This window comes from Bactrocera oleae, chromosome 6 (genome assembly GCF_042242935.1).
Source record: "Bactrocera oleae isolate idBacOlea1 chromosome 6, idBacOlea1, whole genome shotgun sequence".
NCBI lineage: Eukaryota > Metazoa > Arthropoda > Insecta > Diptera > Tephritidae > Bactrocera > Bactrocera oleae.
This window is the reverse complement of record NC_091540.1, coordinates 66,616,036-66,688,124: the sequence shown is the minus strand read 5'-3', so window position 1 is coordinate 66,688,124 and position 72,089 is coordinate 66,616,036. Positions and strand designations below refer to the sequence as shown.

Sequence of the window (72,089 nt, the reverse complement as noted above, 5' to 3'; positions counted from 1 at the left end):
CTTACGCTGGGTAAGCATTAACTAAAACTCTCCAATAGCATTGTAGTTGTTGTTTTCTATCACTTACATATACATCCTATTAATTTACGCAAGGTTGTCAAGGATATTTGTTATATTAGGATTGCAAGCGACTAGTGGTTTCGGCTAATTAGCTAATTAATGTAATTAATTGGTCAATTATGTTATTAAACAGTAAACACGATAAAAACAGCATTAAAAACAACAACAATGTATTCTCCAATGTAAACATTTGTTAAACTATTGATTTGAGAGGGAAAAGAGCTGTAAGTGAATTATAGACATTAGTATATTCTCAGGTGAATCGAACATGGACGAATATCGAAATAGTTTCGATAAGCTCATTTGACAACAATTATGAAGCTGTTTGGCTTCCTCATTCCTTTCGAAATGCGTTTACTGTTGGTGTTGAAAATTTTAGTTTTCATATATTATTCTTATTATAATTTTTTTTTTTGTTTCAATCTTCATTTTGCAAGGTTAAGAACACACTTTATTTTGTACAACAGCGCGTATGAGTAACATTTTAAATACCTTAACTACCGCTTCAATGTTGTTCCATTTAAAACTTCTTGCTGCACAATTCATCACAAATTAATGCTAAAACTATTATTGCTAACTTTGCCTAACATTTGCGCTGAGATTAAAAACAAATTTGATTTAAAAACTCGTTGCCAAAGCTTGATCTCATAAAACACTTAAAAAATTTATGAATGACTGTAAAACCAAAACCTGTAAAGAAAAAGCTATGTTCTAAAGATATTAATAGTTTAGATTCTTCTTCTTCTTCAAATTCTTTTGTTTTTTGCTTTTGCCTATTATTATTTTAGAACTTTTAAATGGGAAGTATTTTTCACTTTGATCCACCCTGTAGGAAAATGTGTTAGTTATTTATGCCACTTTAATTACCGTTTTATGATTTTTGATAAAATATATAAGACAAAGTTTTGACACCAGGTTTGTAACACAGAAAAGGAAATGCATATATACAGACGACTAGCGGATAAATTTGTCATGTGCATCTGTCCGTCTATATATACGGAAACTAGTCTATCAGTTTTGAGATATTGATCTGAAATTTTGTATTTGTTCTTTCCTCCCCAAGAAGTTGTTCATTTGTCCTGACGGCCGGTATCAAGCCACTATAGCATACAGCTGCCATATAAACCGACCGATCAAACTCAAGTTCTTGTGTGGCAAACTTATATATGTTACAAGATATCTTCACGAAATTTGGCACAGATCATTTTCCAAGGCAACGATACAATCCATCCAGTACTCAGAACGATCTACCATAGCTTATAGACCAAAATAAAGGTGAAGATATTTTCATACCCTTTTATGCTATAAGAAATGCATCTGTGAAGGCTATTATAGCTTCGTTTTTCCCTGTATTTCAATTAAATATTACTATTGCGTTAAGCTTCCTTAAATAGCAATTACCTTCATTAACAATTTCAAACTAATATCAACTTATGATAAACGATATTGTAAACTATTTAAATACACAGTTATTAAATTCCTTCAACTATCTAACATAGTTATTCTATTTGTGTGATATAATTATTGTAACTTCCCTAACTGCTCATACTAGCAAAAAATATGCAGAACTTTTTCTGTCGAGCGCAGTCAAGCATCAGCTAACTCTAAACTTTATTTATGTACATATTAATAGTGATACCCACAACAACCATACTGTGCACGGAAGTTTCGTAGTCCACTCCCACGGCGACACACAGCCACACGCGCAACAACTCATGCCAGTGGTGAACTTGCCAAGTTATATGTATATATTTAAACGCATGCCATGAAATAAGAGCATAAGCTATGGAATAGTATGTTGAAAGCGATACAAAAAGCTGAAATACACAAAATGCAGTTTTAGCATTGTTTTCTATATAGTGGTGCGTTTAGCTGCATATTTTATGCCCAGCAAGCCGGCTGCACCCTTAAGGTTACCACACTCAAGTACAGTTTCTCTTACTAACACAATGGACTTAACCAGGCATTCAGTTTTTCAAAGGGTCGGGTTAGGGTAAAAACACTGACTAATGGAGTGGTAAGCAGAAGGAATTTTGATGCACCTGAATTAGTGAAGGTCAAGTTTTACATTTAAGTTCACATGGCAACTAAAATATTTTTCTTGCAGGATGTGTGTGTGTGCAGCTGACTAGCATTGCAATAAATGAAATTAAACTCTTTAAAGTTGTGCAATTTATTAGGGAATATATTTCTGTTCAGTAGTTTCAAAAATATTTTCAAATATGGCTTAATAATATATTACCTTGGTTTTGAGCAATCAAGTGAAATAATAAATACTAGCTTCGCCAGTGTTTGGAATTCGACCAATAGAAAATTTATTAACAATGTTAATAGTATTTAAATTTTATTGACGAATTTGAACAAAATGTGAGCACCTGCGAAAGGATGCTAAATTAATTTGTATAAAATGTTGATCAATTGTTTGAATGAAATACCGATGCAGTCTCGAACTGCTGCTCCATTTTGAAATATTTTCAACAAAGAAATTATCTTGTCTGCACTCAAATTCACTTGATTCTGTCTTATCAAATGTAATCGACATCATTCTATTCTCACCTACATATCAACAATGCACTGCAAAAATAGTTTTTTGGATTTATGCAAAATGCTTAATTGAGCCCTTATTGCAAATCTGAAACATGCATATTGTAAAATGGTAACTTTATTTCGAATCTGTCGAATTGTGAATAGTAAAGGATATGCCAATGAATCCAAAGCTGAATCAAATACCTTTACCTTCTTACCTTCACCATTTGTTTTTGAAAAAATATCATATTTCTCTCAAATGGTGATTGACTATCTACAGACGTAAATAAAACGGCAATATCAGTTCGAGTTGCAGCATTATATCTTCGTATATTTGTATCACAATTCAAGGTAATTGCTATACAATTCTCTTTCTGTGCATTGCATACTTTATCACAATGTTTCTTCATTGTACGAAATGAACGAATAAATTGATGAATTCTATCCAATTCAACAGAAATTTGTCTTATTAAAACAGTATTGCAAGTTTTGATTGAGTGCTTCGCATTCTATTGTATATTCAACTGCCTTATCGACATCCTAAAAATATAACTGGGCTTAATTTGGCATACGTACATATGTACATTTTGTAATGATGAATTCTTCTTAAAATTGTGTCAGAAATATTAGCTTACGAACTGAACATAGCCTAGGCCGAATTGTAGCTTCGAATATTGTCGCTATCATTTGATGTGAGACCGTCATATAATGAATTAAAATAAATCATTTTGCGTTAATAGTGGAAGATGGACTTTACCCTTATGACAAGATATGGGTTTTCATCTAAAAGTTCCACGCCCACTCTCTAATTTTGAAGTTGTTTCCTATAAAGTCAACTTATACTATCCCAGAGATAAAATTTAACGTCTTTGGCGTGTTTAGTGCTTGATTTATCGCGCTTTTAGTAGTTTTTAACAGTACCGTTATATGCGGAGTGGGCGGAGTTGCCACTCGATTTCATCCACTTTCATACTGTCGATAGAAATGCTAAGGAGATATGCACATTAAGCCTATTAGGGAGCGGGACCAAGCCTACTTTTCAAAAATAATTTTAACTGTCCGATTACGCCCATCTGGAATACCAACCGTCTCACGGTACCAAGAAACATGTCTACTAAGTTTCATAAAGATATCTCAGTTTTTACTCAAGTTACAGCTTGCACGGACGGACGGACGGAGTTGTTTGGATCATAACTAGCACAGTGATCGGGCTAAATTAGCGGCCAGGGGTGTAGAAGTTGATGAATTTAGTTTCCAGTTACAACAGTTGTTGCCAGACTTGATACAAATGAAAACGTAAATTAGATTACTTATACTAAATATACTCGGAATGACATCACATAATCTTTAGTTGAAAATTGTTCAACTATTATTATTCAGAGTAATTTCAATTCAACTCAATTATGAAACGGTGCACGTTTGGTAATCAAAAAAATTACAGGAAATATTACTATAGCAACCAATTCGACTGAAAAATTTAAGAAAGAAATTGTCTTCTTGCCATGTTTTTCAATGATTTCAAAATGTTTATAATTAACAAATATATATATTATTGTTGAAAATTATGAATGATCTACGCTCTTTCATTATCTTAAATGTTATCAACTAACAAATTTGAAAATGACTCATTCAAACTTGACTACAAAATTAACAAAATAAAAAAATCAACATAATATATTTAATGTTTATTTGAGCTTAATAACAAAACAAAGAAAATTAGTATTCATCATTTTCAAATTCGGAAGTGATTTGAAATTCAGAAATAATGTTTTCCTTTCTATTCATAAATACAATTATACTGCACTGAATAATTTATAATTAATGTATACCTTAGACACAGCAGCGCATGCACAGGGTCCTCTAGTTATAATATTATATATGAGTAGACACTGTATACAAATTATTATCAAATATAATGGCACTTTTTCTGCGAATTTGTCATTGCTATGCATTGTCGACTTTGTAACACAATTTGTTGCAATATACAGGAAATATAGAACTAAGCTACTTTCGCCATTAAGTCTTACATATTCGCATAAAATCTCGTTGAGTCGTGCTGTTAGCGGTTTTTCTACGAATACTCCGCTACCAGTGGGTAATATAATAAATATCCACGAAAAATAAGTAGAAACGCATAAGCTCTTAAATATAAATAGAACTGTGTAAAGTTCACGCAATGAAAACCACGAACAAATAGTTGAAGGAAAGGAGCAATAAAAAGTAAGATATATATTATATAAACGCAACCACAAATGCACATAAACACGCATACATTTATACATATATATACACATTTAAGTTGTAAAAGTAAATAATATAAAGCGTTGCAAAACACATTTATGTGTCATGATTGCGATAAAATGGTACGGAAAGGATTGTGATGAGAGAAACGAAAAAGGAAGTATTATCATTTCATGACAGTATTTGCACTAACGAACGTTAAATTTTCGCTATAAATACTTGTACTTGTGCGCGTGAAGTGTTGTTGATGCCAAAATCGTTTGAGTTCGCGTGAAGTTCAAAACACCATTCACGTGTCATGCTTCCGCTGTCACCCTCTGGCGCGACACTCGTGCTAATTGAAAATCAAAACCAAGTCGTGGCTCCAGTACAAACTGTGGCGGACAGAATGATACACATGGGGCACAACGAGTATAATAAAGTATAATAGCAGCAAAAACAGTGAGAAGAAAAGAAATTTATATCGGCTTTCAATTTGCAATTTATTGCTGTCGGGAGTAAGAGTATTTCGCATACATAATACACATATGCTTGTCGAGAAGTCTTCAAATACATTGCATATATATAATATATATAGACGTAAGTGAATAGATAAATAACACTCAATAAACTTTAAGTTGAATTTAACAGATTTTATTTTGTTGTGGGCTTTTAGCGCTGAATAAATTAATAAATGCTACAAGTTTTCTACTCTTTTGAGTTTAAGCTTTTAGTCATATCAATCAGCCGTTTTGCTAATTCTAGCACTTATGTATTTCTATAAAATGCAAAAATTTAGCAAGCATTTAATATAGATTAATAACGCAATGCTAATTGAACGATATATTGTAGTTTATAGAACTGAATAGCACGTGCCTTCTAAAATATGTAGACTACGATATTTATGATATACAAAACGACAAAATCTGGGCAGCAATATTTGTAAATATGTACTCATAGGCGTGATTTTATTGAAATTGAAAAATTTTAAAGTAAACAAATATTTAACGTTTACAACTTTAGATGGTGTGAAATTTTTGCAAGCCTGCACGGTTGGTAAGTTATAATTTCTTTTATTAAAACAACAAGACACCGGTTCAGACGGTTCATAAAGTGATGATTTCATAAATACATTTTTCCTTTTTTGAAAGTTTGAAAGTTCAAGCTACGAATTGTCAATTTAGGCACAATTTTAATCTACATAAAATCGGTTTCGGTTATATTTAAAGGAATAAATTCGATAATAACCCAAATATGACTTTTTGGTAATTATATATTTGTAAAATACCGCTGAAAATAAAATTTAGTCGTTGTTAAATGTTAAAGGTCTACTTCGCTAGACTTAAGGTTCGATTATAGTTCAGATCGAAATGCCACCGTCAAAATTTTTTCTACCTCTTTTCTGGTAATGACAAACTTTCTAGGTATGATAAGAAAAGTTCTCTTAAAATCCGTCTTAGGTTTTCTAAATGTGTAGATTTCTTCTTGATCCTTTGACTTTGTGGTAAGAATTCATGGTGAATCATAACACGGTTATGTAAGAAAACGATAAGCATCATCTTGATTTTTGATTGATTTAGATGTGGTTTTTTGGTTTCGACTCATTTTTAAAGCGCCATTCGCTAAGTTATTGGACAGTTCTGACAACAGATTCATAAACCATGTCTCGTCGCCAGTAATGATGCGTTTGATGAATGTAAGGTTCTCAGCTACTCTATAGAGTTTTTTTTGCGACCTCTACTCAACGTCGTTTTTGCTACAATTTCAGGTATTTTGAGATATGTTGAGATCCTCTGCTATCTCTCTGATGATGACACAAAAATATAAAAGCGCCGTTTCTTTAACGTTTTCAATGTTATCATCACTAACATAGTAAGCATGAAGCAAGTTTTCGATGATTTTATGACCTTCACAGAATGCTTTGTGCCACCGAAATCACCTGGTGCCACTTACCCCCACTTAATGAAGTATGGAGTTACAACTTCACACAAATATAAAGAAAAGTTGTACCAAAAACTTAAAAAAAAACAAAGTTATAGATTCGATTTTCGCGTGCAGGATCACGAGAAGGTCGAGTCAAATTTGATCAGATGATATTTATAAATACATTTGCTCATAGCTGCAATAATTTATTTGAAAATTTGATCATTCCACAATAATAAGCCATTTCTTGATAATTATTATTTAATTATTTTTCTTCAATGTGATTTAAGCTACACAATTTTAAATATACATAATAAGTTTCAATCTACTATTTTTATATTATTTCCTTCTATCAACAGTAAATGTTGTACAAAATAAACTTGATTTACATTTGACGTGTTTTCTTTTCCACATCCAATAACAAATACATAAAAACCAAATTCAGTAAATTTCCAAATTCACACTGCATTAAATTCATTTTTATGCCGCCGTAAAAAAATATCCAATCATTTCAATTTTTGAAAATCTTGCGGCATTGACAACAATTAAACAATTTTCCGTGTTAAAATATTTTTGTTCGAATTTATTGCAGCATTAAAAAATCAATAGTCAAAACATTGCTCAGATTGTTTATGGTATACAAACAAATACACCAGCTCGATATTGTAATTTCCAATTTGATTACTGGGTACCAATATACATAGAATATCTGAATATTTCGCTTCATCATCCTGATCATTTATATACTTGTATATAATCCTATATCTATCTCGATTATTTTTAGATGATTCAAACAATTATTATGTGAACAAAACTATTATACACTAGCAAAAAAGTGATCCAGTTTTTGTTGAAAAAAAAAACAGAGTTCTCTTATCAACCAAATCAATTTTTGATTTTTTATTAAAAAGTATTTTGCTCACACCCATTAGCTCTACAAGCAATCTATCCACCTAACATTCGCTTTTCAAGGAAACTAAATGAAAACAGTTTATCTTAATATGCATTTTCGTCTAATTTTCTTTATTCTCTTTTATAGTTATGCAAAAATATTTGTAATGTACATACCTATGCTTTTTGCGGGAGACGTTTATGTTGACATTGAGTTGGAGAATTACCTAATCAAAAAATGTATCACAAGACATCTTGATACACTGTCACACCCACATCTTACCGCAATATAATGACTCAGTCAATCGCTTCATTATTCATGTTACACGGGTGCGTGTGTTTGTGCTCGTTTATGGGAATACTTAGCAAGCATATTGTGCTCCGAAACTTATCTTCTTAAATGTTTATCACTTTATATGAACATGTCCGTATTAATTTTGGCAATGGATCAATATAAAAGGGCCTTTTGTAAATACGTATTATCCTTTATATAAAGGTTTATGGACATACTTGTACATATGTACGTATCATAAGTAGATATACGTATTCATTATCTTATTTTGATCTTATATTAACATACCATAAGTAAATTCTAATGGAAATGTTAAGCACATTGTGATGAAGCTTGAGATTATCATGATTATGAGGTCATAAAATGAAGGTACAACGATGAATATTTTGTATTTTATGATATTAATGATTAACAGTGTTAGTATTGATAATAAAAGGCATATGAATCCGAAGTAATTTTCCAGGCTTAATTTTATTTCTTAACATATCAAATGCATACTATTCCTTTATTATTATATATTCTAACTACGATTAGTGACTTTCGGATCATTTGTTAGTCCACTTACTATCTCAAGATTATGTCAAAGGCTAACAGAATTTGTAGGTAAGAATGTGTATAACTATCATAGACATAGGATTCAACATAACAATAATAAAAAATTCGCCATCAATCATTGTTATTACCCTTGTGATTGCCACAGTCGGATGATTTGGAATTTGTAAAAAGATGGCAACGCTTATCAATAAATATGTTTTTAATTGTAAAATATACAGATTTTTATAGAAATGAAATTTAGATTGGAAATGATTAATTTTTTGAAAAAAAAATTCCAACAGGTGGCAACCTTTAACTTTTTTCTTTGATAATTTTTTTTAACATGTTTTTATTTTTTATTCTCTTACGTTTGTAATCATTTTAAAATTTGTGAACAGATGGCAACATTATCAATAGATATGTTTTAAGTTTAATATTTAAAGATTTTTACAAAAAGGTTTCTTAAATTCAAAGTAATTCTTTTTTTCAAAAAAATATCAAACTGGTGGCAACCTTTAACTTTTTTCTTTGATACCTCTTCTCAGAATATTTTCCTTATTCATATTTTTCCTTATTCTATAACGATTGAAATTGATTTGAACCATGGAAACAGATGGCAACATTTATCAAAAAATAGTTTTTAAGTGCAAGATTTATTGAATTGAATATTCTGCAAAAAAAATCATGCATGTGGCAACATTCTAGTTTTTTTCAATATTTTTCTCATACCACAAGTACAGCGATACGCTTTATATTACTCACTAAAAGTGAGAGAGTATGCACCAACAATTTCTGGTATTCAATTACATGGAGATGTAATGCCATCTTCATAATGCGGAAGAATAATTTAGGGTCTTTCTATCACATACTCGTACAAAGTATATATACATTGTACATGCACCGTATGTCACTATGTGAACATATGTATGTCGAAGGAGGGACTAAGTTCATCACCTGCCAATTGAACTTTATTAAGGAAGTTATTGTGTCAGCCAAGAAGCAAGACGCAACACATACATATATATGTACCTATATTATCCATATAAAGCAAAATCAATAAAATTCTTCAACACAAAAATACGAAAACTTGAAGGAATAAACACAAACTAAATTTATATGTATATGTGTATACATATGTATTCGCAGCATATGCAGTAGGGTGAGCCAAAAACTAATCTAACGAATTCATGTATTGCACGAATAACACGTAAAAAATTCGATACAGAGATTTTTTTTTTCGCTGTATAAATGTAGTTTCATTTTGCTCACCCTAATATGCAATCTATGTGCACATATTGAAATCAAAAATTCTGCACCTTTTAACAAGATGATTACAATAGATATAGTCAGCTTGAGGAAATAATCAATGAGCATTAAGCAAGCAATAAAATTTGTGTGTCTTTAATTTACTCTGCACTTTTTGGGTTATTAAATTTTAATAATTACCGTTGCTTGACGGTCGAACTTTTATTTTCGTTGTAAAAATAATCACGAAATCAATGTTATTGTATGGCACTTGAATATCTCCTAGCGAACTTTACTTATCATGATCTAGCAATTTCACTAATTCACACATGTACACAGCAGATAATTGGTCTCCCACGCCTCTTGAGTGTGCAATTAAACCACAAATATTTTTATGTATGTAGAACCAAGCCCAATTTTCTGCTCACCTATGAACAAATGTGTATGTATATATATGAGCGTATGCATGTGTATTTATGTATTTGTATACGTCAATGCAATAAAATTTGTGCTATAAAACAACACCCAGTCAGTGGTGTGTTTAATTGATCTCCAGCTTTTAGTTTACAATTTTTTTTTTTATTTACTTTATATCTACTTTATGTACCATACATAAGCACACATATAAATCCGTTGAGGTTGCTGGCAAATTTTATCTATAATCGCTTATCAATTTATTTATAAGGTGTTACTGTACAAATATTTTGCGCTGCATATTTATCGTTTGTTTAACTGTTTCTACATATTTATTATTTTGCTAATCGGAGCAAAGGTAAATTTTAGGTTTGTGAGCATTAAAATACATTTGTATGTATTTACATATGTATAATTTATAATATTAAACTAAATTAATTTTCATTTGGATTTATTAATTAACGCTTGTGTTTGTGCTCTTCTTCGGCTCTTTAACCTCCTAGGCTGGTGGGTCCACAATGTTGTTTCGGTCATTTCATTTTTTCGAAATTTGTTGTAAATTCGAGATACTAGATAAAGTCAAATACTTCTCTATTCGATCTTGTAGTGAAAACATCAATTTTTCTCCCTTTCTTCCTCAGCTTATACCACACAAGTACTTTCAGAGCTATCGAGCTAAAATATGAGATCAAGTAAACATAGATCTATTATCTCTCCGACAGATGGCTTTAGGAATCTGAATATTTTCCGCGTTGTATAAAAAGCGATCGGGCAATTTTGTAATTGTTGGACTCGGCCTTGTTTAAGCACGCGTCAAAAATGGACACCATTAAAGAGAAAATCAAATGTCGAAAGTATCGATAAAATAATGGAAATCGTCGAGTTCAACCATTATGTAAGCACTGTTTCGATTGCCCAAGAGCTAAACATTACACAAAAAACCGTTTGGAATAATTTTAATAAGGCGAGATACAAAAAACAGCTGGGCTCCACGTGAGTTTAAAAACCATGAACCATGAATCATGAACCAAATTTCCGTCTACGAATCACTGCATAATCGCAACAAAATCGATTCATTTACTGTTGCTGGTGATTAAAAGTGGGTCACTTACGACAACTTCTAGCGAAAACGGTCATCATCAAATCGCGGGGAGCCGATGCAAACAGTTTCTAAGCCTGAATTTGCTAGTCACGAAAATTTTGCAATGTGTTTGATGGAGTTGACAGGGTATCATCTACTATGAGCTGCTCCTTAAAAACAACCTCTTAATAGTGACTTACCAGAAGCTCCGGGGAGGTTCTATGTATCCACCTTATAGGCCGGACCTGACATCAAGTGATTAATAAAAGTTTCTGCCAATGTTCTATATAGTTCACGGGAATCTTGTTAAAATCGACTGTTCGAACCTGACACTAAGTGATCACTACCTGTTTGTGTCTATGACAAAATGCTTGTCAAATCGGCTTCAAAATTTAATATTATATATATATATATATATACGAGTGTCTTTGGAAATCTAATAAAATTCATCATATTATACTTGTAGTATTTATCCTTCTTGGTGCAAAAACAGGACTATTATAATATATGAATGGCTTGCTAACTCGACTTCTCCCGCTAAAATGGCTTAAAGTGGTAATGAGATGCCACCAAAGCTTCCGCTTTTATAATCCTGACTTGCACTACCGTTATAGTTAAGACTTGGTAACACACAAAAACAAAAAAGTCATGAAGCCAAGTAGACATAACACTTGGACGAAGCAATGTTAAATGTCAGCTAACTTCACTTATTATACAAAACTTACTACAGAAACATAACAAACTACCCAAAAAGTCATTAATTTCCTTAGTAATTTCTTAGAATTTTTTTATTTGTTCGGCATAGCAGAGCAACAAAACATTTATTTTTATATTGTTTTCTTTTTATAATATATTTTATTAATTTCATAAATTTTATTTGATATACGTATTATCTCATTTCCTTTTCATTCCACTGATTAAAAGTTCTCCGTATTGCGTTGACCATCATATTTTCGCCTTCAGCGTATCAAATTCACGCCCATAGTCTACAAACATGGCACTACAAAACAGTAGAAATGCATTAGATTTTAGTCACGATTATTTGCAATGAACTGAAAATGTTATGGTTTGGGGCAACGCATCATAAAAATCAAGCATATTTGTTGTTAAACGTCAGTTTAAGTGAGAACTTAATCAGGCTAGCAGCAGTCCGGTACACAATAGTAGCCGGGCAGTGGCTTTGCAAAGCAGCAAAAGCAACCAAAACCATGAAACGAAAGCTTAAAATTAAAGGTGTTACTTTGTACGTTCCGCTATCTCACACGTACAAACATAAATAAACACTAGTAAAAGCCGTCACAAATGCGCCAGCACTTGAGCGACTTAATAATGCCCCTAAGTGTGTGTTAGAGCGCCGAATGAATGAGTGAATAAATAATTGAATAAATGAGTATAAGTGCTCATACGGTTTTTTGGCTGCTTAAGTATATACCAGCTGAAGTGTTAGCACGAAAAGCAATAATAGAAATAACCAACTCGAACACATTCTCACAATAATTCTCAACTTACATGAATTGTGCGAAGTTGAAGACCAGCACACGCTTCGATGAATTTAAATGATGTAAGCATGTGTGTATACATACGTATGAACAGTTATTGGCCTGCTTGAAGTTTGAGTAAATGAGAAATGCGAAAAGTAGAAAAAAAGTAGAAGAAAATTACCAGTTTAAGACACACAAATAAAGCGTCAAGGCGTGAATCCACTTAAAGCTGTTTAAGTATCATAAATAAGTAATAGATAGTTAGGTATCAAAAAAATGTTGTTCGTGTTTATATATTTAATATATTTTTTGCTTGCAATATTTCGCTTTTATTTACCTATGTACTTAAGTATAATTGCCAATATTATTACTTAATATAGGTTTTCCATTTTTTTATATATATGTATATATGTATATGATATTCGATAATTTTTATTCTTTAAAATAACTTGTTATTTTATTATAATTTTTTTTTCATTTCTAAATTTCACCAATTTCAGGAATTTCGGAGAGTCCACCAATTTTAATATGTATATCATTTGAGCGAACCTGAAAGTTAGAATTACTTTAAGCTAATTAGCAAAAAATGTTGATTTGAGTAAATAAATCCACAGGTAAACAAATAAATTTACAAAAAATCACAATTTATATAATTAAAAGATAACTAATTTAAAAGAGAAAAATAGTTACACAACAAAAACAATAATTTCACATAAAAAATGCAAAAAATAATTAGAAAAAAAAAGATTGTGATGCGAAAATTGAGATTGTAAGTGAGAATTACTCCAAGCTAATTAGCAAAACATGTTGATTTGAGTAAATAAATACATAGTTAAACAAATAAATTTACAAAAATCACAATTTTCACAATTTACAAAATTAAAATAATTAATCCAAAACAGACTTGAGTGGGCTTGGAAGTGGGAGGTTTTTAAGATAATTAGCAAAAAAATTTTGATAACAAATATTACTAAAGATAATTATTTAAACCAAAATGCAAATAGTTTTGTAACAAAAAAAAATTCCATTTAAAAAATGTACTTTTATCTAAGAACAGTAAAAAGCTTTAACTTCAGTTGCACTCAAGCAATCATATGCTCCACACATAAAAAAGTTTCTATACAAGAACTTGCTTTTTATCGGCGCTTTTTTAAGCCGCTTTATGTATGTTATAGAGCTTCGACCTGAACAATTTGTTCAGAGATTGTACCCTTTCTTTGGACAATAATTCATTGCTATGAATTATAGCCATGAAGATATCTCGTAAAACAAAAAACTTTTCCATACAATAATTTGAGTTTGACTGATCAGTTTGTATGGCAGAAATAACAGCTATTATTTTTATAAAGCTATTTAATTTAAAAAAAAATGAAATAGTTATAAAAATACATACATACACATGCATACATATATTATAAATTTATGCGTAAAACAGGATTTTCTATGAATAAAATTTACACTTATTACAAAATATTTGCAGTACTAATATATATAACAACAATTTAATTATTAATTATATTTTTATACATTCAAGCGCATTAACTAATTATACAATAGCGAACACCCAGAAAATGTTAGAATAAATTCATCCAAGTATTTTTAATTAAAGCATTTTAGCTGTAGATAATTATACCATATTTAAATACACTAATAATACACTGTGGCAGCACTTGTTTAATGCAGAGAGTGATACTGAAGTATACCTTCAGGCATACACATCATGATGCATTTCTGTTTAATAACTGATAACTTATTGAAGCATACTTTTAGGCATGCTCGTGTCAAGCTTACACGCGCGTTTATACGAATCATTGCGAAAACTTGTTTACTTAACTACACATAGCCTGAAACTATTATACATATTTATTTATATATGTTAATATGTGAATTTGTTTTTCAAATAAAATATGGTGCAAAATTGGTAAACAAAACTAAATATGACATTTAATAGATGTTTTTTCATATGTACAAATATACATGGCCATTGAATATTCAAAACTGCTAAACAGTTTGAACTAAATTTTTAGCATACCATTATATCTGCTTCCGGGACTAATAAACAACTATTCAATTTATATTTTTCGTATGCCATATCTCTGGAAGTTTTTGGGATAATTTTTCTGAACATTATTATTATCTTGTAGTGGAGTAATCAAGGCAATAGCCCCGTATCGCATAGTGGCTTGTTTCTTGGCTAGTAGAGTGGAAGTAGAGGGTGTCACCACGAGCAAGCGATTTCAATTTTACATAGTAGTAGTATTAGTATTAAACGAAATTGCTAAGATTGCTATACGGCTGTCATCCGAAAACGTGACCGACATTAGGAAACCCAAAGCATTGTCTATACGACGATCTGGACAGGTGCATGGCAAGAAAGGTAAAAACGTGATGGAACGATCTACCGGGATGCAAAGCTGCAAAATTATTGTTCAAAGCAGTAGATCAGAAGTACAAGAAGTTCCTTCAAACACTCGATAGAAGGAAACATGGTTAGAATGCTGACTGATCACAGTCTAACGGCGTCTCATGCCTACAGAATGAGGTTGACAGAATGAGAAAACTGCTGGAATGTCAATAACGAGACACCAGAGAAACAATGGAACATCTCTTGTGCACTTATACAGCATTGGAAAAGCAACGCTTCAAGCATTTGGGTGTCCCACGGTTTGAGACACTGTTGAAATTCGCGTCAAGCTCTGGTATCCTAAAGGATGGCTGCTCCTCATAGAATACATGACAGCTCTCGATCTAGTAACGCTAAGGATCAATATTGGTCTGTGCATGGCTATTAGCATACCATACTAATCTAACGTAAATCTATAAGTGAATATTTCACAAAGCACATTCTAAAAATGTTTCCCACAAAACCACATAGACTAACCCAAATATGATTTGACAATATTTTAATAACAAAAAAAAAATCGAAAACGCCCTTAATTTTTCGTTTTGATCATTAGGGGCGCGCCACCACACACCTGTTGTGACACATACCCAGTACTAGTATAAACATACTGCTAAATAGATAATTCAGTATAATTATTTAATAAATTTAATCTATGCATGACATTGAAATCTATATTTCTCAACATAAAGCAAAGCGCCTAAGAATAGAGAAAAGTGATTCATTTTAATTTTTATTACAACTTCGTGATTTAACAATAATTATAGAAAATTAGCGTAATGCGTCTATTCAATTTGTCACAAGCTGCACCTATGATCCCCTACTATGAAATAAACCCTTTACTATACCGACTTACTAAACAGCTGACTAATGCTTTGCATAATATGTCGTTTCCGTTTCATTGTCTGTGATTAGCCGCATTATTAGAACTTAGTACTTTAACAAAATAAATTCAAATTAAATTCTCAACTGCATGCACACACAAACACATATCTGAATATGAAATTATATTATTCTCTAGTTCCTCATAATTTAAAGCTGCTCAATTATTGTGGTGACATATGTTAAATTAAATGCAAATTGTCTGTCAAATCATTCAACCTTCAAAATATAAGAAAATGAAATTGAAAGTTAAGATTTTCATGTCACTTTAACGAGATAATTGGCATGCAAAGCATGAAATTATACTGTTCTGGATTTTTTTAGTTCATTTTAAAATGTTTTTACATAAATAATAAATCATGTATATGAAAACATTTTGAAATCGAGTTATTTTCTACGATTGTCAGCGATAAGAAATTGCTCAGTTGGAAATCAAATGGTCAGCTTGAATATGAAACGTTACAGTAAATGACGCTCCAAACTACGGGAAATAGATATTCAAATGTGTTTTCAATATTTTTTGTTAATACTACCGAACAAGTTTATAGAATATCTGAAGACAGTTGCGAAAAAGACCATAATTATTAAGCATATAGAACGTAAAGAATATCCCAGTTGAGAAAAATATCGAAATTATTACAAAAAATATATAAAATATCCGAAAACAGTTGCTAAGAATATCGGAATTTAAAAGTATATAGAATATATAAAATATCTCAGTTGAGAAATATATCGAATAATTGAAATAGTTTTGAAAATTTTTCAACTATATTACTTGTATTTAATGGAGTTCACATATTTCAATTTCCATATATTTACCGTTTAAATTTTGGCGATTAGGCAAAACCTGTGAAAATATGTATTGAAAATTAAAACCACTGCAACACTCCGCAAAAAATTGCAATTGCAACTCTACTTAAGATTTCTTACTTTAACGGTAAAGGTATTGCATTTGCTTTATAAATGTTATTGATTTTTTTTAAAGTGGCAATCATTTTAAAACAACTAAAAATTTTTCGAAATCCATATATTAATATTTAAATATATTTTTTCAACTGTTTTTTTTTTGTAATGAAAGCATTTCAAAAGGTGGCAACTCCTATGAAAAAATATTACCGCCTCTATGCTTGCTTAAATATCTTATCGTTGTTACCCCTTCCATAGTAATGTTTCAATATATGTATTTTTTGGCTTAAGCTCTTTCAAAAGGTGGCATCTTTCCAGCTTTAACATTGTTTTGAATTATGCGAGCTCTTTCAATTAGAATAAAATTAATTCTAAGCTGCACAATAAAAAAAAATCTGTTAACTCAAATGCGTCTTTGATCCTTACATACCTATATATACATGCTTATATACGTAACGAAATATAGATTATAGGATTAGTTACACATAGCTGTACACATATATAAATACATTTCTACTATAATTTTAGTTTAGAATTCATACGTAAGTCAAAAAATACTTCCAAAATCAATCAAATATTCACGCACATACATATTTACAAAGAAAAGCAAGTTTATTTTCGTATTTCAATAGCAGCGCTAAGCCAACAACAACAAAGCAATAAAGCAACACATTAAAAATGTTAAAAAAAAACACAAAACAAAAATTAGCAAACTTTAAAGCATTCCACATACACGCTGTGAACATCAATCGTAGCCACGATATGTGCCATAACCGCCACGCCCACCATAAGGGCGATCGTTATAGCCGCCATCATAGCGTGGCAAGCCATCGCGATCGGTATTGGCGTAATAACCGTAACCACGATTGCGCTGCCCCGTGTATTGTGGATTCCAATAGCCATAGTATTGAGGCAGGCCGCCATTACCTCCATAGCCGCCGTAGCCGCCATTTCCGCCTAGAATATTGGTGCCCGTGCTGGGGTAGTAGCCGCCCGCGCCAGTGGTGCTGCCATAATTATAGCCATAGCCCCCAGCGCTGGGATAATAGCCGCCGTTAGAACCGTAGTTGGGGTAATTGCTGCCGCTCCAGCCACTGTTGCTTGGATAATAATTGCTCGGGTAGTAGTTGCTGGGATATGTGCTGGTAGTGGGGTAATAGTTGTTTCTGTAAGGATTATAAGTTGTCGGCCTATTGGCGCTAGGATAGTAGCTATTGCCATAACCATAGCCATATCCATTACCGTAACCATAGCCGGGACTCTGGCCAAATAAGCTGCCCAAGTTGAACACTAATTGATAGACAACAACAAATAAACAAAAGTGACATTTAATAAGCAGCTTACATATTTACGTAGGTAGTGTCTGTGTCAAATTAGTTAGGTTTACACTTAAATAATGTCAGAAAAAATAAATATCAAAGTTGGCAAACATATTCAAATTCAGTTTAAAGCGCAATACTTCCACTGTCATATATAAATATTTAAGTGGAAGCACTTCTTCTAAATTTAATTAATCCAAAGATCTTTTACAAACATATAAAAATTATGAAGAAAACTTTTTTTATACCAATCCATTCATTTTAGGAGTTTTTATGTTAAATGCATAATTTAACTAGGATATATTTAAGGAATATATTATTCAAAACTAGTGGAATTCTAATTATTTGGTTGGAATAAAAAGAATTTTTAACACTCGCTTATTCCCTTTTGATTACCAAAGAAGGACCTACACATGTGGGCATCGAAATTTTGAATACAAGTCTATGTAATTGTTAAGTATAAAAAATAGCTGATTCTTGTCTACCATGAAAACTCTAACCAATCAAAACCTTTTCCAAACTAAAAATATTATTTTTTAGGAACTTTCATAAAACGCTACCGACCTTTGAGTTTCATTTAGTTATAAAATCTCTCATACCACAAATTAGTCAGGGTATCAACTTTAAAGAACTACATTTTTCAGAAAGCTTGATCAGAATTATTCCCAGCATTGATCCTTCTATTTTCCAAAAACTAAGCGCTTATTTGCAAAAATATTCACTAGTTTTACTAATGATATGAAACAACAGCTAAGACCACTGATAAATCAGTTCTGACCTGGTTATATTAATGCATATTATCTATATGATTCAAACTGAGAGCTTCACAAACAATCACCGACACTTGCTATTTTCTTTAACAATATCATAGTTTGTATGGAGGATATATTTTTTGTATGAGTATATGTATCTTTAAACAGAGTGAGATGTATGTATAAGAGCCTGAAAAATCCTTATTTCCTACAATCAATACATTTGCACCCTTCCCGTAATTCGTACATAGCCACAGTTACTTTTATAAAAATATGGTAGTTAAAAGACTAATGCAGTACGCCTCCTTTCTAGCTCTCACTTTAAAATTTGATTTAAATATATTCAAGAATAAAGCATTTTTCAATTACTAAATTATTACCTATTCTTGTAAGGCGCTTGAAGGCGCAAATACTTATATGCTCCTAAAAGGCAACATAACCTAACCCAAGGTTTCAATTTAATTGTACTCATATCTTTGAAGCAAAATCTTTAATTCGGATGATTCGATTGCCAGTTACATAGAGATGCAATATTAGAAATTTGATAGCGTTTAGAAGTTTATTATATCAACAAACCTAGCAAGCTTCCAACGGCATACTACTGGTGGTGAAAAGCTTGACGTTATCTGAACAGAAATGAAGAGATTTAACAGCCTTAAGATTCTGCGAACCACAACTCTATTACAGCATTACAACAATTTATTGATTAATTTGTCAAAATAATTAGCCACAATTTTCCAAGTATTGATTCCTGAAACGTAGTATTATTTATTTCCTATTACATATTGATAAGTAAATAACATCACTAATCACAAGTAGTGAAAAATGTTAAGAGGCATTTGTTGGTACATTACGTTCAAAGAAAGTATAGGCGGTAAATAACAACGCTTTGTTGTAACTTAATAATCGTTTAACAAACACGATTTCAATATTGCAAAAAATATGGTAACTCAATGGATCATATAGAACCAAATGAAACCAGCCTTCAGAACTCTCGGGACTCTTTTGCCCCTTTCTAATCTTATTTATTCGATGGTATATTCGATTGAAAATGGATATCGGCCATTGAAATTATAAAACTTCAACAAATTTTATGCTCAATAAATCTTTTGGTTTATAATCCCAAGATTTAGAAGTAAAATTATTAGAGTGCGCACTATTCTAAATTACAGTGAATCAGCTTTGGATAGTCTAAATATCTTTCATTAAACCCTTTCTATGCCCTATTCAGATCACAGTTTGAAATGCAGTTTGTTACACTTAGAAGAAAAAGTTGGAGACCCTATAAAATATAAATATAACGTATCAGCGTGACGAGCTTAGTCGTTTTAGCCAGGACCGTCTGTCTGTCTGTTGCATACGCAAACTAAATCCTCAGTTTTTGACATATCGATCAGAAATTTTTTACACGTCCTTTTCTCCCCAAGAAGCAGTTCATTTGTCGGAACCGCCTATATCCGGACCACTAAAGGATATAGCTTCTATACAAAATGAACGATCGGAATCAAGTGCTTGCATGGAAAACGTTTTCAATAGACGAGATATCTTCACGAACTGGATTATAATCGAATGGAATCTTCGAATAAATAGTTTAAATCGGATTACTATAGCTTATCGCTACCATACAAACTGACTGGGCAAAATCAAGTCCTCGTAAGGAATTTTTTTTTATTTGACTAAATATCTTCAAGAAATTTTGTACAGATTATTGCCTAAAACAATCCTACAATCTTTAAACATATAGTTTAGATCAGGCCAATGTAGCATACATTCTCACGACTTTTATAGCTTATAGCTGCCATTCACGTTGACCTATCAAAATCAGTATAAAGATATTTTTATACTCTTTTATGCTATAAGAAACGCACCTGTGAAAGATAGCATCATAGCTTCGGTGTGGCCAGCGTTCTTGTTAATACTTATAATGGTATACTACACAATTATATAGCAATAGCACCACACAATTTTTGAAACAACTGCAGCAAATTGCACAAGAAAATAATTGGACAACCGTTTTAGTATCAAGACAGTGTTTCCGGACTGTTGAATTATTTTCATTTAGAAATAAATATATTACAAGTATCAAGTAAACAACTTAAAGACTGATACTTACACAGTAATATTAGTATATAAACTTGAGTATATCCATTAGTACTTCTCTACTTACATTTCGCTGAAGTAGCCGACGTGGTTAGATCTTTTTGAACTGCTGCACTTTCGGCATTTGCGCTTTCCTCTGCCGAAATTTCCGCCAAGCTGAGGATACCAGCGCACAGCTACAAAATGGTACAAAAACAACAACGAATATCATTTGAGTATGAATTCTAAGCGAAAGTACTTGAAAACGAAGCGATATAAGAATAATATTACAAAGAATGTAAAAAACTGACCAACGCAACTGCCAACTTAACGCTCGAGCACATTTTCGCCAAACACTTAAGTATGTACTTTAAACTGCTATTTGCCGCTTTTAGATGTTTTACAAACTTTTTCCGTCAACTAAGAACAAACGCACACACACACACCTACACAAAGCGTTGCGTTCAACCAACCGTTGTTGACTGAACTGACTACACTAAAAAGACTTTCGCTTTCAACAGCAGAATTAGAATCACAGCAGCAAAAAGCACTTAGAACAACAACTTTTTTACCACACTCGTTGAACAATGGAAATATTCTCAAGTCCAACAATTCAAGTTCACAGTTTACAACATCTACTGTATGCACGGGCGAGTCTCAATAAGCTAAGCGTACCGCGAGCTTTGAAGTTGAAGTGTTTTTGATTGTTTTTCCCAGCGTTCAGGTCAATTTATATTTTTTCATTTTCCACCTGAGCTACGCTGACTAAGCTAAAAACACACACTTACACATACAAGTTGCGATTAACTCTCAAATGACAACATCAGCGACCACCACCCTCAAAGGCGCTATCTTTTCAGTAAAGTGTAACAGGTGCTTATACTTGTATGTCCGTCCAAAAGCGGTTCGAACTCATCAAACTGAGCGCCCAGATGTTTAACTAGTAAATAAACGAGTCACCAATTGCTGTTGAAATTAGCCAATTATTCAATCAACACACACACACACACATTTGCTGAGTCAATGCTGTGAAATTAGTTTGTCAAAACTTCTGCTCTCTGTAAACAAAACTTCGCTTACAGCGCAAAACTTATTAAACACTTAAATTTAAGCATACAAATATACACATTTTTCTTAAAGAAGATCATAATACTTAACACCTTAAGTGTCTTTAGACAGCAAAGATAATGTAGAATTGGGTTGGATGTGTGACCAGGATACTTGATTTGATTCTAGGAAGCCTACGAAATGTATTGATTACTTTTATTATTTATCTCAAAGATCTTTAACTTGATTTTGAACGGTCAGTTTGTCAGCAAATAACTCGTGCCAAATTTCGTAAAAATATATATTGCCAAGTAAAAAAGTTTTCCATATAAGGACTTGATTTTGATCAATCAGCTTTTACGGACCGATAGTACGGCAAATGAGCAGCTTCTTGGGAAGAAAAGGACGCGTAGAAAATTTTCCGTTGAATATATCGAAACCTTAGGGACTAGTTCGCGGATATATAGACGGACAGCCGAACATGGTTAAATCGACTCAACCGTCATTTAAATGTACTTTATTATAATTAATAATAAATACATATCTTTACGTAGGTATTTGCTTGAACCGCTTCAGAGGAAAACCTAGTGCCAAATTAAAAGAAAAAAATTTCATATTTCGATAGGTAATACCTTGAATAGTAGTATACTTACTTAAAGTACATACTAATTGTAAATCAAGATCTCACAAAGTTTTTTATTTATAGCCTTTTAAAGGACAGCCGCTAAGTTTAATCAGCTGCATTAGTTTATCTTTCAACGCATTTTTCTCAAAACTACATTTTTCAGATTTGCTTGAGTGATTGCTCGGACTAAAAGATCTGAACACTATTAAACTTTTTCGACATGTTCTGTATATAGTTCTCAAACAATGACTTACAACTCTTTTGATCTGATCAAAATTCGAATTTCGATGGTTAAAAACGACCAAAGTTTTGGATAAATTACAATTTTATTTAAAGCTGTAAATTTTTTAAATTTCTTTTCGACGTAGGTTATTGTACGGACAAAATTTTCCAGTCCAGACCATGTAACATGTGCAATAGCATGTCTTGAATTAGTAAGAGTGGGGCGAGCGCTGTCAAAGAAAGAGAAATACTGTATCAAGTTATAGGGCTGGATCAGATAGTTAAAGCTACCGAGAAAAGAGCCAGCGCCCAAAAATTTTCTTGCTATTTTCAACATGCAGTCGTTTGCCATTCAAGCGAAATATTAGGCATTTTTAGAACTTATTTGCTGGGCTTTGTCTTGAAATAATTATGGGCATATTGACATACATTCTTGCCTATAATAATATATGATCCAGAAAAAATTAGTGCTGACGATTTTAAGCAACTTCTTTTTCAAAAGCCAAGATACATTTTTATTAATTCAAGCTCAATCCAAATACAAAAGAAATGTCACAGCAAAATGCAACATATCTGTTTCAATTTATTAAAAACGCTTTTGGTCAGATATCTTTTGGACCAATTGCCCCTCCAAATGAATGGAAAAAGTAATATGCGTCAATGAAATTATTTTCGGCTGAGTAAGTCCAAATTCTATTAACAAGAAATATGACAAAGGGTTGCCAAAAAGCACTCATTTAACTGACATTGTCTTATTAACCCTCTAATTAACCGAATTACTTCAGATTATTACGAAATCTATCACCTCAATGGACCTTCAAATATAGTTTTTCCCATTACGATGAATTAGTTCATACTTTTTATTAGTTGCGATTTTTTCACTCTGTACTTAAAACCACAAACCATCAAGCTAAAATAGCTTTCTTAATAAAAAAAATATCTTCAGAAATCTACATTGAAACAGAAAAAATTGCTCTCGCATATATACAAGATGGCTCACATAGTTATGTCATTTTCAATACTCTAGAAAATTATTTTAAAAAAACCTCAATATGTAATTAGAAACTGAAGAAAGGTTCATTAGAAAGTGATGCCAAGAAAGACGACCAAACAATAGCTTAGTATATTTTGAGACCAAGCTAGGAAGCGTTAACTAAGCGAATGGGCAAGATTTTCCATTTCTGTAAAAATCAAGCGACGATTGCAATAACTTTGTGCAATATTTACTATTACAGCTAACGCCTCACATTTTGAGTAATTGATCTGGATGGAAAGGAGAGTGGCTGCTTCACGACTGATTTGACAACTATCGACTTTTCGGCTGGTTGAGCTTAAACTTTTCTCTGTTTTCAACAAACACAGTATTGCAATATATCCTGAAGCGTAGTAGGAGCAAATCTCTCACTGTCCAAAAAATATATGATATAGTTTTTAAATATACCATAGGACCAACCTTTATTTCAAAATTTTAACAAGTTAAAAATTGTATATAAGTAAACGACATAATAATATTATACATTGTCAACAACTAAGATAAATACTAGGAAAATCAATATGGATAGGTGTCAAAGTGTTAAAATTAAATAAAATATTTTTTGAAAAGTGCCGCTAAGCACTTTTCAACACTTGATCGGTGGTAAAACTCCAAATCCCTCATATATTTGTTGTTTGATTTCGAATTGTGTAAATGTACCTGTCCACATAAGTGTATGTACGAGTGTCCACGAATGTTTACCGAAAACACACGTATTTACTTTTTCTGTCTATTTGTCCCAGACATCACCGGCGTTTCCATTCGTCTGTACTCTTATTTATGCAGCAAATATTCACAGGCTTACTTTTGTTTCATCGATCGATTTCTTTGTAGCTCTGAAGTTTCATCTATATTATGTTTTTGTTGTTGTTTTTTTTTCTTTATGCAATTTGTTTGTTTACCTTGCTAGTTGATTGCTATTTACAGGCCCTTGAAAAGCGTAGAATTCATTCATAAAAATATCGAATTTACTGCTCAACTTCCCAGCCAATTTGCCAATATGCCAATATGCACGCTCCAGTACAAACCATACTCGTACATACATATGTGCATACATTACTAAATTTGTAGGGTGCGGCACTGTGCAATGAATCGATGAGTGAGGTGTAAAATGTGGTTTTGCGACTAAGATAATTAATTTATTGTTTGGGTTTTGCAATTTCCTTTGACACCTCAAAAATGCGTGGCTTTTGGTCTGCTGAACCGATGCAATTCAGCGTGGTTAATTGTCAAATATTTGTATGACTACAATGCATACATATAACTGGTGGTCTATTTATGTAACCGAGTGACAAAGGAATGCAATCTCAGATAAAACTTTTTATGAAGGTATTTAAAAAATCACTAAGTATTTCGAAAGTTTTTGACTACAGGCTTGTGATAATTCCGCGATCTAGATTTTGAAGTGCCTTTTATTTAACAAACTCGTAAAGCTTGAAATGCATTTTCTTATTAAAACGTGTGTTCTTTTGCTCTCATAACCGAAATAAGTAGCGTTATAGTTCACTCAAACCACAAAATAATTGTGTACATGTGTCTTAATTATTATTAAATGTCTCACCTATGGACGCTAAACCAAGAAAGTTCCCGAGTTATCTCAAAATGATATTACCGGCAAATTGAACTTCGTTACTCTGATTTTCGTCAGTTTTGTCAAGGCAGGAGAATTAGTTCGTAAAATAAAGTGTTGAGCTTAAAGCTAGTTGTGGTCTTAATTATTTTGTTCCAAACAAGATTTACTCCATATCATTTGAACGGAAGGTATAATTTTGGAATATATGTAATAAATATATAATTAAATGAGCTTCATTTCTCACTTTTTACCTCTCAGTTTCATACAGTGAAAAATAATTGTGGTTCTTTTAAACTATTCCATTCGTTCATTACAAAACTAATCGAAAAAGACTCTTAACTTGCAATAGAATTCCACCGCAGAAACCCCAAAAAAATTAATATCATAATTTACATTAGGGTGGGTTAAAAAAACAATTTCTTTTCGCTTATTATTAGATACCTCTAAGAAAGTCTCTCCAAATATAAGTCCTTAATTGTAAAAAGCAGGTCCTTCGCCTTACAGTTTTCTATTTTTTTCTTATTATCGGATAGAAAAATTCAAATATCGTTTCCAACTAGTTGAAAAAACATATTGTTGAATAGATTTTGTAAAAAATTAAATGCTCTACAAAAAAGCTCACAATTTTTTACGTAAAACAAGCCGTTTAAAAGATATTAACGGTTTAGTTTGATTAAGCCAATTTCTGATGAATTTTATAATTCAATGGAATAATATCTTTATAAAACGGGCAGCTCATAATTTTATAGGAAATTCACAGCTCTACAAAAATGGTCTCATTGAGGTATCTAAAAACATATTTTTTAAAGTACTAATTGAAAAAAAAAATTATTTTTTTTTGATCTACCCTAATGTACATATAATAATGTATATTAAAAGAATTACTATTTATAACTAATTGAAAAACTTTTATTCACTACAATGCATATATATTGAATTGATTATACGTAGACTAGGTATAGTAATAAAGGTTCAGTCAAACGATTACAGTTCTTTGACCACTGAATATATTTTACTTATTAGCATCTAGTTGCATGTTCAGTCATTTTCATAAGGTACAAACTGCAAATAAAATTATTAAGTAATTATATATGTATATATAGTATATATGTACCACCTTTTTATACTGATAATAGGTTTACGCAATTGCTTATATGCTCGAGATTGTCGCTTTTTTGGAACATTGGAAAGAGAGCTCAAGGTAAGAAAATAAATGATAGCACACATACCACACTCAACAATGAGAGATATTATACAAAGTTACTAATAACACACGAACGCCCTAAACCTTCATCTAAGCGCCATAAACGTAATCAAAGGTAACACCTCTCTTACCGACTTCATAGCCTATAGAATTAGTAAGTGAGACACTGAAAATACTGGAAAATGTAATACTTTGCTTAATGAGATTCCAAACTTGAAATTTATAAAGTCGATTAAAATATTCCCATAACTACCGCAAAGCCTTCTCGCCAAGCCGATCATAAAAATAATTTGAAATAATTTTTATGCGTTAACCAACGTACAAAAATACAGAAATTTTAAAGTAAAATTAATCGTCAACAGAACGGATACTTAAGAATAGAAATGATTTTGATACATGAAATTGGCATTTGTTAATGAAATTAAAAGAGGCTGTTTTTCTTATAACCATATATCTAAGTGAATAAAATGGATAAAATCTGTTCAAAACTAGCCCTAGCAGCCACATAACTAATATGAGAATTTTAAAACATTCGGTTGACTTTCTCTCACATATATTTGTGAAGGTATGTGAAGTGCCTCAATGAAACTCAGTTATCATCTTTTTCAGTGGTAATGGCAAAAATGGATAAAAGCGGTTCAATACTATCGCTTCCTTTCATATATTATATTAAATATAACATTTTCAAGCTTCTGATTGACTTTATGCCGTATATATCGGTCACTATGTAAGATATCTTAACAAAATTAACCGAACGGATAATATTATACATACTATAGTTTAATGCCGAAAATATGTGATACTGGTTTACGAATTACCCAAACCCTCATATACCACATAAAATGATTTTCGTCATTCTAACAAACCCAATGCTCAATATGTCGGTCACTGTATGAGTTAAATATATTTATAAAATTAATTAATTGAAGAAATTTCCCCGGATTTGATACTTGTTCCGTTACACCCGAACATAGCCATTACTTACTTGTTTTCCTTTTCTTTCGAATAGAAATAAAAATCCATTGTTGATATAACTGCAGACTAATCAGCTTAAAAGCTTCACTAAAACAGTGGATATGTGTGTATGTATATGTACACATATGTGTGTAGTTATACATATATGTTGAAAAGCTTGCTTATATCCATTAAAGTGAAGCATAGTTATAGGCACCTAAATTATATTGAGAATCAACACAGAATGAGCAGCGACTAAGATAAGGGCAGTGAATGTGAATGTGAAGAATGAAAGCATCAAAGAAAACCACAAAATGGTTTTGGATGACCGTAAAATTAAGTTGATCCAAATAGCACATACTCTAAAGATATCAAAGGAATGAGTTGGACATATTGTTCGTGATTATTTTGGTGTTCAGCCATCTAAAACCAACAACAAATTAATGACATTTTTGCAGCTATTCAATCGTAATAAATTCGAAATTTTGCGTCGATATACCCCGGAATTCAATGAACAGTGGTGAACTACGTGCGATGAACCAAATCAAGCCGGAATCATTGCAGCAGTGGAGGATTTTTTATCGGAGGCGATATCCAATAACTGACAGTAGTTCTTTTGACTGTCACACTAGGTGTGCCCCTTAAACTAAATTGTTATAAGTTCACTTCATTTTATTGAGTCGAATGTTTGCAAATCCTTATATTAGGTGTAAAAGGGTTGTGAAAACTCTTAAATATACTTTGTCCATTTAGGGCACGTTGATAGCCTGTTATTAGAGAGAGATGCTTTCTCTGTACTCCGAGTTCTCCCATTTCTACGCTGTAAAATAATGGTGAAATGAAGTAACACCTTAAATTTGGTTGATATTGATCTAGTACTTCATGAGATATAGGAGTCTAAACATGGGCGGTTCCAAGACCATTGTCCAATTTTATCATCGGTTCCTATGAGGCATTTCCTTATAAGGTACGTTGTAAAATTTAAAGCTTTTGAAGTATTTTTTTTTTTTGTGAACTTTCGCACTTTAAGTAGTTTTTAACCATAAGCGTTTAAGGCGGATTAGAAGAGATTATCAGCTTATTTCACCGATTATGCGTATGAAAAAGAGCTAAATGAGCTTGTGCTCTACAGGTTTGGTTGAAATAGCTTTATTGTCACCCGGAATTCTATTCGTCATGTGACCCTGATCATTTATAACGAGCCAACTTTGTAGAAAGACTATTACAGGTAAGATATCAGATCAAATAATCCACAATTCGTCTTAGCGGATTGCAGCGACGGTTTCATATCATAGAGGTGGGACGTGACAATAAAGTCAATGGCACCCACAACCCGATAAGTCTCAATCTAACTGACCTACGATAGTAAAAGTCAACATAAACGAAGCTTTATCCTAAGTAACTTACGTGCAGTTGACATATATGTAGGTAAGCACATTTTAAATGCAAATATAAGACTTTTGCCACAGTTTTTCATTTTAGATCTTTTAGTAATCCCATATGTACCGTGAAAAAGCTACACACAGATTTTGAACATATCGGAATTCCAAGCGAAATTGGATTCCCGAATGCCAACACTACACCTAGATGAATCCGAAATACTCATAAAGTGTCCATTTGAAATAAATAAGAGCAATTTTTTTTGTTTTTATGTTTTTTTTTAATACATTTTGTTTTATTAAATCGAAGAAAATCACATTTTCTCAAATCTAACCAAACATTTTTACATTTTTTCATGTATTATTAAAGTAAACATTAAATAAAAACTAATAACTAAAATAAAAAATTTATAAAAAAGTGAACGAAATAAAATTAAGGAAACAAAAACGTCAAATAGTACATATATATATATAGCCAAAGCATAATAAACAACATTTCACATTGCAATAATTAACTTCGCATCATCATCATTAGGATTCTTTTCTCTTTTCAATCAGCGCATCAAATGTACTTTTTGCTGCTTCTAAGCAATACCGTTAGACGGCAAATGCTTACAAGCGAAAATACATTTGCATATAATTTTGATAAAGCGACGAGCGCTTTCAATGCTTAAACATACGACTATATGTATGTATGTGTGAGAGGTGCAGTTGAAAGAAACTAAAAATGCGGTTAATTAATATGGGGATATTAATAAACTAGAGGAACGGCGCCTCATATATTTTACAATTTCTTTCCGCTTAACTTTTCAAAGCACTCATACATACATATATATATTGAGTTGATAAGAGATACATACATAAAAAGCGTTAATTTCGCAAACAAAAGAACAAATTTAACAAATATTTTTTTTTAGTTTTCTCATAAATTGAGTACATACATAACATATTTAGAAAGAGAGGAAGAGATAAAGAAAGAGAAAAAGACGGAAGGAGAAGTTCGCGCATTCTCATTTACATCGATTTTATACATAAATTATATATCCTAAGAGTATTTGTTGTCTTTTCTTCTTCTTCTACTTCTGTGTTTTATTCTTCATTACAATCTCTTTCTCTACATTACTGCGTTAACTTTTACATCTTTTAGTGCTTACAATGTATATTTTTATTATTATTATATTTTTTTTTTTTTGTTTCCATAAATAAACATTGTAAGGACATGAACACAAAATCGGGAACTGGACGTTTGTAGCCGGTACGGAATCAGGATCGGGATGCCAGGATATGCTTGCTACACTTGGTGTGAGGATCAGGATTCCAGAATGGTTGTAAAAACCGTTACTGTTGGACAGGAGAGGTGTTATAAGGACGGGAGCGAGCTTTTTAGCGTGTTGCTTTGGACGGGGGAACATATAAGGAAATGGACCTCTTGCCAGGCATGTCATTTGCAGGAACGGTACCGGATATACTTGTAAGACCTACAGTATGTCCATTAAGGAACACCAGCTGACCTGACTTTTGTTGGGATGTTGGGATGTGCGGAGAGGATGTAGGATAACGGGACGTTGGTGGCTGTCGATTGCTGTGGTTGACGTTCTCTTTTGTTAACGGACGGCGTCATTTCATATGGTATCCTTAGATAACTTTTTTTGTCATTCCTAAATTGGAGAGGATTTCTTGCAGGATGTTTGTGAGTATGTAGATGACAAATTGTAGTATAACGTCATTAACGTCGTTCGTCATAACGTCTGTTTAGTCTTTCTTTTCTTCGACCACAACAGTGGCGGACGGTTCTACGATCTTTGCGCTTTCTAGCGCGAATTTAACGTCTTCTTTTATCGTTGCCGTCGTTGCAGTCGCTTCGCTAACCAACGCTGCCGGTTCGGCTATCTCCACCACAGCTGGTGTCAGTGGCTTTGTTGTTTCTACATTTTCTGTGCTTGCTGCTGTCGTGTCTAGTACCTTATTGTCTGTCACGTTTGACTCCGCTTGTTCGTTCGTCTTTATAACTTCTACAGCTTTCAATCCAACGGTCTCTTTCTCATTGTCTACGGCTACGGTTGCGTTCAGTCCTTCACTGGCGTTCGTGTCACGTTTCTTATGTAGTCTGTCTGGTATGTTTTGTGTGCAAGAGCATGGGCACATACATTGATCTTTACGTGCACCACCTGTAATCTGACTAAAGCTAAATGGAATCGGTGCTGGTTGCACGCCCAATGGGAAAGAGTCGACATTTTGTTGGTATCTGTCGGCCGTATGTAACGCATTGTCTTCGCATTGTTCATAAGCTGATTGTGGCAAAATGATTACCGGCATAAATGCTATAATGGCACCTTTGGGTATCTTGTCCGGTGCATAGGAGGCGGCATAACCTGGCGCTTGTGGAAACACCGGCAATTGTTGTAACAAAGACATTGAGTTCGTTATACCGCCAAAGAAAGCTTGACCGCCCGATGCGGTTGTTGTTTGCGTTGTGAATTGTTGTTGATTATACAGTTTACTATCCGACGTTGGTTTACCAAAGGACGAGGTTGTAGATTGTTGTTTGCCTATTGTAGTAGTTTGTTGAGTTCGATCCGCATTGCATGAGCACACACGTTCGTTATTTATTTCGGTCGGTGGATAAGAGGGACGTGGCGTTTGGGAATTAGTAATGGTGTTGGTAACTACATTCTTCTCTGTTTGTCGGTTTTGTTCGAAACGTTGGCCACCTGTGGGCTGACTGGGCTTGTAGCCTTCATTTCTGTTGGTATTAGTTGTCGTGGTCACTTTCTCAACGACCCGCTGTCCTGTGGGATAGCTGGGTACATTTTGGTTCGTCGTTGTCGTTGTTGTTACTTTTTCGACCACCTTTTGGCCAATCGGATAACCGGGTATTTGTCCATAGATATTAGTTTCCTTTTGTGTAGTTACCTTCTGTCCATTATAGATACGGGGTGTTTGTTCGTATGTTGTTGTAGTTACCTTTTGACCTCCGCCTCCTAGAGTGATTTTCTGTCCGGTTTGTCTGTCAATATTTGTGTTTGTAGTTGTTGTGGTTATTGTCTTGTACGGTCGTTCCTTCTCAATAGATGTATCCTGTCGATTGAAGGTGTTCGTAATTGGACCACGGTTTGGTGGCAAGTATTTATTATTTTGTTGATAGGAGGTCGGCGGATTAACCGGTACATTCGGGTAATTCGTATTCGTGTTCGTGTTTGTGTTGGTCGTGGTTGTGGTGGTGATGGTTTTGGGAGGAGAGGGAGGAGAAGAAGGGGGAATATTGGTTAGTGGTGTTGTTTTAATATTATTATTAAATTGAGTGTTAGTATTGGTATTGGTGTTGGTTGTGGTGGTGGTGGTGACCTTCTTTTGTGCATAATCATTATTACTACCATAATTTGGCACGAAAGATGTTTGTGTATTTGTGGTGGTATGTGTGCTTGTCGTGGGTGTTTCACCCTCCACAACTAATGATGATGATTTAATGGGTTGCGTAATTTTACCAGTTTTTGAGACGGGTGGCAAATAGCCGGGTGTGTTCTTATTTGATTCTCTTGGATCACTTGGTTTGTATGGTGGTTGTGATCCTGGTGGGCCGGGACGTGTTGGTCCGGGTGGGCCTGGTGGTCCGGGACGGGTTGGGCCTGGTGGTCCAGGTGGTCCGCCTGGGCCGGGACGTGTTGGGCCTGGTGGTCCGCCTGGACCGGGACGTGTTGGCCCAGGTGGGCCAGGTGGGCCGGGTGGACCATTTGGTCCCTTAGGGCCAGGTCCAGTTGGGCCGAATGGTCCTGCATTTAAGTAATGAAATAATGTTAGTAATCGTAATATAAATATAGCGTTAGGGCGTATTGTTTGGTAATAACCTGGTGGTCCTGGTGGACCAGGTGGGCCGGGTGGACCCTTTGGGCCGCCAGGTCCCTTTGGACCGCCGGGTCCCTTTGGTCCGCCTGGGCCGCCTGGTCCTACGCCGCCGCCGCTGCCTTTGCCGCCTACGCCGCCTTCACCGCCAAAACCGCCGCTTGGTCCCTCAATGTGCACATATGGTGGTGCTGGTGGACCAGTTGGACCTTCAACATGAACATATTTGCCCGAATTGTCCGGGACATATTGACCTTGTTTAATACCTGTAAGTAAGTTGAAAAGACGGCAGTTCAGTTAGTTAAATGCTTGAATGCAGGGACGAGAGTTAAGGAAACTCACCTTTATAACGACCATCAAAACCTTCATAATTACCATTTCCTAGAGAGAGAGAGAGAGAGAGAGTTTGTTGAAGAGAAAAAGTAATATGTTAGTAATGCGTCAAAATTGTAAAAACCGTTGTAATTATTATACAGTTAACTACGCTAAATACTTTTTCATACTGCAGGTACAGTGTGTACAATAAGTCTACGTACAACTAAAGCTATATGTTACTATTTTGTGGGAAAATCAAAACAAAACAAATTTTTTAGATGTTCATAACTACTGTTGCTATTAAATACCTAGAAACAACTACAATTACGGCATAATTAAAATGTTTTCAATAATAATTTAATTTAATCATACTACTTACTTAGTGTTAACAACTACAAGCTGTAAGCGCCAGCTACCGGGTAAAGCTCAAAAACATTCAAAAACAATGTTACACATATATGGTATGTATTTATGTATGTATGCACTATATATATAATATATATATATATATATATATATTTATGGCGATTTTAGTCACAAGGTATGTATGTAGATAGGTATGAGTGGTTAGTGAACACAACAACTGTACATGTACACAATAACGGTAAACTCGCAAAACACGTCAAGTATGGAGCTTTCGAATAAACAATAATAATAATACAACAAACATACACAATGCTATAGTTAGCCCGTACACCGTTACGACGCAGCAGCTAGCAGCATTGCGAACGGGATATGTGATGGGATAATAAGGATGAGAGTTTGTGGATTTATGGATCATGTGGCGGGGATATGTGTGTGGTATTTGAGGATAAATAGGATTAATTTCGGGGGCGCAAAGGTATGAAGGATGTGGTCTCGCTGATATCAAGCAATTGTTGCAGGCGTTGGTAAGAGATGTACGCGTACGGTCGCGTATGTATGTGTGTGCATGTATGTATGAGCGATAGCGCTTCATTGCATGTGTATGTATGTGTGTGCGTGTGTGGCTTGCACATGCATATAGATATATTTGAAATGTGTTTATGTTTTGTCAAAGGTATTTTTGGTGCTGAAAATGTGCGAGTATGTATGACCGGTGTGTGGACCGAAATCAGGTAGGTATTTTTTCAGTTTTTTATATCTTTTTTTTTTCTTTTGGCTTGCAGCACGCCTTTTACTATGATGATTCGATATACACTTTTATATCGACAATTCTCTTTAGTTTGTGCTCAATCTCATTCACTTGTATATGCATGATTTTGTTGTTGTTTTTGGTAATCGAAAGAACGTCGTTGACGGTTTTCATTACAAAAAAAAAATTTTGTCTTGTACAAAAATGTTTCTTCTCAAATAATATGTATATATTTTTTAAAATATTTTTAATATATTTTTTTACATTTAAATATATGTTTTTATATTTTATTAGAAAATATATTTCAGCGACTCTTTTGTTTTAAAAAAACCATGTACAACAGTATTTTATTACAATGTAATGACGAAGTCAATTGGACATTCTAAAAAGTCGTGTGCAAATGGCAATAAGTGCATAGGTATGTGTGTACATATGTGCATGTGTGTATAGGTGCTAACAAGTGTGCATAATACTTGTCTAGAAAGACAAACGAGACAGACCTAGCAGAGGCTACCAGTTTGTGATTCTCTACAAGCATTCGTTAAAAGTCGTGTGTGTCAAAACTGTCGCGATTTGTTATTTTTTCTTTTCAAAGAATTTCTTGATTTTGCATATTTCACTTTCCATTTCTCTATACAGATGTTGCCTATTACCCGTTATATGCTTTGGCCGTATTTTGAACGTTTAAAATCCGTTTCATTTCGTTTTGTGTGTGTTTGTGCGCGCGCTTATATGTGTTTGTGTGTACTTGTACAGACATAATAGCTTAAGTGCATATAAATATGTAAAGATAAATAATATAAATAATTACATATGTTGTATATATTTTTTTATTTGTATACATATGTATATTACGAGTGTATATTGTGCTATGCATGTGTGTGTGTTGGTGCTTTTATGCAAAAATAGACTCGCATTAAATAAAATATCGCTGAAGAAAGTATATGGTAATAAAAAAAAATTAACACGAAGATTTATTATGATTTATAAAAGCTCTTAAAGCTAACCTAAACGCTTAATAAGCTTAGATTGAAATATAAGGAGAACCTAATAATGTATGCAATAGGAAGCGAGCGCAAATACGCGTACCGATCAGTGTGCTGCGGAAGTATGAGCAAATGTGCATATACTGTACAAGCAATTATAGCTTTCATGTTACGAAATACTAGAGCTTTGAACTTTATCGAAGCTTTCGCTTAATAGTTGCATCTCAAATGTTAGCTTCACAGTTATGTATATGATGAAATTATCTTTGAGATTAGAAAAGCTTAGTACAAAGCTTAAAATATGAACTTATTTCAGGTGCAGCTGGCTTCAAATTGAAATAGATTTCTTTTCAAACATATTATGACACTCGAAAATGCTTCTAATGAAAGCTCTTGAAACCTGCTGGCTTCAATTCTGGCATATCATGAAACTCGAAAATGCTTTTGATGAAAGCTCTAGAAACTATTTAAATTGTGCATTTCGTAAAATTTTCAAAACTGATTTAGATGCTCAGGTTTCTGAAAAATTTTGGCAGTTCAGATATCACATTGTTCCTCCATCATGAGAGGGTGAAAAGCACAAAAGCTCTTAGTTTGAAAATTTAACAAAACCAATCCAATAATGAGGACCACACAGCATGCTTCCGCGTATAGCTACTCACTTCAAATTGGTACAGACCTACTTTTTGTACTCTCTACTTCCAAAATAATATTAACGCTAGGTGCATCTAAGCTCAAACTTTCTATGCTTTATAAAATTTCCTATTATAATGTTTTATTTAAGCCAGCTAACCTGCTACATACGGGCTCCCAGGAGAGCCGGAATCTACATATCCCAATGCGCCCGGCCCCCCTGGGCCACCCGGACCTACTCCACCGAGCGGTCCGGGCGAGTAAGCACCACCGCTACCGCTACCTCCGCTGCCAAGACCGCCGCTGGCGCCATTGTTACCGCTTCCTCTGCCACCATCGTTGTTATAGGCACCATTGCCGCCATTGTTACCACTTCCTCTGCCACCATCATTGTTGTAGCCGCCATTGCCTCCATTGTTACCGCTTCCTCTGCCACCATCATTGCTGTAGCCGTCATTGCCTTCGTTGTTACCGCTTCCTCTGCCACCATTATTGCCACGACTACCACCATTACCGCTTCCACCTAAACCCGATGAACCGCTAGGATAATATGCACCGTTGCCGCTACCGTTACCTCCATTGTAAGGGCCGTTTCCACCACTATTTGGGCCGTTACCATTATTATATTGGCCGTTACCGTTATTGTATTGCCCGTTGCCGTTATTGTATTGCCCGTTGCCGTTATTGCGTGGACCATTTCCACCATTATATGGATCGTTGCCGCCGGTATATTGGCCACCACCATTATCACCTGGATATGGACCATTGTCACCAGGTCGCACTGTAGCGACAACATGTGCCGAAGGTGCTGGTATGCGCTCGCGCTCGCGATCGGCATAACGTGAAGGGCTGAGAATGCCTGAACCGCTTTCCACACCCGGTGCGTGAGAAAGTGAGAAACCTGGCGTAAAACCACTAGGCTTCTTCTGCAAAATATCATGTAGAGTTGAAGGAGAGAAGTAGATGTGGTTTAGGTCACAAAATTTTCATTTTTTTTTATTGATTATTCAACGTACATCACCCAAATGTAATACTGGAAATTCTGGCCGTGCGCCACCCTCGAACTTGCCACAGCCAATTGGGAAGTATAGCTCATCCCATTGCAAAATTACGCCATGGCCTTTTTCGCCATATACGGGATAGACCTCGACTGGTTTTTGTGGTTCCACGGTACGATAACCATGTGTATCGGCAACGTAATGTGTTGCACGTAACATATGGTAAGGATCGACGTAACCGTAACAACCGTAGGTAACGCCATCAGGACCGCGGGTCTCATGATGGAAATTGCCCGTCTTACCGATATCATAACCATAACGGTAGGCATCTTAAGTGTGTCCAACAGAAAGCAAGTGTTTTGTTATATTTTTGGTATGCGGAAGTTGATAACGGATTGTGGTGGAATGGATATTATTTTTTTAATTAATTTTAATAAACGAATATTGAAGGAATATTTCATTTTTAATACAATATAGAATAATTTATTGATGCTTTCTTCTCTCATCTCATAGCAAAGAAATCGTTGTAAGTATCATAAAAAGAAAAGTTACAGTAGTGTTTGGGTAATACCTCATAATATTTAATAACCTATAATTTCTTTACATTATTTTTATGACAACAAATACAATAAAAATTGGCAATAAAATTAATAGGAAAAAGTTAATAGAAAAATATTTTAAAAAAAGGCAAGAAATCTTATTCTTTGATTTTGCCATAAAAAAATATGTATCGTTTAGACCCTGCCTCAGATAACACATAGCTTAACACGCAGTATATCTAAACTCTTACTATGTATAATTAATTGTACTACCTTTTCGCTATTGCGCAGCTGTTTATAGAAAAATATATGTATAAATCACTCTAAACTTGAAAGCCAGAGCTTTATTTCATTTCGGGGCCACACGAGTACGACGAGTGAATGATGCGAGTGGGATGAAAGGTATGGATGTGGATGCGGGATAAAGGATGATGGATGTAAAGGTATCGAGGACAAGAAAAAAAAGAAGTTTATGCACATTTCTAAGTAAACATTTCATTAAGCTTTTATAGTATTGTGAAAGCTTTGAGAAGGCATATATTTTAAAATATTTACTCCTAACGAAACGTTTAAAAGAAAGCTACAGACTTTATGGCATATTATTTGCGATTAATATGACACAGCGTTCATACATACTTTACATTGCTTCAAAGATATTATTATTTATAAGTGAAAGCTCATAGGCGCTTTCAGTATAAGCAAGTTACAGCAAGCTTTCCAGCTAACTTTTTCGTAGACTGCGTTACTGTTTTAACTAATTTTTGAAAATTAAAATTTAATTTTTACAGAATTTTAAATATTTTTTTTAATTTTAGTTTTTTGAAAAATTTTAATTTTAATTTTTTGAAAAATTTTAATTTGTTCAGAAATTTTAAATTTTTACAGAAATTGTTATATGTTAAAAATTGTGAGTATTTGAAGCTCTTAGTATATCACAAAACAAAAACTTTTTTAACTAGTACAACAAAATTCGAAATAATTATATTAAAATTGATACAAGTTATAGTATAAGAGTTGGGTGGGTTGGAGTGGAGTGGCGTGGCGTGGATTTGAGTTGAGTTTGAGTTGATTTGAGTCGAGTTGTGTGTGTCGGTAATATTTACAATTTGAGACGAGTTTGGTTGACGATATATATATTTTTGGTTGTTGTTGTTTATTTCGATATATTACTAAATAGATGTAGATATATAATTGATAGATTTGTGTGCGTCTGCTTTGTTTTAACTACGTTTACGCATTCTTTATGATTTTATTTGGTGTTTAGTACAAAGCTACAACAAAAGTAACAACATAAATAAATGATATAAATATGTATGTTTTGTTTAAACGCTTGAGTATACGATTTCTAATATTGTTTATGTTGTTGTTTTCTGTATTAACTACGATTTTTGTAGCATAAGACAATTTTTTAATTTTTTTTTTTTAGAATAAACTAGTTTTTTATTTGTTGTTTAGTTGCTTTTGTGTTTGGTTTTTATTAAGGCTACAGCGCGCACTACTGTTAATTAATTAAAAAAATAATTTTATTTTAAATAAACAAAATGTCTACTAATTATTTAATAAAAGCTAAGAATTTTAATGTACAAAAAGAACGAAAGAAACAATTTAAAATATTTCTATAAAAATATTGGATAAATAAACTAGCTACAAGCTGCTACTTGTACTGTTACAAAAACGAATATAATAACAACAAATCTAAATAACAACTAACTGCGCAACTAAAAAGCCGAAAGGACATACGAGTCCTTGTCAAGAGCTCGTCATACAGCGCAAATTTCAATATAATATTTATTTATATATAAAATGTGTATATAGATAGATATGTATGTATAAAATGCTACTAACAAAACAACTACTATGTATGATTTGGCAAAAACTAAAATGATTATGTGAGAGAAAGAGATAGCAAGAGTGTAGAGAAAATAGTGAAAAGTAGTGACTAACCAGCTAGTCAGTTGGAAATAGAGAGATAAAGAGTGTAAGGATTGTTACAGGAGAGCATAGAGCATAGTTAGGAATACGCAAGGAGCGAGTAAAAGAAAGTATAGAAAATAAAAATATAAAAATTTCAAAAATATGGAAAATTACAGATTTTAGTATAGTAGGCAGCGGAAATATAGAGCAAAGTAATTATAGTAAATAGGAAAATATTATTGCTATGCGTCTGTATGAAATTTTAAATTTTGTATTTCTTTTTATTTAATCGCTAAATATTTTTTTATACGATGCTACGAGTGCAAATGTTTGTATGTATTTTAGTGCATTTGATGGTATTTTGAAAAAATTGAAACAATTTGTACTTACTGGTATCGAAATTCGACGAATAGTATTGTTGATTGGTCGTTTTTTGATCTTTGATTTGCAGAATGAGGCGACGATTTTCCTTATCGTAGTTTTGAGAGAGAGCGCATTGCACTAAAATGCAAGCGATGGCCTGTTGATTGAGACAAAAGCAAAAATTAATGTAGTTAAAAAATTTTATAAAAATATTTTTTTGAAATATCGTCGTTTTTTATGCAAATTTCGCTGAAAAAATATAATTTTACAATATTTTTTACGAAATAATTTTTTATTTTGGTGTCGAAAATGCTAGTTTCAACTGCTCATTTCTAACTCCTCATTGCAGTATTTATGGGAATATAATATGTATGCAATCTATTTATGGTAAATAGACACAAGTATATTTGGCTTATACCTTTATTACAAAACATTTGTTGCCATTACAATCGCTTAATTCCTGTGTATATATGCCTGCACCCACGTATTCTTGTATTTACTTTCGCATTACAACTCTTTTATGATAGTAACCACAAGTCACATAAGCCATTTATCAAATATTTCAAAAAATTTAGCTCATATACGTAATGCCTGCTACACACTTATGAACATAAGACTACCATATTCAGCTGTATATAGGTATGGGTGCACACGCATGCAAAATTTTGACAGCAGCAACAAAGAAGCGGCGTCATGAGTAATTGCCCAAATGTGGTGTGAAAATTATGCAACCAAAATAGTAAGCAAATCACTTGCAATTTATAATAATAAAAAGTGATTTCAGTTATTTTTTGCCGCTTTTCATTCGCACATAATTACCAATTGTAGTGTCTGCTGCCAGCGTATCATTGCGTCGGATCACCGTTGCGTTGGCAAATGGCTAAATTCTGTTTGCTAATTTATAGGCGTTCGGATTTATTTTCAATACTTTGTATAGATTTTTTCTATAGACGAATGTCTTTTAGTTTCAATTGGCAGCCGCCAAAAGCGTAGAAGACGCCCACACACGCGCTTCAGAAGCGAATATGAGTAATACACATACACAGACACAAAGCTGATGCTTAAATGGAGCACACTTAAGCGGCTATAGTATACATATATATGTACATATATTCAAATTGTATATATGTATGTGTGTTTATTGCATTGTTAAATGGCCCACTACAAAGTTAGAGCTGACAACTTGTCACTTGAAAAGCGCTTGACTGAGCTGCGCGCGCCAACGGTAAATGTAGGTTTATTTATTTGAAATGAAGATTTGATTGTGTAAAAATCGCTTGACAGGTTAGCAGTCTTTTTTTCCAAAATAAATATGACATCAAGCCGAGACTAAATGTGAAGATGAGCGATTTTAAGCTTTTGATTGTGTGTGTGTGTATGTGTATGTGTGCATGCGTTAAATGCAAATTTTATGAGCTGGTAAAATTTGGTAAAATGAGAACGTCGATAATTTAAGCACAGTTTACTGCAAATGAGAATAACTATAAAACTGGAAATGAACAAATTTGTTTGTTTGTTTTTTTTTTAATTTATTTGTTTTTCATTTAAATTTCTGTTGTTTTTTTCTACATATTTGTTAATAGGCGTCATGTGATTCGAAAAATATATAAATTTGGATTTTGCTATGACGATAAAAATTAGCTACTTATATATTACTTTGTTATATAATCAACTAGTTACAAACGAGGTACCAGTTCATAGTTAACTGGACCAACTATCGTTATGCAAGAAAAGAGATATTTTAAATTATTCGAATTAATAATTCGCTCAATGCAGTTAAAATAATATGTCAGAATTACATATAAAATATAAATATTGATCAGCAGATTTCATTAGGCAGACAAAATGCAGTTTTTCCAATCTGTTTAGTTACTCATTTCAATTTAATGGAATGATGAGGGTATAATTGTATAACCAAACAGCAAACTTTTTTGACTTTTTCGCTTTGAAAGTAAGCCGTCGATATTTTATTAAACTGCTATTTCAAATTTGAAAATTTCTTTTATTTCTAGATTTGCTTTGGGTGTCTCTTAGCAATCGGATCTTTGATGCGGACTACCGAAATATATTTTTTGATCTTCTAAACTTATTTATCCAAGTTTCAAACCATACGAAATTTTTATATCTTATTTTAACCGTGTTTCAAACCATAACATATTTTTTAATCCTATTTTAGCCTTGTTTCTAACCATGTAAAGGTAGTCAGCTAATTAATTTCCTCAACTACAGAATTTTAAATTTTCCATTTGAATTCTTACTTCTACTTAGATTGACTACGCTTTTCGACCAATTTTATAAAATTTGTTTTGGCTCTCAAGCGACCTGACAAAGCGCATGTGCGTGAGCATCTATTTTCTGTGACATACACATTTACAGCTATTTAAATGCATATGCCGCTTTGTGTGAATGGCTGCACATAGTTTTCATAGTTTTGAATGACAGCAATTAAAATCGAGTTATTTCATGTAACGTTTATGCAATATTAATAGATTGCTATGTTGAAAAATGTCGTGCGTTTTGTTATTGCTTTTTTTTTTTTTAATACAGCTTTTTCATTATTTGCGCATTTTAAGTTTGAAAACTCTTATTTTTTTAAGCGCTTGAATCTTGTTGGTTGATTTTAGTTAGTGCTCATTGCATGAGCGTTCTAGCTGTTTGCATAATTGCAGCTTACTGTCTGGCAAATCTCCCAATTTGCGCAATAAATCAACTAACCTTTTTTAATATAAAAATGTTTTTATATAAAAATATTGGTAAATTGGACTTAAGAGTTTAATTGCGCAAACGACATTTTTTTTTAATTTTGTGTGGACTTTATATTGTTTCAATGTTGAAAACGTGTTGCTATGGGAAAAAAAATTAAAATTATAGTTTCGAGTTTAAGCGAAAAGCATATTGCATTTATGCATGTATGACTTATGTGTTTGAAGTACGCGTATATGCAAATCCGCTATACTCTACGTTCCGCCTTAAATATTGCATATTCATGCTCGTCTCTGCAAATGTCAAAATCATCAAATCGCGTACGCATAAACATTCTAATTTGACCTGATTGGAAAAATTGATGAGCCATGGTGTACTTAGATGCAAATGTATGTGTATCTGTGCCCAATTTCGATGGAAATTGACTTTAAATGAAGGCAAGGTAGATTATGCTTTTATACACATACGTTTACATATTTTTATATACATATACACATGTTGCATATTTTGTAAAATTTTTAGCAGCACATTTTTTCAAAAATTTCTCATCACTGAAGATCTAGCAAAAACATTACACAGATGTATATACACATACATATACGTGTGGTATATGCATGCATTATAGGAGCATCTGGATGTCGAGCTCGTTAAAAAAGCATTTACATGTAGGCATAGATGATGAAAGAAAAACACGAACAATGTCCTTATAATTATAATTTAGCATGACAAAGAACATAACTTGCTATTATTGCAGCTGAATGAGATTATGGTGAACCACTTTCACAAGTCATTAAAACATAATATATATATTTTAGTATATGTTTAACAATGAAAACAGAATACAAAAATTGCTGTCATATATTCACCTTGAAATTTTTTGTACACAAATGTGACTTGGTCCATAGATATGTGATGTATACATATGTATACATATGTATATACCATATATATTTTTATTATCTTCATGCACACATGCGCTTTCATAAGCATTTAATCATTAAAATAAAAACACCTTTCCAGTAAATTCAATTAATTTGTGTGAATGCAAATATTTTTGTTACAACCAAAAACATTTCAAGCAGAGTTTTTAATTAAGCGCTTTTATTACACCACATAACGTGCTGCGACGTTACGTATACGCTGTGTATGTCCTAAAGTACGAGTATTCATTAATTTAAGCAAGGACACGCATCACTTACGTTGTTCAATGCGGGGAAGACTGTCAATAATCAGTCAAAAAAAGTTAAATTACATTTTATTGTTCAGAATAACAGGTTTTTAATAAAAATAAACGAGCGACTGCCGATGCACAATAATGCCATTTTGTAGCATTTTTTGCGTTAAAAATATGTTTTATCTGTTATCAGGTGCGATTGGTAGGCTTATTAAATCATCATAAATCAAATCGCGTGAAACAACAATAAAAATGTCACTTTTACTTAAAATTTGTTTACATTTTTAGCAGTAAAATTTAAATTATTTCTATATATCGTTAGGTAAGCTGGACATGGATTCCATTTCTGGGCTATGGGTGTTGTTCGAAAAAATAAATGTATATGAAAATTAATTTTATATTCATTTTATATTCATTTTATTTTTATTTTATCATTTCGTTTTAATTTATTTTGTTTATATTATTTTTTTTTCGAAAAATTATTTTTTAATATTTTAATTGTATTTTATTTTTTTTTTGTTATATATTAATTTATGATTATTTTTTGTAGTTTATATTAATTTGTTTGTTTTTATGAAAAATAATTTTGTACTTATATTATTTTCTTTTTTATTACATTTAATTTATGTTTTTAAAATTTATTTTTATTTTATTTTATTATAATATTATTTTATTTTAATTTTTTTATTTTTGTTATTTTATTTTATTTATTTATTTACTTATTTATTTTATTTATAATTATAAATAATTATATTAAATTATATTAGTTATATTATTTTATATTAGTTTATTTTATTTATTTTTATTTATTATTTTTTTTTTTTTATTATTACTTTTTTCTGTTGCCAATAAATCGAACCTCTATTCTAAAATAAATTTGAATCAAAAATATAAAATAACTTTTGTTTTTCTTTTTTTAACTGAAAGTTTATTCCAATACATTCTAAGTTTCTACCGTATTATTAGTAGTCATTCTAAATATCGTTTTTTCGTGCAATCATAATCTAATTAATTTAGCTTTGCCAATAAATTCAAATTTAGGCGGAAACAAATTAAAATGTGTACAAATTAAAGCTGGACTAATTGGAAAAAGAAAAAACAAACCCATGCAAATAGCCACTAAATATCAATACTAGCAGATAATCAAATATGAAGATTATCTGCTGCGAGCTGAGTTGGATTTGCGTCAGCAAATTGGTTGAAATATCGCTACAGAGCATAATAGAAACATTCTTGCCATTACATAAGCATACTATTACAAACATACATATATGCTATATATATATACATATATATGATATTCTTAAAGTGAGCTTAATAAAATAATAGCACCGGTTCTAGCATAATAGCTTTCAAAAAAACCTTCGCACATATTTATTGAACTATGAAAATAAAAATATACATATTTATAGTATTGCCATAAATTTGTGCTGAAATTGAAAAAAAGTTTCATTAATGCTAAGTTTAGAAAACATCTTTTTTCCTCTATTTGTCACGTTAACTTCGAGAGGCAGTTCTTGAACAAGTATAGTATATACAAAATTGTATAAGCAACACTAGCCATATATATGTACATGTACGTAAACTGTATATATTATACAATTAAATACTCGCATATATTTTGTACACATGTATAGTGTTAGATCACAGCCAGCATAGCTCATCAGTAATTTAAACTAACCCAAACTTAGTTGTTTTCCAACCAGACCAGACCTAACCAGACAAGCCGCATAAAAAGTGAAAATTAGCAATACAATTCGTTAAAAATCGCACGCTTTTAAAACAAAAAACAAAAAAATTTAAAAAAAAAACAAAAATTTGAAATAAAAACACTCGTTTTTCGTGTATTTCAAAAACCAGACGCTCAGCCAAGTACCAGCTATGTGGCTTCGGTTAAGTTCTTGGCTTATGTATGCATGTATGTGTGTGAATTTATTCTTTGAGCCGCCAAGTTTGGTGGAAAAAATGAGGAATATCAAGTTTCTATAATGTATCAAGTTTCCATACCTTAATTAGACACTTGGTTCGCTGTTCAATACTTTTGCTGCAAAAATAATCAAATTAATTCAATTTTATGTTCTGAAAAGTTTTATTTTGTTGAATAACTTCTTTTCTGATTTGAAAATTTTTTATTTCATTTATTTTCATTCTTTGACAAAAGTGGAAGTTGCAGGCAAACGACCTTCAATTTATGGTATATTTGAATAACCGAAAAAAAGAATCGCTTGATTAATGTTTCGACAACAAACGTGCAGATGACGAGCGAGTGAATTAAATATTTTATTTTCAGCTTTTTTTATTATTTTATTTAAAAGATTACCAAATATAGCTGTTAAATTTTTCAAAAGAACTAATATTTATATTGAAAAAAATATATATTCTTCTATCTTCAGCTGGCCCCAGGCATGGTACGATTGGTCACTTTGACACTGACCGCACCGGCTTATCAAAGCTCTTCATGAATAAGGTAAAAAGTATTCCATAAGCGCAGAAGTTACAAACAACTTCCGGTGTACGCGCAGCCATTACAACACCTGCTTTGCATCGCTTGAAGCTAAATAAATATTTATATATTTATATAAAAACACAGGCGCTCAAAGACAGCTCGGCGGCTAAGCTGCGTGAGCATAATTTCGTTTTGGGCGTAACGGCGCTGCGTGTTTGCGTAAATTATTACCGAAGTCATGATGATTTACTCAATGCGCCATTTGACGTCCGAGCAACCGACCGACCGGCTTTGGTTGAAGGTAAACCGTGTCATTATCACCGCTAGCGCGCCAATTGATCGCTGTAACATCAACTTAAGTATTCTTAATAACATTTTAATAGAATTTCATTTTCTTTTTTTATTGTTTTTGTGGTTTTTTGTTGTAATTCAAAAATTTCGCGTGAAATTTGCAACAACTTTTGTGTGTGTTGCTCGTGAAAAAAGTTCAATAAACTTGAGTGTGAAAACACCTTAAATACATAAATTACACGCTTGCAGTCAACGTACGGCGGCAAAGACCTTAGACGACTTTAGAAATAGATGCATATATTTGTTGTAGATATATATACGTATATATTTACTTCTCACACTCTTTTTTGGCGTATTTCAATTTTGGCAAAGAATTCGCCAAAGAATTCGTGCGCTTTCAGACGCATAATTTCAATGTTTGCTTTAATGGAACAAACACAGACCAATTAATCGATTTTAGTCGATTGACATGGCTTCTATTAGACACCACATAATAAGCAGATGAATTTAAGAATAATTCAGTATTTTATTATATACAAGTATATATAGTTCAAAATAGGAAGATAGAATGAGATAGCAGGATATGTGTAGGGAGAGGTAAATAGAAGAAACGACTGGAAGTGGGATAATCAGGCGAGTACATGGATTGGATTATGTTAAAATAGAAATGATAGGTAACTGATAGAACGAAATGGGGAAATGAAATTGGTATGAAATATTTGGGAAAAGAGTAATAGGTGGATTCGGAGGATGATAAAGGATATTGTTAAGCAGTAGGAAGGGGAATTAGGATATAATTAAGAATCTAGGACGGTAATTAAAGGAATATCAAGGAGGGTAATAACATGAATGAAAGGAATTGGATATGGGAATATTTTTTTCGGAAAGAATAAGGATTATAGAGAGGAATTGGAATGAGATTAGGAATATGGGCTAAGGGATAGGATAAGGAATGGTAAGGGAACGGATGGGAGAATGAGCATTATGGAGAGGAAGGAGCTGGATGTGGAGTGTGTTGAGAAAGAAACAAAGATTATGGAGAGGAATTGCAAGGTCAATAGAAATGAAGAGCAAAGGGCTGAATAATGTATGGTAAGGGATCGTGTGGGATAATGAGAATAGAAACAGTTTATGAGAAATATACAGAAAGTATAAGACGCATATGGACAAGAAGGATGGAATGTGAAAGTTTTATAAGAAAAATATAATTAGGAAACTGGGAATCGGATTCAGGTGTAAAAGTCAATGTGAGGGAAAAAGTAAGCTTGGAATTTGATAAGGGAATAAAGATAAGGATATGATGGTTTATAGGCATGAAACTGGACTCTGGAATAAATTATTGGAATGGGAACTGGAATTGAAATAGGTTGAAAACGATGAAAGAATATGGTTTTGGTGAAAATGGGATGAAAAAAGATAAGTTTCGAGAATTAGAATGGAAATATAAGAAGATAAGCGAATAGGGAAAAATAGTTTTAGTTGGAGATCAGAACATTTGGAGTAGAAGAAAAAGTGGAAATATAAGAAAAATATAGAAACATGATAAGACATAAGAAAATTATGTAGAGAGATATAATATAATATAACCACTTAGAGTAGTTAAGGCGTAAAATTTAATAGATTGCAGATAAAAAAAGGAAAAGAAAAAAGTAAGATACAAATCTATTTCGAATTGGTAATGTTTAGGTTGGATGCATGAACCAAACAATTGTATATATTTAGAATTTCAAAGCACCTTAAAAGTCGCACAAATTCGAGTGAATCTATATTGCTAATACTAATTCTCCCACCATATTTTTGCATTAAGCCTTGCCTCTGCGTTTTCGACAAGGTCGTTTTCGTACGCTTAATAGGCGTTCAAATCAAATTAACATAAACATGACTGCACTTTTTTGACCGGTTTTTCACATGCTGATTGAAATATTTAATATTTGTATATATGATTATGATGAGCACATACGCAACTATAAACAATTACACACTTACTCGTATGAATACAAGTGTTGTAATGGTTAGAAAAAATGCATAAAAGTAGCCACCAGCTGAGAGGGGCCGTTAAGTTTGTTGATGAGAAACCAAAATATGGGCAGTTGTTGAACTGGTTGTCCCAGATATATATGTGCACATATTTGCTGCACAAGTGTACTACCTTTCTGCCAACTACTGACATTTGACGATTGTCAAAAAATCCATTTTTCAACATAATAACGCATTATTTGCTGCATATAAAATTAATAAATAATATGTGTAGATATGTACCACTATGTATGTACGTATGTCTGTATGTGTTAAAGCACACAAATTGAAAGCAAACATTAGCACATCAACACAACAAATGGGCATGGCATGCGTCTCGGGCGTCTAAGCCTATGAACATTTAACAGTGAGCCAGTGAGCATGTAATTACAACAAAGCATAAAAGTTGGTAGTCGAAGACTTGACAGTGAGAACAGTTAATGCAAACAAAAATTTACGAAAATGTGTGGCAAACATACAAACAAACAAATGATGCGCGCACGCGCACACACATAAAAACAACTACATGAATTTGCATGGTAAACGCATTAATGCTAATGCAACAACAACTTGTAATGACAGCGTGCGCCAAATACGCGGTATATATACATATGCGTGTGTACATGTATATGTATATATATATATATATATATACCTGTCAACATTAAATATTTGCGAACGAGAAGTGTAAACTCATGTCTTACACGCTTTAAAGTTGTTGAGAAATTTTTAATGTGCCGCGTGTGTGTTTATGTGTATATCTGCATGTGTATTCACACATAAAAAACTTGGAAGAATTCAATAAATTTTAATTACAGGCGCACGAGGCGCTTGTGCACAAAAGGTGACAACAACAACAAAAAACGCTTTCCCGCTGAGCGTCCGCTCTGACAGCGTTATGAGCATAAATGCTGTTTGATAGACAGATAGACATCCAGTCTGGTGCAGTGACAGCGCGTTCACGCAGGCGCTACTGCGCTGATGATGACGATGTTGATATTTTCAAAGAATTACATTGCGCATGCCTTGTGAAGGCATCTAATTATTATATGTATGTACTTTTTTTTTGCCTGCTGGCGGCATACCTCTCCTTAATTGCCGCAGAGAGCGCGAGAATTGGCAGCTGTCAGTATGTCAGACAGTAATGTGGGCGTACTTGAGACAAAGTGGGTTGATTCGATTTGATTTTAGGATTTTTGCGCAAACTGTGTCGAGATTTTATCGCCACTTTTTCCCACAATGAGAGCGCTATGAGGCATCCAACTATTTCTTGAGTACCTTATTCAAAAATCGAAAGGCTGGCATATTTTATATTAACTAACCTCAAATCTTGCTACGCTCTAAGCAACTAATTATATGCAATGTAGACAGACACATAAGAAAGAGTTTTAATAACAACTTTTACGACAGTTATTTCTAGCCAGAAATATTAGCATGAAGACGCCATGAGTTCTGTGATTTTAACTATTTTCATCTATAATACTCTTCATGCTCTTTGTATGCGTGATTTTGTCACCGCAGTAAAATTGAATATATGTAACTTTAATATGCGCACAAGCCATAAATATCATAAACGTCATTGTTTTTTACTTCAAACAATTCACACTCTGTCTACAGACAAATACAGTGGCAGACAGTAGTGATGTGTCAGCAACTAAGCTGCTGTTGAGAATAACGCGCCGTGAAACGGTACATCCGTGAGCGTAACGCTAATATTCATGAGATGCGTGCAGCTGATATATTGAACTAAATTGACAAATGCCGTTAGGTAAAAAGTGTAAAAATCTACATACGAATCTGAAAGTGGTTTTCGAAATTGAGCACAGAGCTTCGACAATCATAAAATATGTGTTAATATCGACACTGATATTGTTGTCACTATTGCAGTATGACCACTATACTATTTTATATTATATTATCGATTGCTTTCTTAATTCCCAGCAAACTAGCTTGGTGGCTCATCTTGGTTTGCATAAAATATTTTGTAATAATTCGGAGAGCTTCAAATGTTCACCTTGAGCTGTCACTGTTGCTTTATGGACAAAATTCAAAACACAAGCATACTTAACTCTCTTCTTTCGATATATTAAAATTAATAACATAATAATAAATGAATATTATGCGGCTGCAATCGATATCTATGTGTTTAGGTGTGCGTATTTTATTTCAACAAATTGACAGCAGTTGAATTTATAATAAATAAAAATTAATTTAATAACACAATAAGCTGTCAGTGTTGACATACCTCACAGCAACTTTGAAGGATACAGATTGAGCTTGACTAATTCGTAAAATAAGTCAAGCAAATTGATTATACAAATATATGCCAAATGTCTGACAAGGTAACTTTTAGGATTTGATATTATGCCAAATTGTATATTAAAGACAAAAATATTGCTTATTGTAGTAGAAAAAATAATTATCAAGCTAAGAATGAAAATATTTAGAATTGTAATAACCGAACTATTTTATATTGTTTTATGCTTTATTTGACAAATTTTACAACTTTTTAGTTTGTTAAATATTTCTAATATGACAAACTGGAAAAACTAATAATTTTGGCCATTGTATTATAACATTACCTCATATTGTAGTGTAATATGCATTTTATAATGCCAGGTACACACTATGGCAGTTTTATGACGAGAACTTTTATAATGAGACAAAAATCAGCATAGATGCTGTTTTAACGGTAAAAAGAAAATTATCAACAAAACTGTGTTTATTTACGAAATTGCCGTAATGAATTTTTTATTTTTATTTTACAAAACAACTTTTAAATTAATATTGAAATATTTTTTCTGTGAAATGACAAAAGAAAAACAGCACAAGCACAATAATAATATACAATGGATGTTTAATTTAGAATTATATAAAAAAAAACCTTTAGATTATTTAAAGACTACATTTTAAATTTAATTATAATTAAAATGCAAAACTTTTGTGACTTCAATTTTACATGAATTATTTTATTAATAATTTGTTATTTTTTTGATTTTGTTTGAAAAATTTCAATGTTGCAATTTGAAATATTTTTTATTCATTTTTTTTTTTGTATTAATGGGGAAAAAATTAAAAGCTAAAAATTATGCTATCTTTTTCGTTAATAATTAGTAAGTTTTATTAAACCTGTTAGTAATACATGCAGATAAATATAGGATTAAGTTATTTTGAAAGCATAATTTTTAGTAATTTAAGCTTTTTCAAAATTTTATAAAAAAAATAAATAAATTTTGAAAAATTTTAAAAAGATTAAAAAATTCTTAAAATTTGTATCTAAGTCTTATTTGTATTATATATTTTATTTGCAACCAAGAAAATTTGTTTAAAATAACTATATTTATTTATTTCCAAGTTCAGAATTTCAATATAATGAAAACTATAATCTAATATTTTTTTCTGTATATATTTACATATGTTTCGACACAAATATGAAAAATATTTTACAAATAGTTTTAAGCAGTTTCAAATAAATTAAATATATATTACTTTTTAAAATATGAAACAACGAATATTAAAACAAAATTTTGTAGGTAAAAGCCTGCAAAAAAATTGGAGCCAGTTTTCTTAATTGTAGCTCATTTTTTCGAGATATCATTTTTTAGTTGCAAAATTGTATATATGATTAAATTAAATTTGTATGTCAAGCAGAAAAATGTTGTCTTATAAATTTACAATATGTAAAATCCTGTTGAATTTTGTGCTTCAACTTCTGTGTGCATATATGTGTAAACACTAAAAAAAAATTTTTTTTCGGCATTTGAATCCTCCTACAATATTGGCGAACCTAACAGAATTTAGTAAACAAATTATGTTACATAACCTATAAAACTACATATATACACATGCTATATACGGGGGTACTACTCTTGCAAAGAGCATACATAGAAAAATTTCAAATATTTGTAAAATTATGAAGTATGTGTTATGTATATCATGCGCTTGACTGACAATGCCACACAGCAACAAATAATAGTTTGTGCACCGAAAACTCGGTTTTGAAGCAATACTAATAGGCTGTGATTAATTGATGCCATGCATTGTATATATAAAACTACAATTGTGCATACAAAAGTGCCAAAGAGCACAATGCTTGTTAATTTTCCGCCCAGTCTTTGATTGGTTTGTTGAAAAATTACATATGTATACGAGTATATTCAGTGATTATATTGCATTGTATGAAACTAGAGAATGATTTTGTTGCTGCAGTGCGTGCAACAATTTAATTGGCTTCCAAAGAGGGACTAATAGCAGTTAAGTGCAAACATTTGTTAGAAAGTGTTTGCAATTAAAAACAAAACTTGATTTTCCAGCAAAAATAAAACGACGAAAAAAATTATTTTCCAACACTGAAATTTTCAAATTTTATAAGCTTATATTTTTACCCCACAGCTCGGTGCAATAGGCTTAAATAATTTTCGTTTAATTAGTGCGCATAAGAGTTGCTTAATTTGTGGTCGCAAAACCGCAACGAGAATTGGCAAGCCAAGCCAAGCTTTAATGGCCATTTTAACAGCAAACTGAAAGCAAATATGCGCATATTAAGTTTATAAGTTCATTAGAGTAGACATAGCATTTTAATAAGCGCTTGAATGCATTTCACCGCACATTAATGCCTTCCATTTTACATTTAGGCATTTCCTCTCAGTTCTCGGCAAACAAAGTGGCACAATTTTGAAATTGTCAATCAGAAAACCATTCAATAATTTGAAGCTAGCGCTCAAACATTTGTATATCATGACGCCAACAAGCGATTCATAAACTGAATTGAGTAACTGACACGAAGTGAGAGACGCGAGATGCGCACGCAGTTCGGTAGCCGGTTTCTCGAGGCTGCACTGAGAGTGGAGTCACATGTAGAGCTGAGGTAAAAAATTACACAGCTTGTTGAAATTGAAGCGGCAATAATGTGTGAGTTGAAGAGCGTCTAAACGAAGGTCACTGCATTGCAGTTTTTCTGAAATCTTAATTTATTTTCAACACAAGCATATAAAAATACAATACATACATATATGTATATATGTACACATGTTTGTCGGTTGTTAACTTCGTTTCGAATTGCTCTCGCTTGACAGTTACAAAATTATAGCTTGCGGGCAGGCAGTGCGGACGAGTGAACTAAGAGAAAATTACGGAATTCAACAGAATAATTTTTTTTTTGTTTCAAAAACCAACAAAATTGTACAAAAAATTTAACAACAATGCACCACGCCCTGCGACTGCGTAGCAGCGCTTGCAAGATTAACTGCGTTCAGTTATCCACTTGGCCTTAATGAGACATTGGAGCCGCACAGCGCCGCCGCAATGGCAAATGCTGTGCACTGCGACGCTGCCGACCACGCACGTTTACTTCGTGCACCGCAAATAAATAACAACAACAAAAAAATATGCGTATCTCATGTTACTACCGCCACACTGCCGGCAGCACGCTGACTCGCTGGTTTACGATTTTAATGAAACTGTGGCAAATTCTTCCGCGCTAGCGACAGGTTATGCAACGATTTTGACCATGAAAGCGTGCAAGTGAAATTTGTTGTCATACAAAGTTCATAAATATTGCACTACTTACATGCATATATATATTTATGCACATATGTATGTATGTATGTGTATATTGATATTTAATTTGGGTTTATCATCATCGCTGTGCCTTGGCGCTGCTTGCTCGCCCCTGAAACGCCAATAGCAGCTGCCAATTTTAAGGTTACTTTTAATGCGCTTAAAGGAATTTATCAGAATTTATGTATTTAATGAACATTTTAATTTATGTGAAAATGATATTAAGTAAATACCTGCGTGGGTTTTTGCAAAAATATTAATAATTTTTGCAGTTTTTGTTAAAAATTACTCACCTAGAAAGAGAAGAAAAGAGAATACGAATTAGTTTATTTTGAAGATTGAAATATATAATTAAATATTAATATTATATTTATATATAATTTAAAAGTGATATTTTTTATTTAAACATATGTAATTAAAATCGTAATAAATATATATAAATAGGTATTTTTTATAAATAAAATATTTAAATATTATATTAAACCTTTTATCAATTTAAAAAAATGTCATCAATAAAATTATAATTTAAAAAAATATTTATTTATTTGCCATATATTACGGTGGATCAGAAAATCGATTGTTTCACTTTATACACTGAAAAATGTGTAGATAGGCTCCTCAAAAAAAGTCTCCACAAGTCTGAGCTCATAAATAAAATTACAAATAAAAAAACAGAAAATTATATATATTTTCCATATATTAGAGTGGGTTAAGCAAAATGTAATGTTTTGCTTTTTTATACTCCTAACACAATTTTGGTAGGAGCATTAAAAAAATTCTCTCGCAGCATGTGCTCTTAATTGGAAAGATCACCGCTTTTTAGTTTACAAATGTACTATATAAAAAATATCATATTTGTTGGAAATTGAATTCTCTACAAAAATGGTCTCTTAAAATATGAGGAACTTTTTGCATTTTCTGACAAAATTTACTAAAGTCATTTCAACAAACATAAACAACATGCAATTATGTTAGGTTTCCTCCTTAATATTTCAAATAAAATTAACCTTAAAACGCAAACTCTTGGATATACGAATTTTTCACATGAATTTTGAGGTTTTGTGTAAAGGGTGTTGCTGGAATAACAACTATACAGACATGCACGGTAGTGGTATTTGCAAGCGCTAAAATTAATATTGAAACGGATTTTCAAATGCATAAATTAATGAAGCATTAAATATTCAAATACTTTAAATTACACACATATACACACATGCACACAAGCAATTAAGTGGTTAAAAGTAATATACGGCAGTTATAGGTTTGTTGCTAAAAGCTATTTTAGAACACTTTGTTGTAATTTATGGGTCAACTAACTCTTTGAAAATAATTATAAAGTAAGAAATACTGCGGTTCTAGTAGAAGTACAACTGTGGGCATGTGACTCACACTACCGCAGCGGGTGTGTTTCCCGCACTGGCCGTTAAAATGTCATAAGTAAGGAATTTATGTAATTAAATTTGCGAATGTAAGGATGACGAGTTGCCTCAAATTATGCTGATATTACATACATACATATTAGCGTGTGTGTATTTGCTTTTCGCATCCGCTCTCGTAACTAAGAAATATTCTTATATAGCTTGTGTTTCGTAAAAAACTACGAAAATTTACGAGCACTTAACGAGTTTGCAGAGGCATTTCGTATCATAATTTATATAACCACATTTGGGAAAGTTCAATGGTATTTCTAAAATTGGTGAGAAGACAACTGTAAACAGCGATATGAAATAAAAAATTAGCTCATCAGCTTACAATGCCGGATGAGGTGTATTGAAAAGTTACTATCGCATGGCGCTAATTGCCTGCTGAGTTGCGAAACTTCGCAACGTAAAGTGGTAAATTTATTGAGCAAGCAGAAGTACTGTAATTCTTAATTTATAAATAGTAACATGGCATATAGAGTTGTAACTGCCGGAAGTGATTTTTGTTTTTGGGAACAATTTTTTGCTAGCTCATTTCTATGAATATAGATAGATATGGAGATAATATTTTTTTCGGCAAAAGTAAGCTAAAATCTTCAAGAGTTTAGTTGGCTGTGAATCGAAATTTTTTTATTTATTTATTTACTTTTATTTTAAACAGAAGCGTGTAAATTGATACTATAATGAGTAATAATGCAACCGGAGGCTTGATAGATTTAGTCATCACATACATAAATACGTTCTTATGATTTGTTTGCTATCAGCTTTCATGTGAAGGAGCAATATCTAAGCACTTTTATTGAAAAATATTACTGGAAAATGCCAAAAAAATTATATTTTGTTTTAACTTAAAATTTAAATGATTGGTTTTTAATTTATAATATCTAAAAGAAATTAATAGAATATACAAGTAATTTCCGCAGGGTTTACAGGCCTGCAGCATATATACAATAAACTGCTTTAATGTTTTAACCATTTAAAATATTTATTTGTACTTTTTTATTTTCCTACTAGTTGTTGTTTCATTAAATAATTTCTTTTATTTATTTTTGTTTTTTTTTTGTTATTTTTTAAATTAAAAAACAATTTTATTTTTTTTAATCAGCGTACATATGTTTTGCTTCAGCTCGGCCAAAAATTTAAATCAAAATCACCAAAAAAGTTTGCCGAAACTTTTCAGCTAAGCAAAAAAAATTACCCTCATTATTAAATAAAAAAACATATATTAAATTTAATTTTAATTATATTTTCTACTACTTTGTTTCTTTTCAATCTATTTTCTTTTACTTTCTATTTGTTAATTTTTTTATAAGGCGATTTATTTTTTTCAAGGTTTAATATAGAAAAATTTTATGTTTATTACCGATCGGCTAACAACTTACAAAATTACAAAAAAAATGTGTTAGGATACTTATTAACAATTCAAACAAAAATTTTCATTAATAAATAAAGAATAATATATAATTAATTTTTTTTTCTTAAAAATTTTTGACTTCTTATAAAAATTCTAACCTATAAAACAGCTCTTTTACATAAAAAATAGCTAATATAATTATTTTTTATATTTTGAATTCTTAAATTATGTAATATATAAACATATTTTCCATTTGAATTATTATAATGTTACGTCTAAAAAAATTTTACAGTACTTTTTCTCGAAAATAAATCCAAAGTAAAAAATGTTACGTATTATTTTAAGTTTCTCTCTTCAAGAAATAATTTTTTAAATCTTTTCTAAAAATTTCAAACATAACAAAATAATTTAATCTTTTTCTTCTCTTCTGTGACAGTTACTATCCCTAAATATTTAAGAAATAACAATTTTTGCTCTTACCAAGCAAGTCGCAAAATATTTACTTGGACGCAAATTTAATTTTAATTTTCGAAAATTGACAAAACAAATAATATAACCTATATATATCTATGTATATACAAAAATTTGCATGCATAATTAATCAATATTAAAGTCGAGCTTCGCAAAATTTTACTAATTATTTTCAACCAAAAATTTGTATATATATTAATTTATTTAATTGAATTGTTATGCATTGTGCGCTAAACCCAACGCAGCGTAAAAAACTCCGAGCATTTGAAATTCTCGCGAGCCAGGGAGAAAATGATTTCAATTGGAAACAGCATTCAAATGCTTTTTTTGCTTAGCGCGCACAATATACTGCCCAAAAAGTATACAAAAATCCCACCAACCCACCAGATCAGCAGCTACACACATACATACACACACACATATGTGCGAATGTATTGTAGCGAAATTTAATTCACCTATAGAGCACAAGCGGTTTGACTAACTAATTCACCTTTTTCGAGCAGCTGATGTCATCGACAATTTTTGGCTTGCTGCGAGAAAGTCCGAATGCAAATATCGTATGCAAGAGCAGGGAGCGCAATCCAAAGAAAAAATTCAGAAAAAAATGTGGAAACAAAATAGCAGCGCTCACTTAGAAACAAAAGATAATAAAAATAATATTAACGGCATTATTAGCAGTCCAAACAGCGACCTTCACCAACACAAGCATGCTGGTGGTGGTTCATGGTGTGGCTGGTGCGCAAGCGCTGAGTGGCCTGTCGAGTGATGATCAAATAGCGTTTAACTATAAATTAAACAGTATTTGTTTGTGTACGTGCGCGCCTATGCGTGATCTTCAACAGCCAAGTGCTATGTAATCCGCAATGTTGTTGTTTGTTTAGGAATCAATATCTGAAATGGGTTTGAAAGTGAAACTGGTAATTTTTTGTAAACACGCTGACTGTCGCTCGCTTTCTGCGTAGTGCTGCAGGAAATAAGAAAAAGAAGCCTAAATGACACAAGTCTAAGGCGCGCAAGCCACATTTATAGGCTGATGGCTGCTGCAAACGCGGCTCATTACGCTTCACGCGATTGGCAAATATGTAGCTGGTTTTTGTTTTTTCCCATTTTTTTTCTATTTAGTTAAATATTTTTTCTTTTTTTTTTTGCTTAAAACGCAACTATATCTTATATTTATGTTTGTTAAAAAGCTGTTGGTCAACTTAATAAGCTGCTGACATTTGAATATCTGCTTTTTAACAATTTTATTGGTTTCTTTAAGCAGCACTGGCGTCTTATGGAGTTGCTTGTCGAAGCTGCGAATACTTCTTCTTAACATTTTTTTTATTTCTTCTATTCATAAATATTTTTTTTAAATATTTTTTTTTAATTCTGCATTATTCTTCCTCGCCATTGTTGCTACTTGTTTACGGCTTAATGTGGCTAGAGTTGAAAAGAAGTTATTGATTATTGCTCACTGGATTTAAGTTTGCGTGTTTCAAGTAGCGATTAGCATTGACACTTTTACTTTTTTATATTCATATTAGTGGTTTTCATTACTTAGCATTGTCTGTAGTACCATTAAGGCCAATGGCAATGTCGCAGACAAAGAATGCTATCGTATAAGGAATCTACAATGTCGCCATAACGCAAATTGAAGTAATAAAAGTCAAGGAATTTAAAATGAGTTGTATATTACATATGGATATGAGTGTGATTTTAATAACGAAAGCACGTCAACTATGAAAACCAATTGTTTAAAGAATTCTTTATAAGTAATTTTTTTTATTTTGATACCTTAAACCGTTGTTTTTAGTTTCACAAGTCAACAAAAGTGCTATAGCTTAGTTCAATAGGCAATTAGTCTAATTCATAATTAACAAAATTTCATATCAAATTCTTTTAATGCTTTCATAATAAACGCAAAATGCAACCCTGCAATCGCTAGCATGAAAACATATTCATAATCATAACTGTAATAAAATATTTCAAATTCTTCAAAATTTATTCAAAAATTTAATAAATTTATTCAAAGATTTAAAAATAAAATTTATTAGTTCTGCCCTCTTTCTCCATAAAACCTTTACATCTCATTTTTCTCCAACCACCGTTGTTCAGCTGATGATGTAAGAATTATTTTTATAACTAACCTAATTTATTATAAATCGTTATTCATAAATATGCCATTAATTTCAGTAATACAAAGCAAAATTATCGCATTTTCACATCATCATAAGCTTTCACCGAAAGCAGCTAGCAAAGCACAACTTTCGACACAGAAAGCAAAGTTCTTCAGTAAGCGCTCTAACGAAATAATATATTGCCATTTGTAGGAAACACAAATCGTATAACCCATTTCTGCAGCAAAAATAGTTTGAATCGCCCATTTACATATATATCTTTATTAAATTCATATTTTTTAGGTTATGTATCATTCATTATAAATTTCTTTGTTTTCGTCTGCAGTTATAGTCGAAAACACAACGGAGCAGATAGCGCTCACAAATAACATAAAGCATAAGACATGCATACATACATATGTAACTTTTTGTTTAAGAAAGGCTATAAACTCTAACGGCATTTGAATTGCTAATATATTTAGTGCTGTGGGAATTAATTGGTAAAAAACTGTGTGAATGATGGAGCTTACATGATTTTTATTACACAATTTTTTGGTAATTTGTTTTTTTTTATATTAATTAATTCTTTTTATGTAGAGCGGTACGGCATGGGATCTAACGTGGTAAGGTTTAGAATATGCCGTAAATCTTTTGGGTAAAATTTTGGGGTATAGTTTTGGTTAGATTTGGGTAGTGTAATAAATATGATTTTGTGAATTGAAAATTTGGTTACTTTTTATATTAAAATAATCATATTGCATTTGAAATAAATTAAGTTTAGTAACGGCTGTACGATTAACTGTTATTTTAAGGTTTAAAGTTCGATATTTATTCAATGAAATTTAAGCTTTTTAACAGTCTTTCTTTGGAACGTTTTTTTCGGCCAAATAAGAGTAATTCCAATATTCTATTACAGCACTTTTTTATTCGTTTTTCACTACATACTTTAAATTTAAAAATAAATCACTAATTAGCCGAAAATATTATGAAATGTAACAGTTAGTGTTTACTAACCAATTTACACACTTCGCGCCTAAATATTTACTATGCTGGTAATGGCAACAGAGCTACTACTTTGCTGCGACACCTTCGGAAGAGCTAATAGACTCTGCTTACATTTTTGAGTGTTAATTGATATAGTTTTGAGTTTGCGTAAATATATTTAGGTTTCGTGCGTCAATACGCGATAAAACTAATAAATGACGATCGAAAAATAAAAGAAATTTTTATATCAAATAACGATATTTTATATATGAGTTTAATTAACGAACCTCGAATTAGATTACGGTATTAAAATGCCACTCAATTACTTAATATGCAGCCCGATACACAGTCATAAAGTAAACAAAGGTGACTTTGTATTTAGTGAATGTTCTATCAGCAATTATTTCATATAAAGCCCTGTCCACACCATGCAACTTACAGCTTGCGCTCAATTCAGTCATACATTAAATGTTAGTGCCGTTACATTGAGTAAATGTTAAATCAACAGTTACATCATATACAACCCTGTGCACACTAAACAATTTACAGTTGCATTAAACGTGAGTCCCGTTATATTGAGCGTTCAACAAACTGACAAATAAATTATTGCAAATTGTTACAAATGTATGCATTAACTAGTAGTGGATTAACAGTAAATTACACTTGCCGGCTAGTGAGCTGTATAAATGCTTACAAAGCGCTGAATTGATTAAGTGGCAAGCAGCTTACAATTATTGTATAATTTTATTGATATAACTGTATTAAGCTGTTGTGTGGGCAAGTTCTTAAATACAGTTATAACTGTTTCTTGGCAAAACGTAATAAAAAACGTAAAATATACGTGTGTACATAAATTAAAAGCGCTTACAGACAGCGATTTTTTCATATTTTATACAATTTTATCTCAACACTTTAAGAGAATTTATTAAACAGTGTTTAAAGCGTCACCGATAAGCATCTGCTGCTGCGCCTAGTAGCGTTAAAGCCTGGTAGGTGTTGCCGAAAATTTGCCAAAAACAAAGTGTACAAGCGGAAAGACCTAAATTTTACAACATACCGTTAACAACAACAAGAAGACCACAACGACAGCAGTTGGTTACCCACTTCATGGCACGCACGCACGCAGGCGTTTGACCTTTCGTTGGGTTTTTGCATACTCGTGCACTACCAACATTCTGTTACAATTAAATGTGTCAAAAAAACCGTTTTTGGTATTTGGTATATGGGAAATTCCTAATAAATTCCGCAATAAAAAAGTGTTTTAGTGGTAAATGTAACAAAAAACAAGGGTCAAAACAAGCGGAAGTATAAAAAGTGGCGTAAAAATAGACGGACACAGTGCGTGCTGATTCGGAAATGTGAAATGAGAGACCTACAACAACAACAACAAACAACTGAATGGCTGTTGGGTATTTAAATTGGCGTTTGCACACACCCACGATGCACACACCCACACACATACTTACATACAAACAAACAATTAATTATGCAGTCAGCCACAGCAACTCAGATAGCCATCTGTGTTCAGGAGACCAGCGTTTTTTTGCATTTTTCACGTTTTTTTTTTTTTTGATCTTGATTTTTTTGTTTTTTTGACTGCCAACAACTGCTTTTCACGTCTTACGGTTTCTTCATTTGCTGCTATTTGTCATGATTTCTTGTAATTTCATATCTGCACTTAACGTTAAGCTCCGTGACGTTAATTGTTATGCGTAAATGGCGCTCCAGAAGCGACAGCTTAAAAACATTATAACAAAAATAAAAATTATTTTCTACATTTTCTCGGTTATTAGTCAGCAACAGTTGCTCTACGCCACTGAAGTGCGGCAGAAGACAAAGAATGATTACGCAGCACCAGCAACAATAACAGCAGAGCTTTTGGCAGCGAGCTGGCATCTCTTGCATAAATAGCAGGCATGTCATTGTCGTCAGTCTAGCACCACTATCATCATATTTGCATTATCAGCCACGTGCACAATGCGTAGCAAAGCAATAACTACAAAAAGAATAGCTGTTAGTACCATAAGCTTTGAAGCCAAGTAGTGTGTTGACTTTGACTGTATTAAATTGTGGACATCACCGCACAGACATATTTATGGCTTAAAGTTCCGACTTTGGTCGATAACAAAACAATTTCATATTTTTGTGCTGGTTTCTTGCTTTTACGCAAAAGTAATGGTATGCAAAGGCGTTCTCTACAAATATATTTGTATTTAGCATAGCAATCTTTTTACGCACGTGATACTTCTTACTATGTCGGGCCTTTAGATGGTCACTCAAGATTGGCACACTTGATTTACTTTTCTTCGTAATTTTTATGAATATGTTTGTAATTATGGAAAGCGAAAAAAATTAATGACTGTCCACAGAAAAAAGTTTAAAAATAAAGGATGTGAATCATGTTTCTTAAGGTGATTTATGTCAGGCTAGTCTGGACAACAAAGTTTCGAAAATATTCTAGATTATAAAATTTGTATTAAAATTGTTTAAATAGTTTATATAACTTTTTCTGAATCTCGAAACACCCTTCTCCTTATAACTTCATTTGATATAAAAATATTAAAATTTTTTTTAAAGTGATTTGTGTTAAACTAACCTGAGCCGGCCTTATGAGTTTAAATATGCTCTGGCGTATAAAATTTGTATTGAAAATCTTTCAGAGATTTATATAATTCCTTTTGTATTTAAAAACAAAATTTTTCTTAAAAACACATTTTACATAAATATGAAAATTGTATAGCATGTTTATTTAATGTGATTTATGTCAAACTAATCTAAACAAGCATTAAAGTTCGAAAATATTCTTTGATATAGAATTTATAATGTAATTGTTTCAAATATGCATATAACTTTTTCTGTATCTAAAAAATAGATGTAAATCATGTTTGTTAAAGTAATTTTAAAGCTAACCTGAGCGGGTATTAACTTTAACATCCTCTTGGTCTTAGAATAAAATGAATTTTTGTCAGAGTTCGATGTATACATTTCTAAATCCTTTGGAATAGCTGCGGTTACAAATCTAAACAAGATTATAAAACATAGCTTAACGTAAATCTCATCAAATTGCCTTAACTCACTACAAAATCCAAATCCTGCAAAACATTTTCGGATAATTTACTCACTTCAAGCAAAACATACATTTTAGTAGCCATTTATATCATTTACTCACAACCAATGTGAAATGAATTGCACTGATTGATTGGTAAATCGCAGCAGCAATCCTCACATGTAATCAATCAGGCGGATTTAGTTTTTGGCCAATAGCCGGTGAAATGGCTAGGCAGCAGCAAATGGCTCACGAACGCAGTTAAAATTAAAAATATCGAAATGATCAATTTATTTGGTCACCATCGCAATCGCACTCAATTAAATTAACAGTTAAATCCATTGACACCTTAGTGAAAAATAAGTGCAATTTATATGTAAATCCCCAGCCTAATGGACGAGAAATGCCGGCAAAAAATAAGAGTAATCAGTCAGATCAAAAAGCAATTTAATTAACATATCTGTCTGGGGTGTGTGTGTGTGTTGGTGAAGCGCTCGTTGTCTTCATTATAATACCAATATTAACTGTATTTGTATTCACATATGTACATATATAGACACATACAAATGCTTAGCGCAAAAGTACAACATTGAAATGCTAACCTTAAAAATTTCGCAAATATTTTTTGTGCAAATTTTTTTGGGCGTTTTATTCCTTTGAATGGATTTGAAAATAGCAAATACGGTTACATACCTACATATGTACGTATATGCTTTTAAATTTGTAGACTATACAACGCTTTCAATGCTTCATGTATTACACTATTATGTCATGAAGCTGAAAATATTTTTGAGAAATTCGACAACAGGAAATGTGGCAACATTGCAATTTTGGTTGACTTCAAAGAGGACTTTCAAAAGTAATGGTATGCAAAGGCGTTCTCTACAAATATATTTGTATTTAGCATAGCAATCTTTTTACGCACGTGATACTTCTTACTATGTCGGGCCTTTAGATGGTCACTCAAGATTGGCACACTTGATTTACTTTTCTTCGTAATTTTTATGAATATGTTTGTAATTATGGAAACAAGGTTGTTTTAACTGTATAAAGAGCCAACTTGGATTCGTCATCGGAAATGTGTAGGTACAGAGTTCTCATAGAAATGAGCGAAAAAAATTAATGACTGTCCACAGAAAAAAGTTTAAAAATAAAGGATGTGAATCATGTTTCTTAAGGTGATTTATGTCAGGCTAGTCTGGACAACAAAGTTTCGAAAATATTCTAGATTATAAAATTTGTATTAAAATTGTTTAAATAGTTTATATAACTTTTTCTGAATCTCGAAACACCCTTCTCCTTATAACTTCATTTGATATAAAAATATTAAAATTTTTTTTAAAGTGATTTGTGTTAAACTAACCTGAGCCGGCCTTATGAGTTTAAATATGCTCTGGCGTATAAAATTTGTATTGAAAATCTTTCAGAGATTTATATAATTCCTTTTGTATTTAAAAACAAAATTTTTCTTAAAAACACATTTTACATAAATATGAAAATTGTATAGCATGTTTATTTAATGTGATTTATGTCAAACTAATCTAAACAAGCATTAAAGTTCGAAAATATTCTTTGATATAGAATTTATAATGTAATTGTTTCAAATATGCATATAACTTTTTCTGTATCTAAAAAATAGATGTAAATCATGTTTGTTAAAGTAATTTTAAAGCTAACCTGAGCGGGTATTAACTTTAACATCCTCTTGGTCTTAGAATAAAATGAATTTTTGTCAGAGTTCGATGTATACATTTCTAAATCCTTTGGAATAGCTGCGGTTACAAATCTAAACAAGATTATAAAACATAGCTTAACGTAAATCTCATCAAATTGCCTTAACTCACTACAAAATCCAAATCCTGCAAAACATTTTCGGATAATTTACTCACTTCAAGCAAAACATACATTTTAGTAGCCATTTATATCATTTACTCACAACCAATGTGAAATGAATTGCACTGATTGATTGGTAAATCGCAGCAGCAATCCTCACATGTAATCAATCAGGCGGATTTAGTTTTTGGCCAATAGCCGGTGAAATGGCTAGGCAGCAGCAAATGGCTCACGAACGCAGTTAAAATTAAAAATATCGAAATGATCAATTTATTTGGTCACCATCGCAATCGCACTCAATTAAATTAACAGTTAAATCCATTGACACCTTAGTGAAAAATAAGTGCAATTTATATGTAAATCCCCAGCCTAATGGACGAGAAATGCCGGCAAAAAATAAGAGTAATCAGTCAGATCAAAAAGCAATTTAATTAACATATCTGTCTGGGGTGTGTGTGTGTGTTGGTGAAGCGCTCGTTGTCTTCATTATAATACCAATATTAACTGTATTTGTATTCACATATGTACATATATAGACACATACAAATGCTTAGCGCAAAAGTACAACATTGAAATGCTAACCTTAAAAATTTCGCAAATATTTTTTGTGCAAATTTTTTTGGGCGTTTTATTCCTTTGAATGGATTTGAAAATAGCAAATACGGTTACATACCTACATATGTACGTATATGCTTTTAAATTTGTAGACTATACAACGCTTTCAATGCTTCATGTATTACACTATTATGTCATGAAGCTGAAAATATTTTTGAGAAATTCGACAACAGGAAATGTGGCAACATTGCAATTTTGGTTGACTTCAAAGAGGATATTTGGGGTTTTAGTATGATTTTTTAATATTATATATATTATTTATTTAAAATTAAAAGAGTTTACAGTCAAATATTTTTTTTAAGTTTAACATTTTTTTTTACTTGCAAATTATGCTTCAAAAAATAGTTAAAATTAATATGTGAATAAAACTTCTGTTATTTTGTAACTCTGAAGATCTTAATTGATTAATTTATAAATTTTCGACCTCAAATACCGATGCCAAATTTCTTCAATTAAAAATAAAAACTGTAATTATAATTTTGAGATTAAATAATTCTTCAATTAAAAATAAAAATTGTAATTATAATTTTGAGATTAAATAATCAAAATTAAAAATTCAGAAAATACTTTTTTTAATTTAAAAATTGGAGTAACAGATAAAATAATTATTTTTCAACGAGTAAAAAATTTTAAAATAAATATTTATTTAAATTAAAAATTGGGCAAGTATTTTTTAATTAAATATTGTAATCCCAAAAATCGTATTTAAAAAAAAGTTTCAAATTTCTATTCTCAAATACCAATGCCAAAGATCTTGGATTAAAATTTAAATTTTAAAGCTGATTTTGGGATTAAGAGTTGTAAATTTAAAATTTAAAAAAAAGTTGTAATTGAAATTATAATGCGAAATTAGATAATCATACATAAATATTTAATTCACTAAAAAAACTATTATGCTTACGCCTCATTGACCATGTAAAATGCTGTCAAATTGGTTTCCTTGTAGTTGTTGTAGTGATAGGCGGCACTAACCTTTGCTTGATAAACATTGGCACGACCAAGGTGCCAAAAACACTTCATTACACACAGACATGGTGCAAATTGATTGGCAAAATATATACACCTGTGAATATGTTAAGCGAGGAAGGTCATCAAAAACAACTGTAAAATCGATAATAAATATTTTCTGCACAAAAACACGCAAATAATGCTTCATAAGAATTTCAAGTTGAAGACCCTCCAGCGAAACGTTGACCGAAATACAAATATTATATAAAAAGCGAAAATATACAAAGAACTCTGACAAGTTTCGGACATTTTGTACCGCTTTCCCAGATGAACTACAACATACTACTTAGCATGCTCACAGCCCATATTTAATTATTTGTTTTGGAGAATGACGTGTGCAAGATGTAAGCAAAAAAGCGTCAGCTGCTCAATTCATTAATTATGTATCGAAAATTCGAAACTTGAAGGTTGCAGATAAAGCAAGAAAGAAAATTAAAAAAACGAGAAGAAATATTTTAAAAAGCGCCAAAATAATTTTTTAATATTTAAAATGCCAAAAAAAAAATTGTGACAAAGCACACACAAACTATCTGATTTTGTAGCTGTCATTGCAAAACCGCGCGTCACGTCAAAACCACTCCAACTAACGGTGTTTGCTGCCAGTATTGTAAAAACTAATAAAACGGCAAGCAAACGTAAATCGTGAGACAAAAAACCAACGCATATCATTTATCATTTTGCCATGCTTTAGTTTTGCTCACAAGAAAACAGTATTTAGGCGTCACTTGTTAAGTTTTTTTTCGCCGAGCGCAACAATAATGGCAACATTGGTTTGGCTATGAATGAAAAATGCAAATTCGCCACAACAACATTTCCTATTTACAAATCGTTCTATTGCTACTAATTTGTAAAAAAAATTATTGAGGCAACTTATATGAAATTTAAATTTGAAAATATTATATTTGGTTATGATGAAATTTCAAATTAACGGTAACTGTTTATACGCTTCTAATAGATGTTAACGTGGGCAGTTGAAATATTTAACAAAAAATTATTTTAGAAACAGCTGTGAGATCATCAAAGTGCATCGATTTTAGTCGACAATTCTTCCAAACTCACTTCCTGGCAGATTGATTTGGCAGTCAATTCCAACATGAAAGCAAAAAACGATTATGAGATTGCTTGACTAGTTCGAAAACCTTTTTTGAAGAGTGGGCGTGATTCGCTATTCAGCACGCAAGAGATGCGTTAATATGAAGAAATCAACCGTTATTTGTAGAAAACGAATATTTTACAGCACGAGCCTACAAAATATAAACCCGTTTTATGAAAGCAAATGAGATTTTCATGCGATTAGTTTCATTGCTACTAATAATTATGCCATTGTAGAAATCATATTAATTATTATGAAATTGTCAGATGAAAAATAGAAACAGTGTTAGTAAATTTAAAATATCCTTTAAGTGATAATGAGCAAAAATTTAAGATTTTATTCATCCTCTGAAATCTGGCAAAATGGTTTAATGTAATCTTAGTTCTATAACTATGTTTTATAGGACTGGCAATTCAAAAACACCAAAAATACCTTCAGCAAATGTTTAAAGTTTTTCTGGTAAAAAATTTTTAAAATTATTTTAGGTTAGATCGTTCCACAAATACACCATTTGCTTCAAGCAGCGTTCGCTGATTCATGCAGTTATCACAATGAATCAACAGCACCATAAAGGAAAGTGAGAAGTTAATAGTAACCAATATAACCGGTAATGTTAATATTAAATTTTGTATAGTTCTAAAAGCTTGCAGATCAGCGCACAGTCCATAAAAGAAAGCCACAAAGTATGACCTTCATTTAATTATTCCATATTATTTCTACAGAACTTTTTTATTTTTAATTTTATCCACATTTTATTTTATTCATTTATTTTTATTTATTCAGCCACTTTTTAATGGCTTTTACCGGTAAGTTTTTTTTTTTTTTTTTGTACCAGCGTGGAAGTGAATAATTTCGACAGTTTTTGTTTTCTTTGAAATAATATGAGCATGAAAGTTATACGAAAATTTTCGCAAGCTTTGAATAACAAGCAAAAATTTGCATTTGCATTTATTTGCCAAGACAAGTTAATTTGTATGCGTATACCGTTAGAATTGAGTTGGCAGATTTATAACGGTGATAGGTACTAAGCGCGATAGTCTCCAAAAATATTTAAAAAAACAAATTAAAGCGTTAGAAGTGTGCTGGATTTGCAGAAAGTGGTTTGAAAAAGGTGTGATTGAAAAACCGCATAAACTGGATTGGGAGAGCAAGAAAGAAAGCGTATGGGTATAAACAATATAAAGGGAAGAATACTTAGTGTATAGCTTGCATAATATGCACAAATGCTGAGAACACAACGGATATTAAAAACCCGCCATAATACATTATTATCATATATTCCAACATTACTCATATTTAAATATTGCGAAAAGGTTCCTCTCTTACACTTTCTTAACATTTATTTTTATTTTTGTGTTTTTCACTTTAGAATGTAAACGAAAATTATTTGTTTTAGCGAATATTGCACAAACACTTACTAAGCTCCGCATGGATACAGCTAAAACGTCAGTTAAATCTGAGTTGACAGCCTATGGATATTACTCATACGTATATATGTTTGTACGAGTGTGGAGAAATGTACTCAAGCCATTAAAGCTACGCGGTTAAAGGTGAATTTTGCGATTTAAGCAATAGGTATACAAGCTTAGAGACAGCTATTGGAAGAATGCATTTTATGGTTTTCCTAACTCACCTTATGATGCTCAAAACAAAAAGAAAATGTTGAGACGTGTAACAGTCATTAAATGTCAGGTATTTAAAATAAAACAACGGTAATAAAATATACATACTACATACATATGCAAGTATATCTGTTAGGTAAATATGTATGTATAATCGTGTACGGTTAATTTTTCTTTTTTAAAATCTTATTAAAAATTAAAAAAATTGATATATTTTATAATATATATTTTTAAATATTTTTTTCAAAATTTTAATATTTAGCCTTGTTGCTGCTGAGTTTAAAATTTTAAAACCATACACCAAATTTTAATAGATCAAAATGAATCAAACTCGAGTTTAAGGTTTTGAGTTTATGACAACGGCCAAACGGACCCCCTAGAATGCTAGCGAAACCACACAAAATATTTATGCAATTTAAAAACAACTGTGTTGCCACATTTTTTAATATTAAGCTTTAATTTTTTTAAAAAACAGGGTTATATCTTCGATAACACCAAAACAAGTCAATAAAAAAATATTCAAGCTAAACTACGTGTTTATGAGTAGTGTTCAAAGCCGAACCAGACAATAAACTCAAGTTTTTGACAAAATCTGTACGCCTACCTCAAAGCGCTAAAGACTTTTTCAAAACAATTTTTGGAATCGAAATACTATTTTTTTATTTTGAATATTTTACACGAAAGTAAGTTATTTAGATTTAATAATTTTGTAATTAAATCCAATTTAATTTATTTAGTTTGCAGAAAAAGTTCTATATTAAAAAAAAACACAATATATAACGATAAATTTAATATAAACAAATATTATTGTATATTTTATAAAAATGATAATAAATAAAATAGAAATAATAAAGTATTGCCATAATAATTGTATTGAGAAATACTTTTTTATCTATTTATTTTAAAAAAATTAATAATTGAAAAATATGTAAACTTTATATTTTTTAATTTAATATATATATTTACAAAACTTAAGAAAAACGATGTTTATTTATTTATAACTTTTTTAATAAGCTAATTTATATTTTCAATTTAAAAGAAATGTTTTTTTTTTTTATAAAAAACACATACATATTAAATTTTTTTTATAAAAAAAATATTTATTGGTTTTTTTTTTATTTTCAATAATTTCAAAATCTAAACTCTCAAACTTACCATGCATAGTGCAGCACGCGCCATTTTTGCAAATATAAAATTTGATTTGCTTTAAGCAAGGAAATTACTTTTCTAAAAGTTCTAGGCGATCTATTAAAAAATCTTTAAAAAAAAAAGGAAAAAAATTAATTAATTAACTAAGGCAGCAACGGCAAATAACACGTTTAGCATTTATTTATTGTATTTTAACACTTAATCCTTTTGAAAGCGTTTGAAGTGTATATTTAGAATTTGCTTTTAGTCCTTTATATTTGTTACACAATGTCTTTGTTGTATATGTACGTATATGGTATATACATACATATGTACGTATATATATGTATTTATAATTCAGCAAGCCACAGTTATTTTTAAATGTTTGTTGTAATATCCTTAAAGTGGTTGCGGGCACAAGTGTTTTTTGTTTGGTTTTGGGTTATTTAAAATTTTTTTTTAACATTAGTTATTTTATAAACTTTTAAATTTTCGTTAAAATTATTTTTACTTAAAACTGTTTTGTTTGCCGTCAAATGCTTTTTTGAATAAACAAAAATTAAGTGTTAAATATCAACAAAATATGTATGCTGGAAATTACAATTTGAAAAAAGCTTTACTTTGCTAGACCGTACCGTTTGGACCGATCTGTGAGAACTGAAGATGCTCATCGCGCTACTTGCCAATATAAATGAAGACTGCGAAATACAGCAAAAGCCCCAAACAGCGAAACAACATCTTTAACAAAAATAACAATGCGATCTGCCACGCCAATAACACACATAAGCACATACACACAAGCAAACGCATGCATATGTTGAATGTATTGTGGTGCGCAAGCGCAGACGCTGCAGTCCACAGCGACGCCGACGCAACAATTCATTAACTTTTCAGTGACAAAATCAGTCGCATCATCGGCGTAGAAGAATAAAGTGAGCATCTTTTAAAGCAACAATAACAAGAAGCACTAAACGCTCGCATGTTGGCTACGCAGCGCACGCTGCCATAAATTGCCGTTGTGTAGGTGCGTTTCAAACCCAAAACCTGCCGGCACGTCAAGCGCAGGCCAAAAACAAGTTTATTTTTAGCCAACAACGATCGGCAGCGCCGATACGTGAGTGAGAGTCAAATGAGTTCGTGTTCGCGGTGCTCGCCGGCGCTCTTTTGAACGCGCTTACGGGCAGGTGTTGCGCCCCTATGGAAAATATAACCCACACACATATATTTGCTTATATTTTCTTGTATGTATGTGTGTGTGTGTGTCTATATGCAAAATATAAGGGTAACTTTTGGTGATTTTGCATTTGCATGTGTGTTGGTATTATAGAATTTTATTTAAATCTGAAGTTAACACACCTGTTTGTATGTGTACGTGTGCTGACATAAATGTAGCAACCGTGAAACGAAATTACGTAAAGTTGAGCTTTTGCAAAAGGCTCACGCAAATACACACACACATCTAAAGCTCTATATATTTGTAT

At 31.9% G+C, this 72,089-nt stretch overlaps 2 protein-coding genes across 2 annotated transcripts; both read right to left on the bottom strand.

Moving 5' to 3' along the window:
* Nucleotides 1-17,447: 17,447 nt before the first annotated feature.
* Nucleotides 17,448-21,722, bottom strand: LOC106627408 (pupal cuticle protein Edg-91). Its single transcript, XM_014247504.3, has 3 exons — nucleotides 21,318-21,722; nucleotides 21,095-21,203; nucleotides 17,448-18,146 (listed from the first exon to the last, which is right to left on the bottom strand). Exons 1-3 carry the CDS (start codon nucleotides 21,348-21,350, stop codon nucleotides 17,602-17,604), a joined length of 687 nt encoding a protein of 228 aa, XP_014102979.3. The 5' UTR covers nucleotides 21,351-21,722; the 3' UTR covers nucleotides 17,448-17,601.
* Nucleotides 21,723-29,300: 7,578 nt separating this feature from the next.
* On the bottom strand, nucleotides 29,301-71,296 carry frm (farmer). Its single transcript, XM_070111052.1, has 8 exons — nucleotides 71,244-71,296; nucleotides 70,636-70,737; nucleotides 39,773-39,902; nucleotides 36,948-37,258; nucleotides 36,092-36,857; nucleotides 33,226-33,264; nucleotides 32,889-33,149; nucleotides 29,301-32,813 (listed from the first exon to the last, which is right to left on the bottom strand). The coding sequence occupies exons 2-8, from the start codon at nucleotides 70,657-70,659 to the stop codon at nucleotides 30,796-30,798; spliced, it is 3,549 nt and encodes a 1,182-aa protein (XP_069967153.1). The 5' UTR covers nucleotides 70,660-70,737; nucleotides 71,244-71,296; the 3' UTR covers nucleotides 29,301-30,795.
* Between the last annotated feature and the right edge of the window lie 793 nt (nucleotides 71,297-72,089).

Bases quoted from the DNA above. Each gene is read 5' to 3' on its own strand.
- LOC106627408 (XM_014247504.3), bottom strand. From the start codon at position 21,350: ATGTGCTCGAGCGTTAAGTTGGCAGTTGCGTTG. The intron at 21,204-21,317 runs GTCAGTTTTTTA...ACCATTTTGTAG, and splicing joins TTAAGTTGGCAGTTGCGTTG to CTGTGCGCTGGTATCCTCAG. The intron at 18,147-21,094 runs GTAAGTAGAGAA...TCTATCAATTAG, and splicing joins GTCGGCTACTTCAGCGAAAT to TGTTCAACTTGGGCAGCTTA.
- frm (XM_070111052.1), bottom strand. From the start codon at position 70,659: ATGGCGCGTGCTGCACTATGCATG. The intron at 37,259-39,772 runs GTAAGTACAAAT...GACACACTTAAG, and splicing joins TTCGTCGAATTTCGATACCA to ATGCCTACCGTTATGGTTAT. The intron at 33,265-36,091 runs GTTAGCTGGCTT...CTCTCTCTCTAG, and splicing joins TGGGAGCCCGTATGTAGCAG to GAAATGGTAATTATGAAGGT.